The sequence below is a fragment of the Lycium barbarum genome, chromosome 11 (assembly GCF_019175385.1).
Source record: "Lycium barbarum isolate Lr01 chromosome 11, ASM1917538v2, whole genome shotgun sequence".
In the NCBI taxonomy this organism is placed as follows: domain Eukaryota; kingdom Viridiplantae; phylum Streptophyta; class Magnoliopsida; order Solanales; family Solanaceae; genus Lycium; species Lycium barbarum.
In genome coordinates, this window is record NC_083347.1 from 40,158,667 (window position 1) to 40,230,503 (window position 71,837).

Consider the following 71,837-nt stretch of genomic DNA (forward strand, 5'->3'; position numbering starts at 1 on the left):
ATTCTTTCCGATTCGTTTGACACATAACCTTCATACTCTTTTCCAAACATGTTTAAAAACTTATGTAACTATAAGATGCACCCATAGGCCTCATACACAACTTCCAAAATGACTCCTAAAACAAGCTTACGAAAAATGACTTAAGACGGAATTTTAACATATGTGAAAAACGAGGTGCAACGTAGTGGATGGAAAAGGTTGCTCCCCCAACAAGGCATGAGACAGTTTATGGGATGGCTAATCGAGTCTTTCATCAATACCCGTCGACCCTTGAAGGCATAAGTGCTACTGATGATGGGGCAGTGGATCCTAAGGAGTATGAAGCAGCAAGCTGCTTAGCTAACAAGCACACTTAATGCCTCGGAGGCCAGGATGTTAGGTATGCAGGCCCAAATAGACAGCTTACTCAATTCGCGGGCGTTTTCGATTCTCCCGTGTCTCGGGGATGCTAGTAGCTCACAGCCCCCCAACCCCCCCCCCCCCCCCTTCCCCCGACCTTCCCAAGGTAGACGACGTAGGTATCGAGCTAATATAAATCATGCTCTTGTCGATAAGTCTAGTGGGGAGGATACAGATCATGTCTCTAACACCCAACGTTGACCTTTTGATTCGTGTAATTTTGGATTCTAATTCTGATATGTATATTGATGTTTAAGGGTTTGAATGTAGTTTTAATTCGAATTAGAAGTACTTTGAAGGTGAATTTGGTTGTAGAATGTAATTAATGGTTTTATAATTTGAAGTACTTTGAGGTTGAATTTGATTGTTTATAAGTGTTAGAATGTAGAATGTTTAAGTGTTTGAACGCAGTTTATGGTTGTTATGTTGCATTGTTGATGAATTGGATGGTTGTATATTAATGTTGATTTGGTTGTTTGCAAATTGGCAGGTGGGCTGCTAAAAGCCAAATGCTGGAAAAAAATAATCCAGATTTTTTACCACATGAGGTCGAAAATGAGCCCAGATATTGCTAATTTTCGACCACATGAGGTTGAAATTGTACCAAGAAAATACAAATATGGTCAAAATTTAGCAATAATCTTACCAGATTTCAGCGGAAATTCTGGGCAGAATTTCCAATTTCGACCACATATGGTCGAAATATGGCGACAATATTGCTAAATTGCAATCACATGTGGTCGAAATTGTGTAAATAAATTTCCTTTTATATTTAAATGGTTCCATATTTTGACCACCCGGGGTCGAAATATTTAATTAATATTTAAAGATAAATATTGTTTTCGACCAACTGTGGTCAAAAACATTAAATATCATTTAAACAAAAAATAAAGTTTTTGACCACATATAGTCGAGAAGTTTAATTAATTAATTTAGGTAAAAATTTGTTTTCAAACACATGAGGTCGAAAACGAATTTCGACCTATGTATTAGCGACTTGCACGTGTTGTCTAAAATTTGGTCGAAACATTGGCTTTTTCAATCACATTTGATTGAAATTTTTGGTCGAAAATCCCTATTTCTTTTTTAGCAGTTTCTCTCCACTTCTGGATGACCTCAAAGAGTTATGTAGCCCCTTTATTTATAGTTGAAGAGGATAGCTAGGCAATCCAAATGTAGATGAATTATCTTGTCTGATTTTGATTGACTCGTGTAAGTTATCAAAAATATCACAAACTTTACGTAACAAGGTTGCATTTAATCGGCGACAACATGTTATTTGGGATACTGACGACTTTTAATTAGTGTTTAATTTGACTAGGAGTTCTACAACGTTTGAATATGTAACATCATCTTGTTGAGGCCACAAATTTGACTGAGATATAATATCGTTGAATATGTGGTATCAGCTTGGCCTTCAAGATGACATGACTATTGGACTTGAAGAAGATAAAAGACTTATTTAATTGGGAATATTCCCTAAACTCACTAAAATTAGGACTCTAATTACCATAACTAATAATATCATCTCATTTTGAAACATAACAATAATTTTGTGACAAAATATAGACAAACTTCAATAAATCTCAAAAAATAAATATCGTTTTTTAAAGAGTCACTCAATTTTGCTTAAGTGTAATGGAAAGTCACTACAAGAGGAAAAAATGAGATATTTCCTATGATTTTTCGGTTATGTTGGAGTAACCTTTTTTGCTACAAAAAATAGATATTTCCTATGTTATTTGGGACACTAACGACTTTTAATTAGTGAACTTCAAAACATGTTATTTGAAGTTGAGACTGTGTGCTTGAATTATTGTATAGATTAAACGCTCGAAATTGAGAGGTTTGCATGTGTTTGGACTTGAAAAACTCGTTTCTAAGTTGAATTCAATTTAAGAAACAAATTTAAAAAGAAAATGTGACCTCTATTGAATGTCCTAAAGCTCGAAAATAAAAACTCAAATCTGAAATCTATTGCACTTAATCGTTTTGGTATACTGAAAAATGTAGAAACTACGTGAAAGAAAGAAAGAGAGAATTTACGAGGGATTAATTTTACTAAATTTGGAGCTAAAAATGAAGGGATATATATTCCTTCAAGTTGCTATGTTTTGAAAAGTCTTGTCATACTGGATAATTAGTTAAAAGTGTTTATAGAGAGGATAATTAGAGGTCTTATTTTGTTATATGGTGTAAAACTTTCAATTTATGTGAAGTCCAAATTATTCATTCAACCCAAATAAAATTAGATCCATACATGTTTTTAGTCTTGAAAGGTCCAATTAAATCTTATGTGCTTACACTAACTTAAAAACTTAATCACATAATATCTCTTTTTTACATTTGGATTGTTTAATAGGACATGACACAAATTTGAATAAAGAGAATGAAAATGAAATTGGACAGCATTTGTTTCGTATATGATGCAAGACGACGGGATTGCCACCCACATTTTACTGGCAGTCCACTATACGTGCCAGAAAGTCACCATAATAACCACAGAGCTCTGCTTTCACCAAACAAGTGCCAGTTGTTGACACCTTTTCTGTGTATGTTGTATTGTTGCGTTTCACATTAAATTTAAGAAAGAAAGATTGGCTACTCTAAAATGAATTAATATTTATGTAATTACTCTTTCCGTCTCAAATTATTTATCTGGTTTTTTTGTTTTACACGCCCCTTTAGAAATGATAATTAAGAGGGATATTTGACTAGCTTTAACCTTATTTATGTCTAAGTTATAATCTCTCTCCAATAAATATTTACTCCATTTATGTGTCATCTTCCTTGTAATGACAAAATTCTACTAAGAGTAAAATGGAAAAAAATAACTTATTGTGCTTTAACTTCTGAAATGACAAATAATTTGAGACTACTATTTAGAGTAACCACGGTAGATAATTCGAGACAGACAGAGTATATATTATCTCATTAAGAATAAATAAAATTATATTTCTACATAATAAAGTACAACTAGTTTTTGAGATTGAGTAAAAAGTACTCCTTCCGTCTATTTTTACTTTTCCTCTATGACTCGGCAATATCACCTCTAACTATTAATAAGTCATCTAATAATTGAAATCAATCTAAATACTTTTAAAATGCAACCACTAACAATATTTTGAAGTTTTCAACCCAATAATTAATACTCCTTCCGGATAAAAAAGAGTATCCACTTAGCCATTTGCACACCCCTTTAGAAAACATTAACTCCTAGACAAAAATAGGTAATTTGACCTAACTAACCCTAATTAAATAGGTATTGAGATTTGATCACTAAACACTTAAGAATGGCAATTTTGGAAGAATAAGATTAATTGTTTCTTGATTTGATAAGTGGACACTCTTTTTTATCCGGAGGGAGTAATAAGGGTAAAATATGTATGAAATGATAATCTCTTGGTTTTTCAAACTGAACAAGTAAAAGTGAACATCTATTTTTAGTATACAGCACAAGTAAAATTGGACGGAGGGAGTAACAACTTGTTTGGATGGTTGTTACCTGTTGTATTGTATTGTGTTGTTAGTTTAAATATAATGTTTGTTTTGATTGTTACTTAAATTTTAATGTATCGTATCATTAATCTATCGTTACGTGACGACGAAAAGTCTCATTTTATGTAACGACCGATTTGGTGTTATTGCATCGTTAGTCGTTACCTTATATTTTCTTCTCATTTTTATTATCTAATCATTCTATTTTATCATTTACCCTACCTTAAAAGGATACTTATATCCCGTACCCTACTTTTCTTGTAGGATTATCCTTCAAATCGTTGAGGAGTGAGATTATGTAACGATGAAAAACGATACAATCTATTCAAACGTTGTGTTAATCAAAACAATACAATATGATACGATACCACACAATATGTAACAACCATCCAAACAAAGTGTAAAATATAACAAGAAAAAAAAAATAGGGAGGGCGGAATACAACTTTTTTGGCCTAGGTCGAGGGGTGAAATGGTGTGGTAGGACCGTAGGAGGGATAGGCATTTAATGAATTTTAAAATCTACAATAACTAATAAAATGACCAGCTCAATTGCTGTCTTATTCACCATTTGTCATGTTTCATAAATAAACGTCTCTTTTTATACAAATACAACTGAAAGTGGGAACATGTTTAATGACCCTTTATCTCTTCTGCCTACCAATGAATAAATTCCCCAATTTCTCCCTCCCTATATGTATGTCCATAAAGAATTTCAACTTCCTACCTACAGCTCATTTATATATATAATATCTACCCTGCTCCCCCTCCAGTTACAACCATCCCCAACAACAAAAAACAATAGAACTTAATCGGGATCTTTTTTTCACTTCCAATATACACAAATTAAATTGAACCGAATCCAACATTATCGTTGTGCACCGGGGACCTTGGATTCAATCCGAGTCTTGATAGGTTTCAGTTTTAGCCCCATGCTCTCCGGAGATAGAAGCTCGGGTGCGATACAAGATGGACTAAGTGGACTCCTTGGGCTGCCATTGAACTGATTAGGTCTGTATAGTCCATATCCCATGAGGAAATACTCCATTGGTATCAACATTGCATGTGGCTGTTCTTCTGTCACCATTGATCCACATTCCTGTACCTGCAAATTGTAATCACAACCCCATAACTTTTAGTGAACAACACCATTCCCTATATTAATTCAGCAGTTACTTCAAAGTACGATAATACATAGGATCTGCAACTCAACACAAGATCCAATGCCTATGCCAACTAATACATCACCATTTAAAAATAGTAAAAATTAAATAGGATACATTACTTCAATCGGGGCACTTCTGCACCTTTTTATGAACGTGCACATCATTTTATTCAGGTTTACACTACAAACAGATTCTTGCCTAACCGGCCAAACATCACAAAAATGCAAATTAGCTAGCCCTACATAACTTTTAGCCAGAAAAGGACTAACATTTATACGGAAATAGCGTGTTACTCCCTATTTATTAAGTTGCAAGACAAGGTTTAGTTTTACTAAGTTGCCCCTATTTATTAGATTCTTTTTGAGAATTGTGCAGTATTAAAAAAACCTACTTCTTTAATGTCAAGTGTATGGTTGGAAATAATGGCCAACTTTAGTCTTGGATTCCTAAAGTGACAATTATTTTGAGTTAAAGCGACAGTTAAAATGGGACGGAGGGCATATTAAAGATTAAAGTGAAAGAAAGCATACCTCCACTAAGTGAAAGTGAAAGAAAGCATACCTCCACTAAGGCACTGAATCTTCTGTCCAATTTAGCAGTCATGTGGAGAGCCTCGGAATGGAAAGGAGAACTATCCCCGACAAATATGAGGGTTCGACATTGTAGTTTCTTCAATCCTTGTGTGATATCCGGTCTCCTGCTCATTTGCAAAACCAAGCTTAGAGAGGTCTATCTAATTTTGTGACTATTCGGAAACAACACATTGCTATCTATTTAATTTAAGCAGTGAGATCAAGTTTCTTACCCGTCAATAGCTTGCAGAAACCGTAAAATGTTTATGCTCTGTCTCTCATCTAGCAACTGAAAAGAGAAGAAAAACACCAAATAAAATAATTAAAAGAAAATCAAGATCTGCAAAGCAATAATCTAAGGAAAAGGTAGAAGAATAATCAAATTGACTAACTACTGAAGAATCAAAAGAGGCACTTACTCTTCTGCATGCTTGAGCTATATCTGATTCTGGAACATCTGCAGTGCCACGAACCTCCTGATACAATTAAAGCAACCTCCTTATTATTCAATCTGGTAGATAGAAAAGGCAACAGACATGAAGGGTGAAAAAAACAAATAATAGAACACAACAGGTACCTTGCTGAAGTAACGGTATAGTAAAAAGTCTTTCAGCAGACCACACATTCCATAAAAGTAGAGTAAATTTGACATGACCTGCAGAATGAACAATTATCTCAACTTCTATAGAGTGTATCGTCTTCTCATTTTGAGAAACGGTAAAAGGAAGTTATGAAATGGTACCTTATTATAAAACCATTCACTCCAAGAAGGTGCTTTGCATAGAGGGGAAACAAGAATCAAACCAAGAACACGCTCCCTATGTTTTATCTGCAATATAAGTTATATGTTAGTGAAATAGATAATCGACCACTAAGAGGAGTATCACATGGTCAGTTTGAAAAACAAACTTACCGCGAATAAGGTGAGTATATAAGCACCAGCCGTTACTCCCATACACATAACTGACCGCAGCCTGAAAACAGCAAGACATGTTGCTTAGAAAAATTTCCTCACTTTTTTTCCCCTGGAGGAGTCATTGCTTAAAAAAGGGTTATCAAGAAAGGGCTCACAAAAAGCAGAAAAGAGATCTCAAACAAGTTATAAGAAGAGAAACAGCATTTGCAATCTTTATAATTAAATATATAGAGTAAATGAAGCTCGAGAAATTACCCAAAATAGTTAAGAACCTCAACTATCTGATCTGCCAAATCATCGACTGAAGGTACAGGATCATCCGGACAAATTGCTGCAGCTCCCAACTGCAAGAACTCTTGTGGATATGAGAGAGCACTATGTGAGTAATGGAGATAAGTTGAATCGATTTTAATAGAACAGAGAGCCAAAACCCCAATAAGATTACATGAAAGGAAACAAGGTGGCCAATTCACGGACCTCATGCCCCGGAGGACTTATGTGGTAAATGCAAAAGTTATGAAGCAGCAATGAAGCTGCTTCTGGACAGAAGAACAATCCTTGGAAACATGACATATCTGCACATAACGATCAACAACAAACAAGCAACAATATTAAGCACATGAATAGAATCCTGAAAATGGAATATATGGAACATAAAAGTAAAAACTCTCACTTACGATTTAGAGCTAAATCTGGATAAGTTATCAGTGGCGGCTTCTCTTGGTCTCCATAAACTATAACAGACACAGAGCCACAGCCAGTCCGTACGACGTGCTCCTGAATAGAGTTTCTTCATATAAGTTTAATAAATCAGGAAAAACATACATCCATTATCTACAGAACACTAATTCCTCCAAACTTAAAGTTAACAGGAAAAACTCTATTAATCACTATGATTTAGTAAACCAGAAATAATTTGGCTTAGTGCAATTTAAATCACTTCTCTATACAATATCACTCACACCTCGAGTAGAAGACATTGTTATCCTCCTCCCCTCATATCCCCCAAACTTCTTATTATTTTTTAAAAAAGAATTTCCCCCTCAACTGTATGCAATGAGCACAACTATGTGATCAGCTCACTACACATTAAAATATAACATCAAACAAGAAAAGAAGAAATTTGGATTATTACCAATTCCTGAAAAGAGATAAGACGAAAAGGACGGAAAGACAACAACAAAGAAGAGATAAATGGACCCATATGCTAAGAAGTAAAAGGCAAGCTGTGTTTGAAAGTGACTGGAATAGCAAATGTCACAAGAAGATGATGGGTAAGTCTCAACCAATGGTAGGAGTAAACAAACACAGAGGATTGAAAAGATATGAACCCATAACTTTAGAAATATAATGGTTTAGTGCTAAAAATCTAAGATGTTAAACCCCCAGAATTTAAATTCTAGATCCGCCTCTGTTCAGGAGTGCTCCATTCAATCTCCGACAGACGAATGAATTTACAAGCAATCAATATGTCTAAACAATCAGATTAAAAAGCTATTTGGCAAATGTAAAATGAGTCTGCAACAATTAAAACAAAAAAAGAAGATGAAAATACCATTCAAAAATCCAATTGTTTTGCGCTCATCTGTAACCAAAGAGAAGTGCATATGATAATGACTCTAAAAAGGGCAGCCCGGTGCATTAAGCTGCCGCTATGCGCGGGGTCTGGGGAAGGGCCGGACCACAAGGGTCTATTGTACCCAGCCTTACCCTACATTTTCTGCCAGAGGTTGTTTCCACGGCTTGAACATGTGATCTCCCGATCACATGACAAACTTTACCAGTTACGCCAGGGCTCCCTTCATATGATAATGACTCTAAAAGGTTTGTTTGAGGAATCCAATTGGGAAAAGAAAAAACAAAAACAAACAAGAATTGCTCTGCCTAAACAAGAAATTTGACCACAGAGAAGAGAACATCTCCAACTATGACGGATACTTCAAGCATTAATCTTCTTGTACCCAAAACACAAAGCACATCTACACTAAACAACTTCAAAAAGTTGTATTTGCACAAAAAATGGACAATTAATTACCCACAAATGCATTATCAATACCTAGAAATGACTTGAAGACAAAACAAAGCACATTGCCCCTTCACTTAGAAACTTAAATTAACCAATTAATCACGTATTAAGGCAAACCCATTTCCTTAATTTACCATAAGAGTCAAAAAATCTGACCTTTCCACCAAGATAAATGGTCTCAACATCAATGGAAACAGAATCATTACTTGAATTGGAATCTGCCATGGAAGTCACCTTATCTTTCAAGAATTTGAGATTTTCAAGAATGGGTATTCCAAGAATTCAAGAAAGAAAGAAAATGTGCAAGAATCCTTACTTTCCTTCAACTATTTCTCTCTTTCAATGCATACATGTGAAATGCTTTTATTATGGCTTATATACCAAGCGATTCTCTCTCTTTTTCTTCTTTGTTCTTCTCTTTTCTCTCTCTTTCTCTTTCTCTTTCTCTCTCTACTTTCCTTATTTTGGTTTCTCTATATTTATTCAACGGTTCTTTTTTATTTCTCAAGAATTTCAATCAGTGGTTTAACTTAACCTCCACCGACGCCTTTTAGGCCTTAACTATTGACTGTGGTCAAATTTTGACTGCAGTTTACGACCGACAGCTTGGCATTACCTAAATATTTTTTTCTCTATATATGCGGATATGCCACCTTATTGCGAGCTGCTTCAGACTACGTCGTTCTGTTCTGCCTTTTTTTTTTTTTTTTCCATCCGGTGTCTGGTATTCACAATAGAGCTCGACTAATCTGGACTGATGCCGGGCAACGCCCCATTTGATTTGTTTTCCATTCAGTGTCTAGTATCCACATTAGAGTCCGACTAATCTGGATTCACGCCGAGTAGGACCCCATTTGGGAGTAACGCACCCTACCCAGGATTTTTCCATAACCATAGCTCCAACCCGAGACCTCTGGTTAATGAAGAAAAATTATTCCCATAATTTTAAGACATCTCAGGTTCAAAGTCAACTTAAACCTAACCCTCGCATCAAAAGTCCAAAATCTAAAATTGAACATGCACTCATTACCCATGAGCTAAGAAATTCAATACAATAATTAAAAATAACGACAACAAGATAGCAAGATACACAAAGAAATCAAAATAACATTGTCACACCCTCATCTTGATAGGGCATGATGGGCACCCGACTCTCATCAGAGTCGAGCGAACCCTTAAACGTTCGCTTTACGAAAACCAGTCATTTCAAAAACTTTTAAAAACATGGGACTTTTCCAAACAGAGATCATTGTCTTTATACAGATTATGAAAACTTTCAATCAATTACGTACTTCTTACCAACTCATATCATCTGAAAATACATACTCTTTTAACGTCTACAAATGATTCGCACTTCTCGACGCCCTATCCACAGGACACTGTCTGCAAAGTCTCTAACATATACAAAATGTCATAACACAAGTACTTGACTCGGCAATACTCCGAACTGAGCTGGAGCTCGCCAATCCCACTGGAACACCTTCTAGCAAAGTCTTCTACTCATCTGGGTGTACCTGCGTGGCATGAAACGCAGCCCCCGAAGAAAAGGGGTCAATACGGAATATGTACTGAATATGTAAAGCATTACTCAATCATAGCTCAAAGAAGGTGCAGCAGTAAACAAGTTTAGAAATCAAACTGTAAGTAACCTGAAACAGCATTCTGAACCAAGTCCTGTGGCCTTTACCCAAATTCCAGCACGCACAATATAAATACAGCATCCGCAAATTCTAGAATACACAATTTAAATTTAGTATCACAATAGTCCCTTCGGACGGCCGCTTCCGGCTTAATAATAATGATGATGGCCCCTTCGGGCATGCTGCTTCCGGCATAGTAATACTAGTCCTGGCCCCTTCGGGCATGCCGCTTCCAGCATAATAATAATGATGGCCCCTTCGGGCGTGCCGCTTGCGACATTAATAATACTAGTCCTGGCCCCTTCGGGCATGCCGCTTGCGACGTTAACAATAATGATGGCCCCTTCGGGCATGCCGGTTCCGACATAATACTACCCTGGCCCCTTCGGGCATGCCGGTCCCGACATAATAACAATGATGGCCCCTTCAGGCATGCCGGTGCCGACATAATACTACCCTGGCCCCTTCGGGCATGCCGGTCCCGACATAATAACAATGATGGCCCCTTCGGGCATGCCGGTGCCGACATAATACTACCCTGGCCCCTTCGGGCATGCCGGTCCCGACATAATAACAATGATGGCCCCTTCGGGCATGCCGGTTCCGACATAATACTACTCTGGCCCCTTCGGGCATGCCGGTCCCGACATAATAATAATGATGTCAACACAACTTAATCCACGAATATCAATACAAAGAAGTAATGCTATGGAGTGTAAACACAAATCGTAATCGAAACGAAATAGTAAAATCTCACACCCCCTTCGGAGTGGTTTTGGAAAGTCTAAATAATAAAATCTCGCACCCCCTTCGGAGTGGTTTTGAAAATTCTAAATAATAAAATCTCGCACCCCCTTCGGAGTGGTTTTGAAAATCAACCTTATGTTCCCTTTAATACAAAACAAATTTTCTTGAAATCATTAGTAAAACACAAACGCGTTTCAAGTTAATCCGAGTTAGCATAAGAAAATTAACAACCATATGCACGAGCAGAGTAATGGGAAACTAAATGCGCATGAATCAACTTTTAAGACTCGATGTATAAGTATATTTACCGACGCCTGCAGACTCAGAAACAAGTTTCGGGTCAATCCTACTTAGTATAAGAAAGTTATGAGCGTTTGAAGTACAGAACCTTCTACGAACGTTTCAGAAGCTATTTTTGGAAAATTAAAGTAACAATCATATCAAGTACCTTTCAAATATCGTTATGGACATCATTCATTATAGAACCCCCCATGAACGTTTCTAAAACAATCCGAGTTCGCTTATGAAATTTATGAACGTTATTCATTACAGAGACCTCTACGAGTATTTCCAAAGGAATCGGAGTTAGCATATGAAAGTTAGGGACATCATTACTTACAGAACTCTTTAGACTTTTCTTGTTATTCAATCATACAATAAGCTCGGCTATACTAAGTATACTCACATCAAGAGTGAATAATAATCACTAACAAGCTCGGAATCAAGAATAGAGTTACCCCAAGATAAGTATCATAGCTTACTTAGCTCTAGGACATGCCAAAAGAAAGAAAAGGTAAACTTTACATACCTGCTCCACGTCCTATTAGCTACGCTTAGTTGCCCAAGCTTGTTATCGCTAGTCTACATTCAAGAAGATTCACACAATCATTAGACTCATCATTAGACGCTTGTCTTAATCCTTCAAATAAATTCATTTATAATCTGCCGAAATTTCAGCAGCATTTCCCCTGTTTATATGCCTAGCCCAGAATTACAATTCAGCAACCAATCAACAACAACAATAATACCAACGTCAACAACACCATTATTCATACCAATATTTTCCATAAACATCCCACACGATGTTTTTGAACATACAACAACAAAATACACTTTTTTCCATCCCAATCAAGGAGTATAATCTCATCAACACACCAACAATGTTAGATACCATTTTTATACGCATAAATCAGTTCATCCACACGGCCACAACATGTCCAAGACATCCCATAAACACAACAACTACAACGCGACACTTTATGACCCTCTCTCCATAACTATTTTCATTTTTAAAGCTTGCTAGACCTTCAAATAAATTCAACATAAGAGATGGGACGAATAACATACCTCATATTTGAAGAAACTCAGCCACCCCAACTTTTTCCAACACCAAGCTTAAGTAGAAACAAGAACAATCACTTTTCACGGACTAGTTTGGCGTAATCTTGTCAATTTCTTGGTTTATTGGACTATAATATTTGGGAGGTGTTTTGAGAGAATTCTAGGAACTTTGGAAGGTTAATTTGCTGAAAAAATGGGGTTGAGGGGGTATTTATAGCCCCCTTAGGTCGGTTTCACCGACCTTATCATGTGGGGCCCGCGGAACCTTTTGGACAGTTTGAGGTCTTGCTCTTAAAATGGCCATAACTTTTGATTCCGACATCGTATGAGGGCCCACGACTTATGGTTGAAAAACTCTTTCAATTATCTACAACTTTTATTCTTGGTGTTTTTTCAAATTCCAAACTTATAATGCCTTTTTTACCCCCTCCAAGTCAGGTCATCCGAAAACGTTTTCTTAAATCGTCCTTTTGGAGGGCTTACACTCATTTTTGGCTTATGGGTCCTTCTTAGGACTTGCTCAACTCCATATGTACTACCCATATATCTCTTCATATGTCTTTTATAAAGTCCCGACGTGTGGGCCCCACCTTAACTTACTGTAACGAGGGTTTTTCGTTAAATAACTTATGAACCAATTCACACCATATTGTCTCCAAATGTCATATGTGTATATATTCTTAGACTTAGATCACCCAATCTTCATCCTTAATCCTTGTTTGACTTTACTCCTTTTCGAGCTCGTACCACGCCGTCTACGATTTTGTAGCGCGAAATTTTCCGGGGTGTAACAAACATGTAGTAGTAAAAATGAAGAATAAGATACTTTGATACTACTAGGTAAGACTACTAAATAAGGGAAAGATGAGAAGAGGAGACTAGCTTCCTGCTTCTCCCTCGTAAAAGTACTACAACACATGCACGACTACTTACTATCTTTCTGCCCTAATCCTCAACCTCCAAATCTTCATATCTGAAGTCATGTCCTCAGTAAACTGAAGATGTGTCATGTCCTGTCTGATCACCTCCCCTAAGTTTTTCTTTAACTTACTACCTCTCCTAGAACTTGTTATAGTCAAACACCCACACCTCCTTACTGGTGCCTCGGTGCACCTCCTCTTCACGTACCCGAATCATCTCATTATTGCTTCTCTCACCTTGTCCGCCACGGAAGCCACTCCCGCTTTGTCATGTATAAATTCGTTCCTAATCTTGTAAGTTTGAAATTAGGAATCCATCCTAGAATATTAGGCCGAAATTTCACAGTTTCCTTACTCAAATCTGAGAGCTAAATCTTCCAAAAATCTCGAAAGCTACGTTAACCCATTTTAAAATTTGAACTCAGCTATTTATAGAGTATAATGTGATTGCAGGACCCATCATCACGTTCGTCGAGCACCACCCGGCACTCCTTTGTATCGCGGTCAGACCATCTCACGAATGCGGAGAAGTGTTAACCAGGTCTGACCACACTAACCCTTCGCGATCGCTTTTGACCCACCTGCACATCGCGATCACAATCGGTGTCCTCGCATCGTGAAGAAGGCACCATATTTCAGCTGCTGTCAAGTTGATTCCAATGGCGTCGAAACACTCCCGAGCTCCTGGGTCCAAATTTGAGCATGTCAACAAGGCCAAAACATATTATAGACCTATGTGAAGCCTCATATCACACCACAGCACTAATCCTCAAAAAAGAGGGGTCAAACTCTTTATTTTACTCCCTCTGTTTCAATTTGTTTGAACTTATTTCCTTTTTAGTTCGTGCCAAAATGAATAATCTCTTTCCTAATTTAGAAACAAATTCACTTTATGAATGATTTACAGCCACACAAATTTTCAAGGTTTATTTTGAATCACAAGTTTCAAAAGTCTTGCCTCTTTCTTAAATGTCGTGTCCAATCAAATGGGTTCATATAAATTGAAACGAAGGGAGTAGCTTTTAAACCTTGTAAAACAATAGCGCGTTCAAAAATCTTTCGGAACCCTTGGGGTCTCAATTGGAACCACCGCTAAATCCAAAAAAAAACAACCATAAAATAAAACACATTAACTCAAAACGGGAGTTTGAAATGTTACGGTTATCCTCTCAATAATTGAAGTCTCATTTGACCTTCACCAGTTTGGTAAGATTTTGAGTGGTTGCGATCTATAATTATCAATGTAAACTCATTGACTTGTAGAGCAACAGCATTTTAAAGGGAATGGGAACAACATATTGTGATAATCAGAGTAAATAAATCACTTCATTTCACCGTGATTGATGTAAAATAAAATATAGGATTTTCACTTCGATTTCACCGTGATTGATGTAAAATAAAATAGAGGATTTTCAGAAATCATCATGAGATTCTCATGCCATTTCTTAATGCGTTAATATTGTATCTTTTCCAGCTATTACATCGTTATCAAACCTTTTTTTCATTAAAAAAAAAAAATATATATATATATATATATATATACATTGGACCATTTTTTAAAATTTTATTTGTTTACTTATTTATTTTTCTATTTGAACTGCTTAAACTAATCAAAAGTATTAAAATATTGCGCCCTACAGTCCGAATATTAGTTGTTTCAATAAAATTAATTATTTTAAAGCATTTGATATTTTAGGAAAATAAAGAGCATTTATTACTTTCTATTTATGATTAGGGAACCGCAGCGGCTATCCTTCGGGTGCAAAGAGGATAAACTCCGTTTCGGTACAGTAGCCTGCAAACTATACAGAAGAGATAATCTGCACTAGGCAGGTTTGGTAGCTAGTTTGGGGGTGCGTTATTGAGGTATTAAATCTTGCATAAGTAATATCACATTTGGTAGCTGGTTAGGAGATAAGTTATTCATGTATAAAATTAATACGGTGTTTGATTTACAATTTAAAAACCTGCATAATTAATATGAGGGAGTCTATATATTATTTTATGCAAGATAGAAGGTGAAATAACTAATGCATGAATAACTAAACCGTACATAACTATTCCATGCATTAAATAATACATCAATTCTTTCATAACTAATTCTTATATTACTAATACCTGCATAACTCCAACTAGATACCAAACGACTCCTAGGCCCTAGGTGATACATTTAAGGGGGAGAGATAAAGGGTTTTTAGACGATTACTCTTATAACTAAAGTTTATTTAACTTCTTTCTTAGGGGGATTGTATAAATATTTTAAAAGATGATAACATGGACCGTAAAAGTAACTTATATTTTTTCGTAAAATAAAAAGTTAAATTTTGACTTATATGAGAATTATTCAATTTTTTGCGGAATTCGTTTTTTCACTTTACTTAAAAATTAACGTTTGATCATAAAAATTCTAAACACAACTTGAAATTATATTTGGAATTTGAAAAACGCCTAAATTCCTGTTTTCGCTTTTTGTTTACTTCAATACATTCAAACAAGCAAATCTTTTTTTGCCACAACTATAACCAAACACAACTCTATTTTTAACTACAACCACAATAATTCCAAATAAAATGAAAAATATTTGATTTCTATGGCCAAACACCTACTTGCACCTACTCAAATAGGTGTTTGGCCGTGAAAACTAAATATTTTTCATTTTATTTGAAATTTTGAAGTTGGAAGTTGAAGATAATGTTGTGTTCGGTTATAGTTTTGCAAAGAATATCTAGTTGTTTGAATGTATCAAAAGTAAAAATAGAGTTTTAGGTGTTTTTTAAATTTCAAATAAAACTTTAAATTAGATTTGGACTTTTCATTGCTAAACACTGCTTTTTAAATAAAGTTAGAAAAAAAAATCGGGAAAAGTGAAAAATCCTCACGGCTAAATGCCTACTTTGTTGTTTGAAGTAAATACAGGTAAGCAAAGAATACAGGGCCCACGTGTGGTTTTGACTGACGATGATGATGTTGGAATTCCAATAACTAGATGCTTATATTATACCAGGAGCAGGTCCCACCAGTAGATGATTTCTTTTTTGTTTTTGTTTTAGCTTTTATGAAATTTGCCTTTCGGAATATTTATACTGGATGTGTAGTAACATGGCCTTAGAAGCTAAAAAACAGTAGTTATGGCTTGACATCTTCTTTACTCAATTATCAATCATTTGTTCACCGAAAAAGGATTGACTAATCATTTCTTCATTCTTCACTGGATAATTTTATTACTCGCTTTTAGCTGTCTCTTGTTTTTTTTTTCCTTAGTTGAATTTGATATTCACAATAAACACATTTTAATTTATCTTCTCCCTTTATTTACAATAAATTTTGCTACTTTAAGAATATACAATATTATATTTGCCTGATTGTTTTTCGAGTATCGGGATGGAGGGTTAGTAAGCTGTGCACGGAATTATTTTTTTCAGTAGTGGAAGTAATAGTATCTTTGTTACATCTGCTTTTTATTAGATCCCTAGTACTACCTCATTGTTTCTTTCACTCTATTATCTTCTTATTTTGGGCTATTATTGCTTGTTATTACTGTTTATTATTATTGATGCTTCTTCACTTCTCCTTTCATTTCTTCTTGAGTAGGGTGTGGACAATGAAATTTTATTAAATTTAAATTTACAAAGAAATTTGGATTATATTAAATTCAAGATATGTTCGTCCAAACAAATATATGGGCTAGTATAATTAAATTGGTTATCTTAGTCCAAAATTCAATTTCTTTGGGCTAGTCCGATTAATTGGGCTATAAATAATGAGCCCACTTTGTCAAGCCCAAAATATCATCTTACCTAAGAGGCCCAAATTGGTGCCACATGTCAAATGACGTGGCACGCCAAGTCAAACGAAGGAGCCAATAAGATCACGTCACGTGTCAAAATGATGCAGCATGCCTAGTCAAATCAAAGGCCAATGAAGATGCGACACGTGTACAAGTGACATGTTCCGGCCAATCAAATATCGACAGGTCAACTTAAATCTGATTGGTCGAAAGAAGTCTGTCCTTATCACAACTCCTCCATCCTACAACTATAAATAGGGGTTTCATAATTCATAAAAAGGACAGAAATCCTAACAAGAAGCAAGAGAGAGCTCGTGGATCAAACGCTGCGGATTTCTCTACAAGCTAAAAGCATTCAAGCATTCAAGTATTTCACTAGAAGTTCTAGAGATCCAGACGAAGATTCAAGATCAAGCTTCAAGCCCTTGAATCCAAGTACAAGTTCAAGATCAAGACCACCAGATTCAAGATCAAGCTCAAAAGCCCTTGAATTCAAGTACAAGTCAAGATCAAATCCATCAAGTTCAAGAATAAGCTCAAAAGCCCTTGAAATTATTGTTGAAAAAACGAATCAGAGGAATCATAGAGATTGTAACACTCATATTCTGAAATCAAATACAAAGATTGTTGCGATATTTTCCTGTCTCGATTATTATTTTCTCGACGCGAATTTTATTGTCTACATAGGGGTCTATCTGTCACGACCCAGCTAGGGGCAGCGACGGGTACCCGGAGCAAATTACCGAGCACCGCTCACTCTACTACTTGTCTTGCTCATTTAATACTCTTTTATCAATTTTACATACCAATTGTAGGAAAATCATATTTAATCAAAACATAAATACTTTATATACATTTGCCTCTCGGCCATCAAAATAATATACATACATATGAAAACATCTTGTGAGACCATCTAACCCACACTGCGTATCTACGAGCCTCTACTAACATAACGAATACACAGAAGGAACAAGACTCCGTCATGCCCAAAATATGCATCTATGAATGTACATCAAAAGAATAGCCATAAGCACCTCCGAACAATGGAGTGCTATCTATCAGCTGACACCTACTGAGGACCTGGGCCAAGCTCTCCTCTCTGTCTACCTGTGGGCATGAACACAGCGTCCGAAGAAAGGACGTCAGTACGAATATTGTACCGAGTATGAGAGGCATACATAATGAAAGGAGACATCAATAATATGGGGATAACATCAACATGAGACATCTGACTGATAATCATAAATGAAGTAATGCATGCTATCTTACTCATACTCATCATCATGACATGTATGCATCATATGCAAGCTGCCCGTCCATGCCGGAACAGTGTGATAATCAATAATATTAGCCCGCGTCCAGGCCTCCCGCGTCCGGGGTACCATCTCATGCCGCCCACTAGTGGTGTCTGCCCACGCCCGTAGGTCGTGGTGTATCCGTATCGCCGCCCGCCGAAGTGGTGTCTGCCCGGCCAACTAGGCACGGTGTGAAATGCTCATGACATGCTTAATGCAAATACTCATAGTAATATGCTTATCATAAAATACTTATCTTATCATAATGCGTATATAAGGCTCATGATCACTTTACTCTATCGGGGTGACGTAAGGTCGTGATCCCCTGATTACATTATGGAACCATTATGGACATTTTGCCTCACCTTGAAAGGACTAGTACGTAAGGTGAGTGTAGGCAAGGAATAACATCATCATCAATCTAGTGCCATCATATCGTATAACTTATCTCATATAGACATTCATGGGTATAGGCTTTTAACTTCTTAGAATGTAAGAACTCATGGAAGGAATGGGGATTCAAGCTAAAAGATTCATGCCATTAGAAAGAAGGACTAGCCTCACATACCTTGGTCGTTTAGTTAAGATATCGCTCATTTGTTCTCCGTCGATATCACGTCGTTACCTTCATAAAAGAATTCGTATCAACATTAGTAAACTAACTATAAGAACGCGTCGCTAATTCTAGGAGAAGTCGGACAACACTTCCTTCGCTCATACTACTTTTCTCATGTTTTATATCAACTCCCAATATTCATAATATTACTTACAATACCACAATCGACAATCGTCGTTTACGCACATTTGGCAAAATCCACCATTTTCCTCCAATTTTCCTTTATTTCTACTTCTAGCTCATCCTTGCGTTTTCATGCATTTAAATGCTTGTTTCATGGCATAAACATCATTTATAACGTATTTGTACTCACAACACTTCAATATTCCTAGTTCAATTCCACTATCATTCATTTATGTCACTATTCACTCAATAATGACTCATTTCTATGTTCTTCTACATTTCAAGTGTCTAAGCTTTCCAATACTTCAAACAACATGGAATAATCATGAAACTTACCTTGAATGATGGTTGAACAATCCTTAAGTTGAAATACTTCAATTAGCCAAAACCCTAGTTCCACCTTCTTGGGAATTTCTTGACTTAGAAGATCCTTTGATGTGTTCTTACACTTATTTTTATGAATTTGGTGTTGATAATCTTGATACCCCTTTGATTCTCTTGAATTCTTGTGGAGGAAATATTTGGAGAGTTCTAGAAGTCTCTTGAGTTGTCTTGATGAAAAATGAAATGAAATGAGCTTAAGTCCCCTTTAAAAATCACAAAATTTGATCTTTAATGAATTCTCGTCGGGATGAACAGTGGTCGTAAACCACCATATACGGACCGTATTTTGATTAACGGTCCGTCCTCCATGTCCGTATTTAATCATTTCAAAGACAGAAAGTTTTGGCTGAGGAACATGGCAGTTTACGACCTAGTTTACGGACCGTAAACCAGTTTACGGGCCGTAAACTGGGTCGTATTTAACCATATCATCACTGGGCAGAACTTGAGATTTTTGGCAAGCTGAAGGACGATTGCACTATACAGTCCCGTAAATCACTTTACGGGCCGTATAGTGCCATATACGACCACTGGACTGAAAATTTTTCCGCGACTTTCTTATTTCCAAAAATTCTTAATTAGCCATTCCCGACTTAACAAAACATCATACACTCAAACTCTTCATCATTCCACTCATCATATAAGTACGGAAAATTTCCGAGGTGTAACACTATCGGAAATAACCTTTCTACCTGTCACAAGGTAAAGGTAAGGTCTGCGTACACTCTATCATCCCCAGACCCCATCTAATAGGGATTTTACTGGGTATGTTGTTGTATATTTGCCTGGTTGTCATCCAAGATAAGAAATAAATAAATAAATAACAACGCATTACTCGACTATTGATGATAATGAATGTACATAATTCATGAGAATTTTATCAAATAATGTATTTGTTCTTAGTGACCTCCATAATACAAGAATAATAAAAACTGATTTGACAAAACTTTGAACAAATTTATTTGTGCTTGGAATAATAGCATTAGTTTCTTGCAGGATAAAATAACTATGTTTGGTGGAATAATCATGATTCTATACTTTTCTATACAATTAGAATAGAGTATGAACCGCCGTCCTCCGTAATTTCGCAATTTGGATGGATGTAACTGCCACTATGGATACTTGATCTCATTTATTTATTCATTTGATTTTAATGTATGATCTTTTGTTGGCTTTCACATATATGTGATATGTGTTATTGGTTGTCCTAGTACCACTTTACCAGCCGAATAAGGGGTGAGCATGTGACTCATTATCTGTAATTTTTATTTGTCAGGGGTGTAAGAATATGCTATTGATTAGCTTCAGTATTATTTATTTATTTATAATTATTATCATTATTTAAAGGTGCCTCCATACCATGAAAGTACCATAGAGAATCCAGAAATATCCTTTCCAAAAATAAGAGTCTAAAATAATCAGTGGACCATAAGAGGCAATAATGGGATTGCTTAGCTTTGTTTTTCTACTAGTTTCATGTCTTTGTTTCTTTGCTACTTGTTTGAAGTGCTTTTAACACCGAGCAACAGTATTTTGTCTGCTAGGTGCAATTCATCAAGATGTAGTTAATGAATACTCTTCTCATGACAATAGACTAATTAATTAATCCATTTAATCAATCAATCATATATGCCTCTATTCTAAAGTATAGTTGTTAGGTTTGGTTATATGCATTTTCTCTATGTAATTCCTCTATTTGGGGCTCATTTTATGTCAAAGGCTAGTTAAATAATTTCATTCTAAGGCAAATTAGGGATTCTCAACGACATGTTCACAAAATCTCACAATTAGTCTGATTCTAAAGAATTTGTCGCGCTTCACGCGATTACGGAAGACCTCATTATAAATATTTTTTTCTAATATTCAAATATTAAAAATTAGGTTATATATACCTTCTTCTTTTTTACGTTCTTTAATACCACAACGGGTTTCACAAAGGGAAGGGAAAAGTATTGGGTGTGTGTGAATAAAGTTCTATATGAAAAGTAAAAAAGAAAAAGAAGTTATTTAATAAAGTGTTGGACGCTTGGTGCGATGCCTTTGGTAAACATCGTGCATCTGGCCAAAGACAGACAATATAACACCATGTTAAGAATTGCTTTAGAATATTTTAGCCCAATAACTGCATCAGAGCCAATGGTTTGGCAAAATGAGTATAAAGATGATGCCTTTGCTCGTCTACCAACTGTTTTGCTACATATAGCTGTAGTTTTGAAGACGCATACACAAAAAAAAGATAGTGAGCTTGGTGGTCGTAAATACTCGGTTGATGTGGATGGCATATAGTTAATCTCTAAATTAGCACCTTGAACAACCCGTCCATTCGTTTAGAGTATTAGAATATTTTTTTTTCCTAATTGGGACTTCTCGTAGGTACATTTAGTGCTTTATGACTTGCGGATATGGGTGACAGGGGTACCTAAGACTTGGGTTCGTTCCGGAGAAGAATAAGCAAAACTAGAGTTGGAAAATTCAAGAGACCAAAATTAGTATTTCATGTTAACGGGTTCAAAATCGCATTTTGAAAGTTCATATAGGTCTGTATGATGATTTATAACTAGTTTGGATAGTTTGGTTGAGTCCTAGGTGCTCAGGAGTGATTTGAGACGCTTAAGCTAAAACTAGTAATCAAAGAATAAGAGTTGACCAAAGTTAAATATGTGATTAGACGGCCTCGGATTGCTGATTCTTTCGGTGCAAGCATGTCTTCCATATCTTCAGCTAGTCCATGTGATTGATTTTGAAGACTATGGCTATGAGGATAATGAGGGTCACTATGGAGAAGATTATGGAGCAAATGAAGATTATGGATACTATGGTGAAGAATGTGAGCATGGAGATTCATATACTTCCAACAATGACTTTGAAGATGGCGATGCTATAAGATATGACTCTTCTACATACTCTGATGAATGTAACAGCAAAAAAAGTAATTATGAGCGTGATGATAATAATGGGGAAACTCCTAGAGAATATTTTTGTTCATCTTCGTACTATGGTTCTAATTCTAAACATGAAAATGGTAATAGTTCTTATGTTTGTTTTGTTGGAGGAGGTGGTGGTAGATCTTTAACAAGAAATTTAAGACAAAATGTAAATAGATATGCCACTTATGGTATAAATTTTATACATCGGCCTAATGATGACTTGAGTGCTTTGATAAAACGAGATCATTTTGTTGAACAACATGAGCGTGATGAAGCATGCATTGACCAATTTGTGAAAGAAAGAAAGAACTCCGTTTATGTTTATTGAAAAATCGAAAGACTTAAGAGCCCATTTGGCCATAAAAATTATTCACTTTATTCCGGAAATTTTTTTCACTTTTTTCCAGAATCAAAGTTTGGCCATGAAAATTTCAAATACAACTTCAGAATTCCAAAAACAAGAAAAACTTATTTTTCAAAAAAAAATCACTTTTTCACAGCCAAAACAACTACATTTCAACAAAAAATACAATTTCAAAAACTATGGCCAAACACAAATCCAACTCCAACTCCAAAATTCCAAAAAAAAAATGATTTTTTTTTTTTTTTGGTTTCTATGGCCAAACGCCTACTTAATGGTGCCATGATTGTGCACAGCAAGAGTTACATGAATATTGCAAGTTCAAGTATGATTGAGCCCTTAAGTTGAAGACTAAGAAACATCCTTGACCGTATAGGTTGCTTCGGAGAAATAGAAGAGGAACTTTAGAGATAACAAAATAAGTTTTGTAAAATTTCAAATTGGCAAATTTCAAGATGAAGCATTATCTGATATTATCACAATGAAAGCTTGTCATCCATTACTTGGGAGGTCTTGGATAATTGTAAGAGAAGCAACATTTGACAAAAACACTAACAAGTGTTGTGTCAACCCAAAAAGTTAGAGTACTTCATGTCATCTACACTTTTGAAGGTTAAAAAAAAAAGGTACTTGGAGATGCTAGAATTGACAAAAAGAAAGACACAGTTTAAGAAAAAAAGAAGTCATTATTAAAAAGAGTAACATGAAGAGGAAAGTTGATGATTCTCAAAGTGTAAAGTTCAAAGTTGAAGTGAAGAGCCACCCTACTCCTTCAAAGGGGATTCTTGGAGCTTGTCCAAATCTAAAAGAACGTGAGAGAGAAGATAATTACAGAAGTAAGGGAGTCGCAACTCGAGTGAAAAAAAAAATGAGAGCTTGAATTGAGGATAGTGAGTGATCTGCATTAAGAATAGAAAGAAGCAGTGAAATGAGAAAAATAAAAAGAAAGATGAAAAGAAAATTGAGAGAAATGAAGAAAAAGAGAGTTTGAGAGGAGCTAGTGATAATCCTTGTTCCTCTCCTAGTTTTAACGTCTGTGTTGTAGGTACGTTTGGAAACAAAGGCACGAAGGAAAGATAGTCATAAATAAATTAATTAAAAGTTTTAATATCAATAAGGGCAAATGAATCAAATTACTAACTTTCAACATTAATGATAAACAGGTAAAACGATTTGTCACATTGAAAATCAAAATAAGAAAGGCAAGCATAATCTTGCAAACTACGAGAAAGGCTAGTCTTACAAGACCAAACAGTCGGGTCTCTGAAATTATCGCTAATATAAAACCATATAGGTTGTTCCTTCATGCATATGTTGATTCTCTTCGGGTAAACTTCGATGCATAATTGGGAACTTTTGGTGTTATGATGTTACATAACCTGTTCAACATACAAGGATGCATTTCAGAGTGTGTGTTCTTGAAACCTGAGTGAGAGCCTTCTCTATCACCTTGTTCATCATTCCTCATCTGTAGATGGGTTCTCCGCCTCACTCTCGCTACTTGAATCATCACTATCTGCAACTGAGGACTGACCTTGTTTCGAACCAGAATTTTCATGAATGCTATACTTGAGGAACTTCACCCTGTTTTTGTGTTCTGAATCTTTTCCTTTGCGCTTTCTTTTTTCAGGTTCTACTGACTGCATTGTGTGGGCAGCAGCGACAAAGGCAGCACTCGCAGATTCATTCATCTTTTCATCACCTTCTTCCTCATCTTCTTCTCCCTTATTATCTATGTAGAAGATAAGATCAGTGTCTGATTTTTTCTTGCCGTCTTTCAAAGCTGGTTGTTCAAGGCCCTCCGTCATACTATCTAGCAGCAATTTAGCTCGGGTTTTTGACATGTTATTGTCAAAGATTCTTATCCCACCATTTTCTATCTTAAGAATCCACCCTGTAATATTCAAGCCAATAACATAAAAGGCCTATCCTAACTTGGTAGTTAGTACTGCATTGTGTGATAAAAGATATTCGAATTACTTACCCAATAATGCAGCAGGGGATGAACTACTTGGTTCACTAGCTTTGTCTTCTGTACCAATCTCACTTCTGATCCACTTGATTATCAAAGAAGGTAAACTAGAACCAGAAAAGGCATTTGTGTAAGAGATTGCTTTCATCTGGTCCTTCTGTTTTCTGCAGACAAAGAAACATTCAATCAAATTTCAGCGTCTCAAAAAAAGAACTTAGAGGATGATGCCCGAGCTTTCCCACCTATTTAACTCTATAGCTTCACCAGTAACTAACAGTCTTGCCATGATAATACTTTTCACGTGCTTGGCAGAGAGCTGACCCATTCGCTCAGGCTTTAAGAAAGAATATTCCACCAGTACCACAGCATCATAGAGTATCTTTCTTAAACGCCTCTCATCGTCCGAATTCTGCAGCGGAATAGGAGGTGAAAATATGAGAAAAGTCCACTCGATCCTCAAAACATAACAATAGCATAATTGGGGAAACTTATAATTGAAGCCTAAGACACACTAGAGTTGTCGATTACGCAATTTAAAAGCTTATAGTAAATTCAGAACATTATTATACAAAGTAGTTTCTGCCAAAAGGAATTAAAAATAATCCAGAGAATTCTTCCCCAAAAAGCTAGGATATTGAAGCTGAAAAAAACACTTACTACGAGAGGGTTCAAAAGACTCAAAGACAGAGGGGCCCCAGCGTCCAGGTGAGTTAAAAGGGAAATTTAGTTTGTAGTCCATTAAATGTTACTTTTAGTTATGACCTTTTCTACGGGAAATCAGTAAAAATAACACAAGAAAAATGCAAAAATAACACGAGATCTTTGAATGGTCATTTCCTTTTGGTCAAACTCTACGTGGGTATAGCCGTATAGGAGATCATTTCCTCGAGTTAAAACTGGGGACAAGATTATTTATTCAAACCTCTCGAGATGCTTTGCACATATTTTAGCTCTTACTAGTTGAGTAAAAGCTAAAGAACAGTGGCAAAGTGAGCTCAAACTGTGACCAAGGCCACATGTTCGAGCCTCTCAAAAAGCTGCTTTGCACAGGTTTTAACTCTTACTATTTTGTCGGGAAAAAAACGAAAGAGAAAAAGATCAAAGACAGTGGGGCCAAGATATCTAACCAGTAGGGAGGCTGTTGGTAAAGATGGCCCCAGCAGCATCGTTAAAAGGGTCTCTGAATTCAATGACAGGAAAAATTAGTATAGTTTGAAAATCACAAAATTTTAGAGGAAACTGCAATACAGATACGTCAAATAGGCAACCAAACAGAATTCATGGAATATGGAAGAGCAAAGCCAACATATGGAATAAATTCACAGACAAATGGAACAACAAATTCACCAAACAACGTCAATGGATCAAGAACAACTCTATATTTATTCCCCCTCCATCTTATACAGTGTAAAATTCGTAAGGGATCAATAGAATATGGTAAAGTCATTATTCCTCTTTGTTATGGAAGCATTCAGTAGGCTAGTAGCAGGAAGATCCATTGGGGGTTTGAAGTAGCGGATGAAGAGAGAGGTACAGCAGTCATTCTCACCTGATGATACTTTAATAATTTGGTGGAAATATGATTTGATCAGTTGAGGTTGTGTCAAAACTATGTATCAACGTATGAAAGTACGAGTTGGTACTAGTAAATCAAGTGCTGAAGATTTATAATTCTTCATGGATTTATGGATTACAGCGGCAACAATTATCCATAACATTCTTGGGGCTGCCACTTGGGGAAATCTTAAAGTTGAATGATTTGTGGCAGCCAGAAGTTGACAAAGTTGAAAGAAGGTTGAGTGGATAAGAATACAATCTCCCTTCGAATTCAATTTGTTTCTCTTACTTTCCTTTTTAGTCCATTTAAAAAGAATGCCTCTTTCCTTTTAGGCAACTCTTTAATTTCAACTTTCCACATGGCATGTTTAAAACCACAAGATTAAAGGGCATTTTGGTATATTCTACATATTTTTAGTTAACAACGACAAGATTTAAAAATCTTCTTTACTTTCTTAAACTCCGTGCCAAGTCAAAACCAGACAAACTAATTGAAACAGAGGGAGTATTAATCTAAGGTACAACAATACCTTATTAAAAAAGTCTTCGAAGGAAAATAACATTGCTCAAATCTACATTATTGAATACACCCATGTACTCCCTCCGCTCCAATTTAGGTGACATAGTTTGACTTGGTACGGTACGGAGTTTAACAAAGAAAGGAAGAATTTCAAAACTTGTCTTAAACATGCCATAACATTTGTGTGGTTATAAGACTTCTAAAACTTGTGGTCCAAACGTGTTATAACAGGTGTGTGTCATGAACGTTTCTCGTTAAGGATAAAATGAGAATTAAAGTTAAATTGTTTTCAAATATAGAAGAGTGTCATTCTTTTATTATAACAGTGGTGTCCACGACAACTTGCACACACCTCGACGTTTTCCAAGCGCTACCTGCTACCTCCCACTAGTACAAGTACCAAGTAACTATGTTCAACAAGGCTTGGACGAATGGGAAAAATCACCTAGTGTTTTTGCCTCAATCGGGAAAATACGTCTTTCTTTTGGAATTGACTAATAAGGAACAATGTCCTTGCCATAAAAAAAAATCCCCTCCTTAATTGACGTCTTCCTTCATTTGTTTTTATAAGGTAAGGTTTTATTGAGAAAAGTACCAAGACGGTACAGAAAAGTACAAAACAAAGAGAATCTAGGATAGCTGTTACAATCAACTCAGCATATCCAAGATCTCATGACATCTTCCTTCATTGACACATTTCTATGCTAAAACCAACTTTTTAATTATGTTGTGACCTAAAGACCCAATAAACCTAGGTGCTTGTTTACGCTTCCACTCCAACAACAATAGGATGGTATGAAGTCAACAAGGCAAAAGTCATTTACTGTGAGTTTGTGCCATACGAATGAGAGAAGTAGGAGATTTCCACAATGATGAAACAGATATTAGATACTCACTCTGTAACTATTTTTGACAACATTTTGGTTTAGCATAATAAAATGATCTTGCTTATAAAAAAGATATGATCTTGACTATTAAAAAAGATGATAAAGTTATGTCTCCATTACGCTTGGGAGTGAAGTCAACTAGAGACCCCTGAAAAGGAATCAGTTCTACTGCCCTACTTTTGCAGACATGCAACAAAGTGAACCAAATATCACAAAAAAGAAGTTAGCTTATACTGACCTATTTTAGCAGTGATGCAACAAAGCATCGGCGTGAAAGAGAGGATCCACAAGGCATAGAATTTGCGAAAGAGAATGTAATGACTTATTCTTTGAGCAAATGTAGCTGGAAACTGTGCTTACAAATGACATAAGATGAAATGGACAAAGGGTTTCACAAAGAACAACGATAATCCAACAGCACTCACCAAGAAGTTCAGCAACTTAGCCACCAAAGGATACAAGAGTCAGAAACTCAGAATAATTAGTGTTGTTTTCATGTCATTCACACAAATGCCCCTATTCGGGGTGCTCTTCAATTTTTGCCCCTCAAATTTGTGGTCTTTAAGTTTTGCCCTTCAGAACTTTTCACGCGGCATAAGTTTATATTTCGTTCCAACAAATTATGCTAAACATGGCAAACCTTCAAAACTCAACATAAAAATGGCCAAAACCACATCAAAATCCAGAAAAACAAGCACGAAAAAGGATAAAGAGCATATGCCCCAAAAGGCATAACTCCAGTTTATGAACACTACAAATTCTGAAAATACTAGAACTTATGCCGCATAACTTAATTAAAACAAAAGAAGAAAATGTTTCTGGGTGATTGTTCATAGCTTTCCAAGAAAGAGCAGCCAAGGGCAGCATAAGCAAAAAGTTCATATTGGACATAATGCATGATCAAGCTATCTAATATAATATCCAGTTTCAAAAAAAAAAAAAAAAAATCCTCCAGTTTCAAAAATATAATATCCTTACAAGCTTGATCAAAAAAAATATATTCATAATATCCTTACAAGAAAACGTACTTTATGTGTTTGTTCCAGTATATAGGTACGGATAGTATAAACATCCAAAATGAATACAATTTTTTTTCCCCAAAAGAGAACTACATTCATCTATATGATCATCAATACGCACCATCAGAAACATAACTCCAAAACAATTCTAAGGAAATGAACTCAAGGATCCAAGGATGACAGCATTTAATCATAACAGAAACAAATAAAAAAGAGTGTTCATAAGAAGGAGTAGCTGCCTTAATAGAAATTATACAAAGCGTTCCTCATTCCCAGAGGTTAGGCACAAAGTGACTTCACATAGATTTGGTGCTTTGAATTGTGCAAAGAGGTAAATTTGCCTGTTATTTAAATCACTAGCATCACGATTGTTGGCTTTTGAGAAGATTGGGTATAATTAGGGCTGGCAAAATGGTTAAAGATACAAGTAACTATCCAATCCGACCCATTAGACATTGGTTGGATATCTGACTTTTTAAAAATGGATCAAATATGGCTAGTATCCAAATATCCACTAAAAATGGATAATATGGATATCCATATTTCAATACCCAATGCAGGTTATTTTTCATGAGTTCTTGTTTTCTCAGAGTCTAAGCTTATTTTGGTTTTTAGCTTGTGCTCTCACCTGACTATTCCTAAAACCATGGATATAATGGATATCCATATTATTGCCGGTAAATCAATTTTCAATCCATGTTAAATATGGGCGGGTCGGATATTTTATCCGTTTTTGTTTAATCCATTTTCGACCGGCCTGTTTGCCACTCCAAGGTATAATTTGTCACTTTGACAGGCAGTCCCTAACTCCCTGGGGCACTTGACCCAAAATTTCGATGTTTGAACAACACTGATAAGAATAACAAGTTATATAGAGTGTAATACTGTGATTCGGAAGGTGTACTGCTCGTACAGCCTCAATATGACATTGAAAAGTCAAACACTTCAATAGGAAAGCAATTTCAATCATAGACACTAACCGAAGAAGTATGCATTCCGAATCCCAGTGATGGAAGCAACAATCCACGCCCTCAGCTCGTCATGCAATTCTTTTCTGGAACCAACCTCCATAAACCTCAGGCATAACTTCAACAAAAACGCCTCCGCAATCACACAACCAGCCAACGCACCCATCTCACACCCTTCACCATTAACTCTTTCAACAGTCTCATCACTCAAAAGTGGAAAAAAAGCTCTCATTTCATCTTCAACCCTATTATCCCACATCCAAACATTCACTAACTCCCTCATTGGCCTAACAAATCCCTCCGAAACATCGCAATTATTCTCCTCTACACTCTCACAACATACATTAACATACCCAAGAATTGAATCAACCAAACCATTTACCTCTCTCACAAATTTCTTCTCTTTTTTACCATTCTGCTCAAAACCTTTCAAACCCTTTACTAACTTAAACACATTATACATAACAGGTGCAATTAACGCAACGCTTTTAAACGAATAACACGAAGCAGAACAAGAAACTATAAATTGAAACAAATCTTTTATAGCTGCAACCCTTTTTAAAGGGTCATTTTCAAAGCTGAAGCTTCGATAAATTAGAGATGAGTACACCCATACAGCTTCAAAAGGCGGGTCAACCCTACATTGTATTAATTCATTGAAATTTGAACTCAAAGATGACAACTTTTCAGAGTTTAGTTCGTGGAGCGAGTCTAATACGGCTTGAATTTGATTATTTAGTGCAGTTTCATAGTTTTGGCCAAGGAGATTATTGGAAAATTGAGGTTTTAGGGACTCCATAGGAATTGAAACCATAACTCTGGCGAAAAATTCAAAAAAAAAAAAAAAATGACAGGTTTTGGAAGGAAAAGCTAAAACCCTAATTAGTCAGTGGTTCCCAAGAACAGGGAGTATAGGGTTTTAGGAAGTTTTTTAGTCAAAATTGTCGAGTAGGTCTATTTGGTCCATTAAATATAGCGCTGAATATTTTTAGTCCTTTAATTTGCTAAAGTGGAGCAGATTTGGTCCAATTAATGTAGTGGACTTAAACCAACGGTGACTATCAAAAGACATTACTGAAAATACGGCAAAATTGGGAAAATAAAAAACCTCGGTTCTTAGGTCAGTTTAATTAAAAAGTTTGATCAGAGTTTTGAACAATAAATTGAAATATATTTTTCAGATAAGGGTCAAATATACCCATGTACTATCTAAAAAGGGTCAAATATACCCTTCGTTATACTTTTGGTACAAATATACCCCTCCACGGTTAAAGTTAACCCCAATTCTACGTGGCTTTAATATTTTAATAAAATAAAATTATGTGTCATGCTACCGCACTTACAAATCCAATTTTATCTCTCCCCTCTCTATCTTCTTCCACCACACCTCCCCTCTATTACTACCACCCTTATGCCCACAAGTCCACCACCATTAATTGGGTTTTTTTTTAATAATTTTTAAAACTTGTGGAACATGTTCTTTTTAAAAAGCATGAAATATATTTTTAAAAACTATGATACAAAATCAGTTTTTTCAAAATTTATATGGGAATCTATAGATCAAACGTTGGCATAATGTCAGCGGCTAAGCATTCTATATGCACAAAGCAGAAAAAATTTTACAACAAAAACCAAAGAGCAAAATATTTGCTCCAGTTTCAATCTATGAAAAGATACACAGTAAAAGCCAAATATTTTCTAGATAAAAAATCAAAGAACTTCTTCACATACGTCATAGAATGATAGAAGTAACCTCGTCTTTTGTGGGCGTCTTTTTAGGCGTTATAACATCATTATTATCACAGCAAATTAAATTAAGTCAGTCACCATGTAGAATGGTAGTCGGTAATATTAGAGGGGAGGTGTGGTGGAAGAAGATAGAGGAGAGAAGTAAAATTGGATTTGTAAGTGAGGTGGCATGCCACATAACATTTATTTTATTAAAATATTAATGTCATGTAGGATTGGGGTCAACTTTAACTGTGGAGGGGTATATTTGTACCTGAAGTATAATGATAGGGGTATATTTGAACCCAAAGTATAATGACAGGAGTATATTTGAACCCAAAGTATAACGAAGGGTATATTTGACCCTTTTTCGATAGTTCAGGGGTATATTTGGCCCTTTTCCGTATATTTTTTAAAGGTCAAAGTCATAGATAGACCCTCAAACTTGTCCATATTTTCCACTTGGACCCCTCAACGGAGCCGCGTACCATATGAACCCTTCAAGACAGCCTTTATTGTGCCACTTTGACCCGTCGGTCCAGCTTGGCACAACGCGTGCAATGGACGAATTTTTCACGCGTGAGGCATCTTAAACACGCCGAGCTGGACAAAAATAACGGCCAAATGGACCAGCACCGGATATATTTGCCCCACCCACTTTTAAATATATCATCTTCTTCCCCAATTCATAATATTAAACCCTAAATACTCTAAAACTATTGCTGCTCCAATTTTTTTTAATTTCCAGTCAAAGTAATTGTTGTGTCATTAATTTTTTTCTAATCTATCTCTCTTGTTTGCTTTTAATCTTGCTTCAACAATGAGTAACACTTCAAGAATCGAGTTTTGCCGATGTGGGCGTATTTGCGAATTGAAAATTTCATGGATTCCAAATAATCCCGGAAGGAGATTTTTTTCGTGCCCAATTGATGAGGTAAGCGTATACTTGTTATGGGTTATTTCATTACTTAATTCTTCCTCGTAATTGATTCATAAAGCTTTTTCTTTTTATTCTTTGAAGGCTAGAGGTGGATGTAATTACTTTAATTGGTACGAACCAAGGCATCCCGAACAAGCAAATAAAGTCATTTATGGGTTGTTGAAGAGGGTTAAAGCTTTTGAGGAAGAAAAGGCTCGTGCAAGATGAACTAAGAAGAAGTTGGTGTTTGGTGTAGTGTTGTTGTTTGCAATTTGGTTCCAATTTTGGAATTGTAGTCGATGATGTTTAGTTTTAGTAATTATAGTAGGTTAAATTGCAGTGCATTTTGATGTTTTAGGGATCGTTTTATGGACAGTTTAAGGGACTGTTTTAGGGACTCACAAAGTTGGCCAAATTTTGTGATTTTGTGTAATTGTATATGGCCACACTTTTATGAATCGAATGAATATATAGTTGAATACTAACATAAATCAAAATCATACGTCATTAAGTAAACGAAAACAAAACGAAAACAAAACAAAACAAAACAAAACAAAACAAATCAAACCAAACCAAACCAAACTTCATTTTTCATAAATAGAAAGAAACGACCTAATCAATATCTATGATCTCCGGCTCCTCCACTTTAGTAACAATGAAGTAGAGGCGATCCTCTAGATAACAAACTTGAAAACACAAATCATCCCCTCCCCTTAGGCCTTTTGCATCAACAAACTCTTTCCATCCATTGTTGAGGCGCGCCTTTCGACCGATCTTGTATTTCATTTTGAAAGCGGTTGTGTCGTATAAAACAACGACTTCTTTGTCAACTTGTGGAAGAACATCCATAGTTGGAAGAATCTACACAAACAAGTAGTATTAAAAGCAATAACAAAACAATGGTAAACAAAAACTAAAAAATGGGACTTACGAAATCATCGTTTTGTATATAGGATTTGGTCAATGTTTTCTCAAACCAACCAATAGTGTAATGCTGGATATGTGGCATTTTGTTTGAGAGACTATGAGTGAATTCATTTGTGAGCTTGTTGGATAGTAAAATGGAAGACTATAGAGGTAATTTATATAGGGATAATACAGCATTCAATTACTCCAACTAATTCAACCATTCAACCATTCCATTACTCCAACTAACTCATTCAACCATTCAATTACTCCAACATTCATTGAACCATTCAACCATTCAATTACTCCAATTAATTCATTCAACCATTCGATTAATTCATTCAACCCCCATCCAACTACCATTTAACTAATCAAAAAAATAGTTACATTTAATAGAAGTACTCGGCTAGCCATCAAAATAACAGTTACATGAAAAATAACAGTTTCATGCAAAGGACATAAAACACATAAAAATACTTGGCTAAAACTGCCAAATTGTTTCACAATACATTCAGAACTAAATTGTTTGAACAGACATTCAGGATTTCCAAATTGGCTTCTTCTTTGTTTCTGGTTGGGTAGAAGGCTTGTTGGTGGTTATATTTCTCCTGTTTCTAGACTGCTGCTGTAGCTGTGTGGTTGTGACAACACTTTTACCTTTGAACTTCAGACCAGGAGGTTTAAATCCAAGATCAATGTTGACTGCACTGGAGTCCCTCATAGTCCCGTGCCTCACAACTCTCTCACTTGAACTACCAGGCTGCAATTGACACAAAAGTAAATTAGATTAACTTAACAAAGTGGTAAATGCTAGATTCTAAACATTGAATCCTTACATTAATGACAGTTCTTCCAGTTGTTGGGTTTATGCAGCATCCAAGGCCTGCATTTTTAGGCCTTTTTTGTGCAGAACTTGATTGACCACTTCCTCTACCCCTTTTTAACCCAACTGATTCACCACTTCCTGTAGGCCTTTTCTGTGCAGAGCTTGATTCACCACTTCCTATAGGCCTTTTCTGTGCAGAGCTTGATTGACCACTTCCTCTACCACTTCCACCCTAGAAGTAAAATCAAATGTTAGGAGCAGTTCTTAATAATAAGGTGTTAAAACTAAAATAAATCAACAAACAAACGCATACCTTTGTTACTGGACAAGACTTTTTGTTATGGCCTAGTTGGTGACATGTTGAACATGTCATCTGCACACCTTTCTTGGACAGCTTGCCATACTTCTTTGTTGATTCATCTTTATCCTTTCTTTTTTTTTTCTTTGGTCTGCCAGGCATTACTTTTGGTGCTGGAGGTTCAATCTTCATGTTATTAGTCTTAGGCCACATCTTCATGTTGGGCAGTGGGTCAAGAAAGTATGAATATGCCTTCATAAATGTCTCCTTTCTATACCAATGTTCCACATGATTATATGGTTCATCCCCTAGATGGTAGAATACACATATTGCATGTTGGCAGGGGATTCCTCTTAACTGCCACAACCTACAAGTGCATGTTTTGTTCCACAAGTGTACAATGAACCTATATTCATATTCCTTGATCTCAAACCCTTGTAGCCCATTCCAGAACACTTCACATTTGTTAGACAACTTCTTGTTTTCTTCCAACATCAACCTTTCCATAGGTGAAATATTAGTAATCCATGTCTCAGCAAATCTTCTCATTTCAACATGCCTAGTCATTACTTTATGCCTAATATCTTCTAGCATGGTAATTATAGACTTATGTCTAGCTGCTAATATTCAGGAATTAAAGGTCTCACACATATTGTTTTCAACTACATCACACTTAGAGTGTTCCCTAAAATAGGCTCTACACCAGTGCTCTTTGTTAAATTGTAATAAATCTTCACATATGTCTTTTCCAAGTTTATCTAATTTTGTAAGTTCTTCTCTCAACTTTACCTCAAATGATGCTTTAGAGACCCTCCAGAATTATTTTCTTCTTTCTTCACCTTTCCAATCTTTCTGCCAATTAGCCCATATGTGTCTAGCACATTTTCTATGCTCAGCATTTGGTAAAAGATTTAGAAGTGTGCTCAACAATCCCTACAATACAACACAACAAGTATATATGCCAAAAAAACAAGGTTAACAATGCAAAAAAAGTTAGTAAAATTATCTTTTGCATGTCTGACATTACTGTAATTCCATCTCCAATTCCTAGCCCCAAATCATTGATTGAGTTCTGAATGAACCATGCCCATGACTTTTTTGACTCATTGTCAATGACAGCCCAAGCAATGGGAAACATCTGTTGATTCCCATTTTTTCCAACAGCCACCAGAAGTTCACCCTTACATGCACCTTTTAGGAAGCAACCATCAAACCCAATAATTTTCCTGCATCCCTCCAACCAGCTCATTTTCATTGCATCAAAACAAACATAAAAATACTTAAACAAATTCACTCTAGGCTGACTTTCTCTGTCTGTTTTCACTATGCAAGTGTTACCAGGATTACTCAAAATGATTTGTTCTGCATAATCACAAAGTCTTGCAAACTCCTCCCTCCAATCCCCCATAAACTTATTAAGCACTATTTGTTTTGCCCTATGACATATAGTTCTACCAACATACAACCCTAACTGGTCTCTAACCAAGTCCTGAATTTCCCAAATTCTAATATTAGGTTGAGAAGTGACCCTATCCCTAAATCTGTTGGATATGAACTTAGCATTGCACATCTTATTCTTGTTAAGTGGAGTGCACTTGTGAATTGGATGGTAAGTTTTCACCATAAAATCCCCTGATTTTTTATCAACACTAGCATACAACCTCCAATTACAAATCTTGGACTTACACCTACACCTCACTTTCTTCTGCTCATTTGGTTTAAGTTTCAATTGAACATGGTATTCAACAGCATAATTAGCTACTGCCTTTCTAAATATTTCAGCATTCTCAAATACCATTCCTAGCTCAAAAATACTAACCACACAATCCGGATCATACCTTAATTTGTTGCTCTTCCTTCTACTTGGCAAGTCAACACCAGGTTCAACATCCACATCCAGCTCATCATCTGAATTTTCACTATACTCTTCAGCAGAACTACCAATATACTGCTCATCCCCTGCTAAGCATCCATTGTATTTAGAGGCCTTGTTCTTTCCAATATCTTCAAAACCTCTATCTATTTTTCCCTCACCTAGGGAAATCTCAGCAGTGACAGCAGGTTCCTTTCTCCTTGGTATTTGCTTCTTCAGTTTACTTCTCCTTTCATTCCTCAAACAAATTAGCTCTTCATCAGCTTCACCATCATCTTCATCTGGTATTTTATCCAGATCTGACTCAGTACTAGCCAAAAATGAGTCTCCATCATCAGTTTGTTCATCATTCACTTCCTCTTCAACTTCAACAGTTGACCCTCTCTCTTCAACATTAGGAACATTTACAGACCCTCTCTCTTCAACCTCTTCAACACTAGGAGCATTCAGCAGTTTTTTTTTTTTAAGGTTTTCTATGTTTTCTCCAGCCCCAGTATTTATATCATTATCAAAATCCACATTTGTTGCCCTAGATGCATCATTTACCTCTAACCCACAAATAAGTCCAGTAGGGCCCACATCTTCCACCACCTCAGGGTTTTCACACACATGTGAAATATAAAAATGTAACACATCACCAACTTTCAAACCACTCACAATATTTAACAATTCTATATCAGTCATCACTTGGACGAAAGTTTTACTTATTAAGTCAAAGTAAAGGAAACCACCCACTAAATTATATCCAATTTTTTATATATAAAACAGTAGCTCGAATAAAGAGAAATGGTCTTTATCAATATCAGCAATTACAACATCCTTCTCATCAACATATATGGGGTTAGGGCCCATTGTAAAGTTACCACCATGGTGAAAATGGACCTCGATAATATCTGACATATCTACTATTTAATAATGTCAATCGTTTTAAAAAACTCTAATTTTGCACGGACTAACAACAATACCATCCACTAAATATTTTGACAATAATAAAAGGCTAAAACAAAAGTTACCTTCTTAAAGAAATGGAATGAACAAAGTGCATAGAAAACCTTCAAAACCCACAGAAAAACTATGACTCCAACACACAAAATCAACCAGCTGAAAACGATGAACTTAGGGTTTATTTTGGGGGTAATGAACAACGTATGCGTTAGAATTGGGGGTAACGAACAACACTGTGTCGAATTCTACAGTCAAAATAGATGAATTTAGGGTTTGAATTAGGATGAATTTAGGAGGTGAAAATATTTGGAAGAGAAATGGACTTTGACGAAGGGAAAATGATCAGGTACTGATATGTTTGGGTATAAAAATTTAACGGGTTAAATTTTTTTTAACCGGGTTGGCCCGTGCGTATGTGGCGTTCTAATTGACATGGCAACATTTAATTGGGAGGCTTATACACGTAGGCGGCACGTGCCAACACGCATAATTCTTTAAATGACAAGCTGGACCGATGGGTCATAGTGGCACAATAAAGGCTGTCTTGAAGGTTTCATATGGTACGTGGCTCGGTTGAGGGGTCCAAGTGGAAAATATGGACAAGTTTGAGGTCTATCTATGACTTTGGCCTTTTTTAAATAAATCCACCAAGCCCAGTTGTTTATACTAAAATATTTTTGCGGAATATGTAGAGGATCGAGCTCGGTCCATTTTTATTTTCTTTTTTTTTTGTTTAAAAAGGACCGATGGAGCTCGGTCGATTTTATTAAAAAAAAAATTAACTTTTTTTGGATCAAACCGACTGAATAGGTCAGTTTTGGGGAGTCTCCAATAGTGGATCGATTTTTCCTTGCTTTTTTTAGTTACCGTTAGTTAATAAGTACTCAGTTAATAAGACAGGACAAGGCGCAGTTTTAGCTTACCGAGGACATGACCTTAGATAGGAGATTGTGCAGGACTCAGATTAGGATAGAAGGTTAGGAGGTAGTCTCGCTTACTTCTTTCGTCCTAGTAGTTGTAGTTTGCTCATTCGTTTATTGCCATCTAATTTCTGCTTATATTGTTGGGTCTTGTACTTTGAGTATCTTATTTATTTATGGTAGCTACTGTTTATCATGATTCTCTCGCTTTTGTTGTTTCTCGTTTTCATATTGTTTTGTTATGCTTGTCCTTATCTGACCTTTTGTTTTGTTCTCTCTTGAGCCGAGGGTCTTTTGGAAACAGCCTCGGGTAAGGTCTGCGTACACTGTACCCTCCCCAGACCCATATTGTGGGAATTTACTGGATATGTTGTTGTTGTTAGTTAGTTAGTTAGTTAATAAGTACATTATGTTAGTTGGACCAAAAATTCTCCACTTTAGCAAAATTAAGAGAGTAAAGATACTCAGGATTATATTTAATGGACAAAAATAGACCTAGTCCCGTGGATAAATAAGGGACTATTTTGGCTAAAAACTCGCGTTTAGGAGAGTGGCTATTTTTCCTATGCATCGGCAGTGTAATTCCTTATTGTGTGCCAGCATAAGAAGCACATGACACGTGTATGTTTCAGTCCAAATGGCTGAAATAGTGGGGGCCCTTGACACGTAGGAAAGCAACAGCCAATAGGAAACAACTAGACACGTAAGAAGACCAACGACATCGTACGAGGTCTCCTCCTTAAATCTTAACAGAACTGTTCAGTGAAAGTATTCGAATTTCGAAATCTTTGTTGACTGAACCAATGGCGAAATTTGATAAGGTTGCATTGTTATTGCTGTTATCATTAACGGTGTTAACAATATGGTTTCCGATTGTTGAATGCACAAAGAAAGCAGTAGGGGTAGCTAGAAAAGAAGACATTCCCTATATAAAATGTCAGGTGTGTGAGAAACTGGCATATCAGCTGTACAATCAAGTTCAGAACAAACAAATTGAGATCTCACCAAAGAAGGTAACTTTCTCATCTGGGGTTCCCTTTTCTTGAGCTCAATTTATGTATAATCTATAGTTCGGGAGTTGATTTCCTCATATGGTCACTAGACTAATAGTTATTATCTCAGAAAGTCGCTTTTTTTGTTTGAAGGAAATTAGAATTAAGAAGAGGGGTGAGAAATACTTTCTGAGATAATAACTATTAGTTGAGCGACCATTTGAGAAATCAACCCTATAGTTTGGTGTTCTTAAAAGTTCAATTTATGTATAATTTGATAGTTGATTTCTCATACGATCACTCAACTACTCCCTCCGTACCAATTTATCTGACACCATTTGACTAGGCACGGGATTTAAGAAAGAAAGAAAAACTTTTAAGATTTGTGATCCAAAACAAGCTTCTGTAAATCATATCATATCGTAAAGTTAAATTGTTTCTAAATATAGAAATGTGAAATTTTTTTGGGGACAAACTGAAAAGGAAAGTGTGATACATAAATTGGACGTAGGGAGTAATAGTTATTATCTTAGAAAGTCGCTTTCTTTGTTGAAGGAAATTGGAATCAAGAAGAAAGGTGATTTTTTGAGATAGTAATTATTAATTGAGTGACCATGTGAGAAATCAACCCTATAGTTTGGTGTTCTTGAAGGTTGGATTGATTAGAATTCAGAATACTGATTGGACATGTAAGTTTCTTGATGGTTATTGGATGATATGTTGATATTTGCTTTTAAGGAGTATTGTTTTGTTGGAGTTTGTTTTTATTTTGTTTAATTCTTCTGTTTGTCTGATGCAATGGATATGGTTTGATGATGTCAGATCTCGGAGTATCAGATAATAGAGATTTCAGAGAATGTATGTAATTTAAAGAAGCAGGAAGCTGATTGGATCCTTAAAATTGATATAGTTGAACAAGGAGATAGGTTGGAGGTAAGAATTCTGCAAGCCTGTCTTTTTTTACTTATATAATGGCTTTGTCGATCTTCTTTACGATATAACTTCTTTTTGGTGAATTGGGCTTAACTGTGTTAAATCTCAAAGAGCTACTTTGAGATTGGGTGCTCAGCCAATATTTTGTAAGTTATTAGTAGTATCTGATGTGAAAATATAGTGTTTTGGTGAAAAACAATGGGTGCTTGTGCCCCTAGTAGCTACAATATAGGTCCACCATTGTTGGTATACAATCAGGGGTCATGATTCCTGCATAAAATAATACATAAATTGACTCATAACTTGTACATGTTTTAGTTATGCAAGATTGTAGATAGCAACTAAAATGCTACTGTTTGAAGTCCTCCATTGGTAGTGGGATGGGTAATTGGTCTCCTTATTTGTACTTGGACAATCCTCCCCTCATGAGCTAGCTTTTGGGGTTGACTTAGGCCCAAAATCCATTTCTTTACAGCTACCAAACATGGTAAGTACTAGTTATGCTGGTTTTAGTACATAAATAATTCACTTCCTAGCCAGCAACCAAACCATCCTTCAGTGTAGCTTTTCTAATTAGGCTGCTGGAAAGTTAAACACATCTATGTTTCATTCATTGTCAGCAATTGACAACTCTGTCGCCAAACACTGTATTTCCTATGCTATTACTTGCACAGTGTAGCTTTTAATTTGAAAGAATTATTGAAGTTTTGGCGGTGGGCATCAGGTTCATCATTTTATATATTTCTGAGAGGATTCTTATTTGACATTACCAATGTTCAGCTGCTTGAACAAGACTCTGAAGGACAATGTAATTCGGAATGCAAAACATTAGAGCGTGCTTGTCAAGATGTAAGTTATCCTACTTATGTTGTGCATTTGGTATTAGCAGTGATGCAAACAAACACTTGTTTCATGAATGCTTAAAGGGATCGTATGTTCATAATGACATGATGCACGTGCACACTTACATTTGACTCTGCAGCTACAGAAGTGTTTTTAAACTTTTTTCCAAATAAAAAGCTCATCTCCTTCCCAATTTCCTCTCCTAGTGCAATTATGATTTGATCACGTTTATAACGATATCCATACTCATTGGCTTCCTAAGCTAAAAAATTGACAGCATTGTGCATGTCGCTCTTGAAAATGTTTCTTTTTGCTTCAGTGAGAGTGGTGGTGCTTATTTAACTGCTGGAAGTGCTTTGATTCAAACCTTAGAGCTTCCTTTCTATCCTTTCGCCTCTGCTAGTAGTGTTAGGTTTGTGAAGTTGATTCATGTGCCAACATTGTGCAAAGTATAACTTGTCTTGTAAATAGGTTCTATATGTTGCTGTCTTGTGTAAGAGTTAAGACAAGCAAACTATTTTCTTGCAGCAATTATCTTTCTTCATATTTTGCAGGTCATGGACTATTCTGATACGGATGTGGCAGAATATTTATACAACAACAAACCAGATCTTGATTCTTTGAAAAGTTTTCTTTGCAAGGATTTGACCAAAGCTTGTAGTAAGGCACCACCTCCAGTTCCTAAGGTAATGTCAAGCTTTATGACACTGAGGTTTAAATGTACCTTCATTCAATATCTGAAATTCTGTGCGTTTCTTCTCCTTCCTCGTGCCTTCTGGCCCCACTGGTTATCTGGTTTTGTGAAAAATATAGCACATAGTCCTTGTTCTATAGACATGAAAGATAGACCACATCCAAAATGCTTTCATTTTTTGTTGTAATCTTTGACTGCTAAGCTGCATCTTCTATCAGACATATAGTTGGTTTATGCCAGTAACTCAACTGTAGCAAGAGTGAGCTGTGCTTGAGCACATGCTGTTTTAAAATATTTGGTTATTGGATACACAGAAATATGTGCGAGTGATGTGATGAAAAACTATATACATGTAATAGTTTCCTTCCTTTTTGGGAAAAAAAATGAAATTGGTTGCTAGCAATACTAAGAGACTACATCTACAGAGTAAACTGATTGAAAATTAAGTAGCTAAATCATAGAAAATAAGCATGGTCATAGTGAGGACGATATGAAAAGGTGCTAATTTATGGACGAAAACCTTTTGGAAGTGCTGGGCTAGAGGGATACATCATTATGCAAAGTTATGTTAATATAGTAATATAGGTCCTTTCACTTGGAAAACCTTTAATGACGGATTTTCCCCATCAAGAATACGTCTGAGCATTTCATAATTATTTGGCTGGAGGCTATTTATTTTAAGCATTGTATAGCAATTACTGTGATAAATTCTTGACTATCTAGGTGCTACATGTTGATTTAGCAGTTAAATAAGCAATAAGATTAGGTTTCACATTCACAGTTTGGTGATTCTTTCTTCCTATCAAGAATACATCTGAGCATTTCATAATTATTTGGCTGGAGGCTATTTATTTTAAGCATTATATAGCATGTTCTGTGATAAATTCTTGACTATCTAGATGCTACATGTTGATTTAAACAGTTAAATAAGCAATAAGATTAGCTTTCACACAGTTGGTGATTCTCTCTTCTTTTGCTTCAGAATAGAGTCCCAGGAGAACCTTTTGTTGCCAAGTCCTCAAAAGAGGCTGAAATGGAAAAGCTAATGCGATCCATGCAGGTAATTTTCTTTACATAGGTGTCAACTGCATGATTTCCTTCCATAATATGCCTGTCATAGAAAATCTGAAATTGACTACATTTTGCTTCAGGGTATGCCTGGAGCCCCCGGTATGCAAATGTATTCCAGGGAAGATTTGATGAACCAAAAGTTCGGTGATGAAGATGTTGATGATGATGATGAAGGGGACTTCCCCTCAAAGCTGGTACAAACGAGTAGTCTCTTTTGCTAGACTGATTTTAAATCAGTCAAAAGTGCTCAATTAATATGGCATTTTTGTGCAGGGAAAGGTTATGAAAGAAAAAGAAAGTAAGAAGAATGATTGGAAGCAACGGATCACAAAAGGAATTCAGGATACAAGTGAGACTCTGAAGAAACACGCTAACAGAGTATCCTACAGGATGAGAAAGTGGTGGGGAGCGAAGAAAGCACAATGGAAGAAGAGTTCTAAAACCGGTAAAGGAGAGCTATAATGAGGAGCAATTCTTTGTTTCCTCCTCTTTCTTTTCACCCCTTAAAATATAGTCTGATGTTGAATCGTAAGAGTAACACAAAGCTATGCCACTAAAGAGAGACTGGATATCTGTAATTCTCATCTTATGGCCTTGCCCACGAGATTTTTGTTTCTCTGCCAACATCTTCAGAGATTAGATGATGTCACGTACTTCTACTTTAGGTCTAATATTTTGTAAGTCTTTTAATCTTGTTATACATTTATATGTCAAAAAAAATTATAGATAACTTAATACTATTTTTAATTTTTATTATTAATGTTACATTATAATATTGGACAAACATGCGTTTAAATGGAGCAACATGGATTGGACAAACATGCGTTTAAATGGAGCAACATGGACATATAGATTTATATAACGGACCTCAACTTACTTGAAATTGTGGTGCAATTGTTGTTGCCAACACTTTCAATTAGATTCAATTTCGTAGACTTGCTGCCAATCGGATATCATTGTTAGGCATTCTAGCCGTAGGAGACAAATCTTACAGAGGGAGCTAAGGTTGTCCACAATAGAGGAAGAGGGAGGGGGGCATTCATTCTAGTTGTCTAACTGTGTTGTTTGTTTTGGAGCCAAAGGTCGTGTTGTGTATGATATTCTTCCATGTCAAGTACACTTGAACCAAGTTTTTTCCTTTTACTTAAAACTTTTAGCATATCAAGAGAACTAGTTATTTGTTTTCCAATTTTTACAAGTAACCATTTTCCAACTAATTGGAACTCTGTAGTCAACTTTAGATTCGAAGAATCATGAATAAGGATAATTAGTAAAATAAACACTTAATTAATGCTTTTTAAGGGGGAGTGCAAAATGGACTCCTAAAAAGGAAGGGGGGAGTGCCAATGATCCTTTATCAAGGAAAAGCCGCACTTGCAAGGTAGCTGTCCGTCCTACACTGCTGACTGAAACCTTGGACCAAGTTACAGTACTTAGTAGTACAACCAATAAGAATATCATCGTTTCATAAGCACCCTTTAAATAAATTGTCCTTTTAGGACTCAGATACAAATGCAGCCAAAAAAACTAAGTTGTGTAGCAAACCACAAATAGAAAGGACAATAACCCACAGCTGGGTAGGAGAAAGAATCAGCAGAAACGATAGGCAGAAACTCGTATTTGCCTTTGGGAAAAATGAACCGGGTTGAAAATGATCAGTGCTGCATATAGATATCCGGTGCAACAACCGTTCTGCTTTAGGACAAAGAGGGACAAGCAGAAAACGTATGCTCTCCAACAGAGCATCATCGCATCCGATAAGACTGAGTTCTTGAAACAGAACAACGCCGGCCATTTACTGAGTACTTGAGCACTATATCAAGATCTCGAGGATTCTTCTTGTTAGACGCCACAGTCATGCTCCCAACTACAGCTTCCCCCTGGCATAAAGTAAGCACCTCTTCCAGGTAGAGAACCGTTTGCTTCCAGTGTGTGCCACGAGACCTTGGTCCTGCATATACTCTCATGGTCAGAATTAGCTATACTATATTTCCCCTTTCCCCTCTCCTTTTTATTTTATTTGGACAGTGGAAAGTTGAATGGACTCTAAGTGAGATAATAAGTTTCCAATCCCCCATCTCATGAGACATACATGTCCATAATGTTCATACAAAATTAGATAAATGTATCTGCGGATGAAATAATTAGAACGTACTACGTAAAGCCAAAACGCCTATCACCAAAAAAATATACAGCAGCAAGTCAAGGAGCTGCACAGGTGATCCATTGTTGTCACCTCTATCCTATTCCCCTCTCCTCCTGCCCTCCCAGCAAATCTCCCTCCTCCCCACCCAACACAAACAAATAAAAAAATTGCACAAAAGTTAAACTACAAGACACAAGAAAGCACAAAAAATTATGAACCTGTGGAGAAGCCCGTCAATTTGTGACACTTCGTGAAAGAGACATCAAAGTAAGCTACAAGGGCATGGATGTAATCGTCACGTTCTGCGACTAGCTTAAACGGAACTGTGAAGGAAGCATCACCAGTAGCCATCTTAGAGATGTCCATTGTCTATAAAATAAGGACCCTGTTGTAAGTACAGTAAGAAAGACAAAACATCACAGCACATTTTCGGGCTATTCAATATAGCAATTTTGGAGACAAGTATATTTGATCTAGTTACCTTGAGTAATTGGCAATTTGTAACAATCTGCTTCTGATCTACATTATCAACAAGTGGTTCCATTATAGCTTGCTTCCGAATGCAGCTCATATCAAAACCATACACACTATTCCAGACTGCAATAGCATGTAAAAGAGATTGGAATCAGGGCGACAATTTAGCCCATTAATGAAGAGGACGGGTGTAAACTAAAAAAACCCCATGGAAAGTGCGCACTAAAATACAAAATTCAATATCCATCAAGTAGAAGATGTGAAAGCGATCAATCTCACATTCGATTTTCTCATCCTTGTAGTCAGCATCTTCAATTGCTGTTAAATGCAAAGAAGCTTTATCTGGCAGCACAAGACCATCTTTTACCTGTACAGGCGGAAGAAAGGATATATAATTAAAAAGAGGCCTTTTTTTAGTAGAACTCGCCAACAAAAAGGTCAAAACCCCAAGAAAACTGAAGCAAATAGGAAAATGCCAGAAAAGTGGTTTGCAAGTTAAATCAGCTAACCTGGGGAACTCTACTTAAAGCAATAATGAGAAACAGTTCATTAAAAGAGGATAAAGCACATTATCCAGTCACTAATTTTCAGTGACCCCAGGTCTTTAACATAATACAACCCAGCCATAATTCTCATAGTTGTAAGCAAAACCAAATTTTCCAATTTTGAATTACAGGTACCAAGTTTCATAATCTTAAGAAGACAAATTCCCAGTTTTTCACTCATTACGTGGGTAAAACAAATAGTCCACTTACACTTCGTCTTTCTTTCCAATTCTCAACCCTCAATGAAGGAAATGAATTACCATACAAAAAACTCTAATAATCTTTTCTGCATGCAAACACCTTGAACTCAGCACAACCAAGAAGACAGACATTTTTTCTTGAATAGAGTGTGTGCCTTAAAAAAAATCCATTTTTGGTGGCTGTGGGGGTTCAACTTGGTGTTGGGTGGAAGGGAGAAGGATCAGCGTGAAGATTTGATCAATGCAGGAAGAGTGATGATAGCTGAAATATGTTTGACTGGTGGGGATGCCATGTTGGGCAAAGTCTAGATTAGCATTCAATAGTAGAATGCAACCCACGCCTTTTTCTTTGAACCCATCGCCAAGCTCAATCAATAAGCTTGGTCTAATTAATATAGAAGAGGTTGCACATGTCACAGTGTCATGGCTTGGAAAAGGACAAGGGCCCTCTTCGTTTATTCCCCACTTATATTTCATTGCTACCAACACTTCTTCCTGCTCATACCTTTTACTTTTCCATCATTTCCATTCTCCCTTAAAAAGGCAATCCCGGACTGCATCTGTCCAGGTTCCCCACACAGTATGTCAAAAGCTTTATATTTTCTTATTGCATAAACAAGAAAAAACAACACAAAGTATCCACCATGCAAATCTGTGATTCGAGATTTATCTTTGAATTAAATATTCTATTGAAAAGAAATAATTTCTTTTAGTATTTTACATGGACATAATATCTCAAGAAAGAGCTACTTATGCAAGTGATGCCAACCAAAAGCCAAGGGGATGATTTGAAGATAGGCATCCTGTTAATACCTCTAATAGTAATTAGCTAGTGGCATTTACTGTTATAAGCAGAGAAAGGATGATTAGTTACAAACTCCATGGGGAAATTCTATTATGGTTCAAATTATAAATATGTGTATGCTCAAAATATTTATATATAATACCAGTTACCAGTTTCAAAAAAAAAAATATTTATATATAATAGTAATAAGATCATATCAGAAGAAAACCTAAATTTCAAGAACTGAATGTTGCATTAAGCAAAGGCAACAGGACTAAACCAATCACAAGTAAAAGCAACTTTTTGAACGTCACAACTAAAAGCAGCTTACCAGCCATTTGTCACGAGCATACAAGACAGTATTTAACATGTTCTCATAAAGTAGAAAGTATCCCATCCACTCAGAAATAATTATATCCACGTTTGGAACCGGAAGGTCAATCTCTTCGACCTTTCCCTTGATAACAGTTATAACTGAGAAAGCAAACAAACTCAGTAGCTAGATAATACGAAAGCACACCAGAAAATGGGTCACAAGGTTCATGACTTAGTGATAAAATCAGCTCACCGTCTGAGAACCCATTGCTTTTTACAATTTCTTGGGCCATATCAGCCATGCTGGAGCACTCAATCTGAAAATTTCAAAATGACAAAGATGAGTCCTATTGCATTAGATAGCTTGGCATTAGCTTCTTCAAGCTTAAAACTTTATTCAACATCAACATATGAAGTAATGCTGCACGTCTCAATAATGAAGAGCATAGTAGATAGCATTTGATATGTAGTGTGTGGTGACCAAGACAGCCACCATGTTACTATCAAGAAAAAACAAGAGTATACATAATATACAAGTGATACTATGGCCCAAGAACAAGAGATGGACGCCATACCGCGTAAACATGTTTGGCGCCAACTTTTGCACAAAAGAGTGACAGGATTCCCGTCCCGGCACCCACATCAAGGACCACTTTATCCTTGATTAAGAAGGAGTTTTTGTAAATAACATCTTGGTAAGTCTTAGTTCTCACCACATCCTTTAACATCTCCTGTTATAGAGTAAGATTTACTTTTAGAACCATGAATGGAGATTATTTAAGCAAAACCTGAAGCAGCGTCAACAGCAGACCACCACACTTTATGATGAAATATGAGTACTTACTTCATGAATACCTGCAAAAGCATCAATATAAGGAAGGGAGGAAGTTAGCTTACCAACTAAAAGACATCGACGGTTAAAAAATTCAAAGGTCAATAAGTTGCTACAAGTATGATTATGGCTAAGCTCAACATGTAAAAGGATATCTAATAAGAACAACATTTGGGGAAGCAACCAATTATAAGAAAATACAGCTTATCTAGAACCAACTAGAGTCTTCCCATAAGCTTCTTCTATTATTTTACTTTTCATCCAAAATAAAGTTCTACATTGAAATTCACAAGACAATAGAAAATAGAACCAAGCGACAAATACGAAAAGAAACACAAAATGTCCATTGTTGCATCATTGTCATTTCTTCAAGAGAGGTGGCATAATTGAAGCTTTCATTGAATGAGGACAGTACACCTTGATAATCCTGTTTATCAAAAGGCATCAGGTTTGATATTTCAAAATCGACTGGCTTGAATCACGGCATGGTTAGCCTCATAGATTGACCGGCTAAGGGAAGGCAGCCTAGATATATGCATCATGTATTCTTCAATGCTGGTGGAAACCATTACATAATACCAAATATGGTCAGTATTCTCAAGTGACGTGTTGATGCGGACACCAATCAGTCCATCATGGACCTGTATACACAATTTTTTCATCTCATTGGGCTTGGGATGTCCGAGCCAGCTTGTGCACACCTCTATTGTTCCACTATATCTGCTAGCCTCCCACCAGCTTCTTCTATTATTTTACTTTTCATCCAAAATAAAGTTCTACATTGAAATTCACAAGACAATAGAAAATAGAACCAAGCAACAAATACGAAAAGAAACACAAAATGTCCATTGTTGCATCATTGTCATTTCTTCAAGAGAGGTGGCATAATTGAAGCTTTCATTGAATGAGGACAGTACACCTTGATAATCCTGTTTATCAAAAGGCATCAGGTTTGATATTTCAAAATCGACTGGCTTGAATCACGGCATGGTTAGCCTCATAGATTGACCGGCTAAGGGAAGGCAGCCTAGATATATGCATCATGTATTCTTCAATGCTGGTGGAAACCATTACATAATACCAAATATGGTCAGTATTCTCAAGTGACGTGTTGATGCGGACACCAATCAGTCCATCATGGACCTGTATACACAATTTTTTCATCTCATTGGGCTTGGGATGTCCGAGCCAGCTTGTGCACACCTCTATTGTTCCACTATATCTGCTAGCCTCCCACCAGCATAGGTACAAGGAACTCTACCCACCAAGGTCTAGGCAGATGGAAAGAAAACACCTAATTTTTTTGCCTTTGTTGGGATTAGAACTTTAGACATCATGGTTCTCCTCTCATTTTACTGGGCACGCCCTTGGGTGCGACTAATCAACACAGTTGATACTTGGACAGAGGTACATGTGACACTGCCAGCTACGGAGCAGTTTGGAGATCAGCCAGCCAAAGAGCACGAGTCCTTCCAAAAATCAGTACTTTGCTATCATAGCAACAAGAGGACCTACCGAGCAAGGCATTGAACCTAGGTTCAGAGGTCCAGTTGTTAGTGGTACCCTCATCAAGATTGGAAGGGAGGCCAAGGAATTCAATATGCGCCGCTGCTTCTAACCAGTTATTACTACTTCTAAAAGTTCTATTACTAGTATATATTTCTGTGCTCTTCAAGGAGACAGAGGGAGGATTTTGCTTGTCTAAGCACAGCTCTATACTTTTACTGCACAATAGAGAAAGGTCAGGTGCTCAGGAGGTTTATACAGTCTCCAAGTTAAGTACTAAATTGACTCTTCCAAAGAGAAATTACCCAATCAAGCTACATCCTGGCACATTCCACAAGAATGATAAAAATAAAAAAAATAAAAAATAAAGGAATGCCATAATGTGTACACAGATACGTTAAGTACTACTCCCTCCGTGTCAATTTGTTTGTCTTACTTCCATTTTCAGTCTGATTCAGAAAGAATGCTTCTTTCCTTCTTTAAATACAACTTTCCACACGGCATGTTTAAGAACACGAGATTAAAGAGCATTTTGGTACATTATTCATATCTTTAGTTTAAGACAATAAAATTCAAAAAAAATCTTATTTATTTTCTTTAACTCCGTGTCAAGTCAAAATCAGATAAACAAATTGAAACAAAGGGAGCACTACTTTTTACTAAGGCCACATTAGCAACCCGAATAACTCAGCAAACGCACAGAGACAGAGAATATTTCCCCTGACATTAAAATAAAGCAATGGCAAGACATCACAGAAGAGAAAAGTGCCATTAGAAATAAATTACCAAAGTGAGAATATGAGTCGAAGTAATAATCAGCACTAGTCTTGTCGCTGTCCACCATAGAGTCACACATGGCAGTGTCTTCTTCCACCTCAACGTTGGAGCTTTCATCTTCCTCGTACTCAAATTTCATCTTTGATGATTTGCTTGCCATTTTCTCTTCAAAGTTTAGGGTTTTAGAAGCAAGGGGTGGCTTCTGTTTAGGGTTTAAGCAAGGTGTGCTCAGCTGTGTGGGCTTTAGTTGAGGTTTTATAGTAAAACACTTTACAACAAGGCAGCAACTTGGCCTACTGCCTCGGCTGTTCACACATCATAATCAGAGAGTGGCTAACTGGCTATACGGCACCGCATTGTCTTAAATCGTACTCCCTCTGTTTCGATTTATGTAGATCTATTTGACTGGACAAGAATTTAAAAAATAAGAGAAACTTTTAAATTTGTGGTGTTAAATGAATTATATATATTTTGTGGAGCTATAAATCACTGCATAAAGGTAAATTATTTTTAAATATAGAAAGGATCATTCTTTTTGCCACGAACTAATAAAAAAATAGGCTCACATAAATTGAAACCGAGGAAGAATTTGAAAGCCAGTCCTTTTTTTTTTGGATTTTGATATTAAGTCCCTACTTTTTCTTTTCATCAACTCTTCCGTCCTGTCAAAGTTTTTTGTACCGCTACTGCTCCATTCGTCCCAATTTTTATAAGGGTGTTTGATTTGTCACGGAGTTTAAGAAATAAAGGAAGACTTTTGAAATTTGTGGCTAAAATGAGTCATGGATATTTGTGTGGCGATAAATCATTTTATTAAGGTAAAATAGGTATTTTAAAGTTAAATTATTACCAAATATAGAAGGTGTCATTCTTTTTGGCACTGACAAAAAGGAAAGAGTATCATATAGGTTGGGACAGAGGGAGTAGGGCTGCTTATTGGGCTGATGATTACACTTAACTGTTCGCCTTATCCGTTTCTTAGGCCCGATCCTCTTGGGTTCGGTAATTTAAAAGTTAAGTTTATCTTAAAATAAAATATTCTCATAAATCGTTGATCATAAATTGTTTCAAACCTTTGTTTATAAAAGATGTAAATTTGAAAATTGTTTAAGTTGATTGTCATGACATGTGCATTTGAATGAGGACTCTTCCGCCTTTTACTGCGTCTGACGGTTGAAGCCTCAGCTCCCTTGTGTGGAATTTTTGAGACCCTCTCAAAAATTCTAGCCCAGCTTAAATCTTGCTTCGGCGAACTCTCGTGTTTGAATCTTGATGTAAGAAATTTTGAGACCCTCTGAAAATTTCTGTCCCAGTTTAGGGTTTTGAGTCGGTTAGCTCTTAGGCTAAACTGTTGAGGGAAGAAATTTTGAGATCTTCTCAAATTTCTGCCCCAGTTTGAGGCTTTGGACCGGCTAACTCTTGGGCCGGATTTATTGAAGGAATTTTTGAGATCCTCTCAAAAATTCTGCCCCAGTTAGGTATGTAAGCTCTTGTGCCATTTCTAAGCTCTTCTCGAAATCTAATCTCTGTGGCTTCCTAAGGGTTTCTTGGGTTTTTTGTTTGGTACGACCGAGCTCAAAAAGCGCCTAGGTATCCCATCGCAGCAGGACTCAGGTCGAACGTAGTTCGGAATAAAAGTAGTTGATTTTTGGTTTTTTACAATAATGCGATCGGGTCCCAAATGGACTGCCTACGTATCCCACCATTGGGAGATCAGGTCATTGCGTAGTTCATATTATAAGGATATCATTTGGTTTTTTCTATCTATTTCAAAACGATTACAAGCAAATGAATAACTATTACAAACTTGAAAAAACGTGTCTTCACGCGTAGTACCTATTGATTGTGTATGAGTTGATTGCTTTGGCCACTCTTGGCCGTCCATTTCTGCTAGTATCACCGCTCCTCCGGAGAGTACCTTGTGGACCACTTGTAATTGTCAGTCAATTTCCTTAATATCCTCTTGATATTCTTATTGGCCGCCTCCACAGCTCTATTCACTTGTGGCCGATAGGCGGTTGAATTCTAATAGGTTATTCAGAATTGTTCACAGATGTCCTTCATCAGGTGATTATTCAGATTTGCTCTATTGTCCGTTATGATGGGCTCTGGTATGTCGAAACGGCATATGATGTTGTTTCGCACAAAATCGGCTACCACTTTCTTTGTCACTGATTTGTGTGATGTAGCTTCCACTCATTTGGTAAAGTAATCGATGGCAACCAAGATGAATCGGTATCCATTTGAGGCGGCAGGCTCGATGGGTCCAATAATGTCCATTCCCTAAGTGACGAACGACCAAGGTGAGATTATAACGTTGAGTTCGCTCAGTGGGACATTGATTAGATCTCCATTGATTTGGCATTGATGGCATCTTTGCACAAATTTGCAGCAATCGCTTTCTATTGTCATCTAGTAGTAACCTGATCGGAGGATTTTTATAGCTAAAATGAACATGTTCATTTGAAGTCCACAGGTTCCAGCGTGTACTTCTTCCAATAACTTTGTGGCTTCGGCGACATCCACGCATCTGAGTAATCCTAGATCTGGCGTACTTTTGTAAAGGATTTTCTTGTTCAGGAAGAATCATTAGCCATTCTCCGAATGGTTTTCTTTTGGTTGCTTGAGGTGTTGTCAGGATACTCTCCCTATTTCAGATATACCTTTATGTCAATATACCATGCCTTGCCATCGGCCTTTGCTTCCATATGGGGACAATAAGCATGTTCTTCTTTTAGACTTATTTCCAACGGGTCAATATGACTGCTTTCAGGATGTTGTATCATGGATGCTATGGTGGCCAGAGCATCAGCGAACTCATTTGAGCCCTTGGTGTATGTTTGAATTCAATCTTTCTGAATTTCTTGCACAACTTTTGTACAAGGTTCACATATGGCAAGATCTTGGCGTTCTTTGTGGCCCACTCACCTTGTACTTAGTGGATTAGCAGATCTGAATCACCCATGACCAATAGCTCATGGATGTCCATATCCAAAGCTCATATTCTGCCATGTTGTTGGTGCATCGTAACTTGAGTTTTGCGGCCATCGGGTAATGTTGCCCGGTTTCTGATACCAAGACTACTCCGATTCCATAACACTTGTAATTAGCTGTACCGTCGAAGAATAATATCCATCCTCAATAGGGCTCGACTATGTCTTTTTCTATCGTCAATACTCCTTCGTCTGGGAAGTGGGTTCGAAGTGGTTTGAAATCTCCATCTACTGGGCTTTCAGCCAGTAAGTCGGCCGATCCTTGTCCTTTGACGGCCTTTTGTGCTATGTATACAATGTCAAATTCGCTCAATAACATTTTCCATTTAGCCAACTTCTCGATAGGCATGGCTTGGCGAAATATGTATTTCAGTGGATCCATCTTGGATATGAGGTGAGTAGTGTACAAATAATGCCTCAGCTTTTGGGCTATGCACATCAAGGCACAACATGTCTTTTCGACCAGCGTGTATCTTGCCTCGTAGACGGTGAACTTCTTGCTCAAATAGTAAATCGCGCCCTCCTTCTTACCGATTTCATCATGTTGTCCTAACACGCATCCAAAAGCATTATCCGATACCGGCAAGTATAGCAACAACGGGCTCCCAAGCCTAGGAGGTACCAAGACCAGTGGATTGGACAAGTAATTCTTGATGGTGCCGAATGCTTTCTGACACTCTTCAGTCTATTTTGCTAGTGCATCCTTCTTTAGCAGCTTGAGTATTGGTTCCACAATTATGGTAGATTGGGCTATGAACCGTCCAATGTAATTTAGCCTTTCTAGGAAGCTCATGACCTCTTTTCTCGTGACCTTTTTTTTAGGCTTCGGAGGGGGTGGCTCTTGGATAGCTTTGATCTTCCATTGGACTAGCTTTATGCCCCTCGGCCTGACTATGAAACCCAATAGTTTTCCAGTAGGTACTCCAAACGCACACTTGGCCAGATTTAACTTTAAATTGAACTTCCGGAGTCTGTCGAAGAACTTCCGCAAAAGCGCAATATGCTCTGAGCTTTCTCTCGACTTGATGATGACGTCATCCATATACACTTTGACTTCCTTGGGGATCATGTCATGAAAAATAGTGGTCATAGCCCTCATGTAAGTGGCACCGGCGTTCTTGAGACCAAACGACATTACTCTACAGTGATACACTACCCATGGAGTGATGAAGGCTGTCTTTTCCGCGTCCTCTTCGCTCATCAAGATTTGATGATGTCCTGTGAAGCAATCCACGAATGATTGTAACTCGTGCTTTGCGTAGTTATCAATGAGTATGTAGATGTTTTGGAGTGGGAAGTTGTCCTTGGGACTAGCCCGATTGGGATCCCAGTAGTCGGCGCATATTCGAATTTTTCCGTCTTTTTTACATACTGGCACTATGTTGGGTACGAAGTTACTTCCACTACTCCGAACTTAATCTGTTTTTCCACTTCATCCTTGATGCGGATACTAAGACCTAGCTTGAACTTCCTAGTTTTCTGTTTGATCGGAGCAAAACTCGCATTGATGGGTAGTCTGTGGGCCACTATGCTGGTACTTAACCCCGACATGTCAGCATATGACCATGCGAAAATGTCCACATCTTCTCTTAGCAGGTTTATTAGCTCTTCCTTTTGAGGCGCTTCCAAATGCGCACTTATCCCGCTTTTTTGATTATTTCCTTATCTCCTAGATTGATTGCTTATGTTTCATATAGGTTCGATTTTTGCTCATTTTCAAACTGCTCTACTTTCTCTACGAGACCCTTAGGTAACATTGTTTCCTCGTCGTACTCTTCGTATTCCTCTTCCCCTACGTCACTTTACTCATTGGTTTTGCGACATGCATGACATTTAAGGTTTTTTGGTTATTTTTATTAGTGAAAAATCCAAAGCAAGGTTAGTACAAAACAATGCGTAAGTAAATAAAAGAAAAGGTTATTTTCCATAACTTGAGACTTCATTTATTTCGACTGAAAAGAAGTACACACTGTGGTCCTGACTCGGATCAACATCGAGTCATTTCCATTTTTGAAAATATTACGAGGTAACAGAAAGTGCAAATGGTGAGTAATTGGGCCTCGACTGATTCTCGCCGCCAGATTACTCACCGATTTTAAAGCATAAATTCATCATTTCTCTACTGAAAAGCCAAGAGCGGGGTAAAGGTCCAGTTGGATAGTTGATCGCCCAGATAAGCATCGCGGATGGTGGGCGCTTAAGTGCATTCTTTTAATACCACTAGTCAATCCTCTTCTCGGAATAGCATCCCTAATCCTTCTTTTATGCTTCCATCATCCGGCTTGGGCATTCTCAATAGGAATGACTGGTAGAGATTTAGAATTGGCTTGCTCAGCTTCGCAGGGTCTTTCTTCTTTCTATTGGCTTCAGAGATCTTGTCATCATTTGGAACATACCCTAAACCAAAATGGAAATTGTATTGAGGAATGGGGACTGGCTCTATGATGCTGTGTAGGTTTCTTTCTTAGCCTTTCCCGGGTTCAAACTCGTTCTGGAGGATAGTTGAGGCAATCATATTGTAGACTGCAGGCATGGTACTTTTGTAGAATCTTCTTTATGAGCAACCCCCACTAGTTCCACCACGTGGAAATCTGTTCCTTTGGGAGTTTCTTCGATGACTGGCACCGAGTTGTTTCGGCATTTATGGATACTACCCTCTCCGTGAATTATGACCTTATGGCCCTCCCATACGAACTTTAGAGTCTGATTAAGTGAGGACGTTACGGCTCCTGCCATGTGAATCCACGGTCTTCCTAACAACAAGTTATAGTTAGCAGTTATCTCTATGACTTGGAACTCGGTGATGAACTCAGCGGGCCCCATTTGGATATAAAGGTCGACTTCCCCAATGGGATCACATTGAGCTCCATCAAACGCTCTTACATTCGTACGGCTTTGGCAAATCTTCCCAAGGTCATAACCAAATTAGCTGAGAGTGGATTCAGGGCAAATGTTGAGACCAGCCCCATTGTCGATTATAACTCGGTTACCACTTTGTTTCGGCACATGACTGTGATATATAGTGCTTTGTGCCTTCTCTGGGCAGCTCTTCACTAGTGAAATATATTTGATGTTCTCCCATGACATGTGCGACCATCTTGGCCAGATTTTCACTACTTGTTCCTGCGGAGACATGGGCTTCGTCTAGCACTTTTATTAAAGCCAGATGGTGTTGAGGTGAGCTCAGCAATAATGCTAGTACAGATATTTGAGCTGGTGTCTTCTTGAGATGTTCCACAATAGAGTAATCTTTCGGCCGCATCCTGCGCCAGAAGTTTTCGGCCTCGCCTTCAATAATGGGCTTTCTTTGGTTCTACTATTTTCTTGGCACTCCTTGGGCCAATTCTTCGGGTTATAACACCTCCCAGACAGGGTTATTCCATGGGCAGCTACCATTTGTTCAATGAATTCTTTTCGTGGTGCGACTATCACTTCTTGAGATACCGACGCTACGATTGGTGTAGGGATTAGCACTTTGAACTGTGGATGCTCTTGTATTGTGAGCGATGCCACTGCTTGTTCAAGTGCTTGTTTTGGATCTCGAATTACGGGCTTGTATACAGGCCAATCTTCTTCTCTTGTTTTGGTGTAGCAGTCTGAAGAATAATCTCCTTTTTGTCAATCAAATCAGAATGATCTCTTTTTTGTCAATCAAATCTTGTATCTTATGTTTCAGATTGATGCAGTCTTCATTACTGTGGTCGTTTCCCTTAGAATGGTAGACAAATGTTTGATCCATTTGGAAAAATCTATTTGCGGGATTGACGACCTTTGATAGGACCGCTTGGATCATTCCTGCAGCAATTAATCTCTCGAACAGTTTAGTTCATGTTTCTAGCAGTGGGGTAAACACACGACCAGGGTTCTTTTCAAAGTTAGGACGTGGAAAATTGTAGGCATTTGGCGGTCGTTGGTTTTGATAATTTGTTGGTGGGTTGTTTTCTGGGGCTCTGTAGGTAGGTGTGGGAACTTGGTAATTTGAATATAGAGCTTGGTAGTTTGGTGGTGGTGGTGGTGGTATTTGGAAAGTCGTTTGTTGAGCTTGGTAGTTTAGTGGTGGTGTTTGGAAATTGGGCTGTGTGTAATAAATGGGCACAGGGTTGTTTGGGGTCGATAAGTAGGCACTTGGTGTAGTGATTGATAGACCTCAACGGGAGATCGTAACTCTTCTTTCTTTTTGGGTTTTGGGCTAGGTGTATGGGAAACATTTGCACGTCCTCTTTTTTCTTCCTTGTGAGCCCCACAGTGTTTTGTCCGGTAGCTTTGCCGGCTATGCTTATAATTCTTCCTGATTTGAGACCATCTTCTATGGCTTCTCCCATCTTCACCAATTCGGAGAATGTTCTTCCGGCCATTGACATCATCCGATCATAGAAGTCTGCTTCTTGCGAACGGATGTAAACAGAGACTAGCTCTTCTTCGCTCATCTGCGGTTGTACTCGAGAGGCTTCGGCCCTCCATCTACTTGCATACTCGAGGTTGTTCTCCGTGGATTTTTGTTTCACCTTTTCTAGGTAGTACCAGTCGGTATTGTTTCGACGTTAAATCGGAACCATTCCATAAAAGATCCCGCTATGTCTTCCCATGTGGCCCACCGACGTATGTCTTGCGTAGTGAACCATTCCGAGGCCTCTCCCATTAGGTTTCGGCTAAATAGCCTCATGATGAGTGTTGGATTGTTTTTTATACCGACCAGTTGGTAGCAATGGGCTCCTACATGGGCCTTGGGTTTGCCTGTTCCATTGAACATTTCAAACTTTGGCACTTTGAATCCCTCGGGTAAATCCAAGCCTGGATGCATACACAAATCGTCATAGCTCAAGCTCGTTGCCTTGCGGCTAGCTCTTGTGGATTGTTCCAGTAATTCAGCCATCTTGCGCTCTATTTCTTTGTCGCACTTGTCTTGGTCGGCTCTCCAAGGCTTTTGTATCTCCTAATGATGGTAAAGCTCTTGGAGATTTGGGGAAAAGGTACTTGGTGTGATGGGGGGTATGGAAAGAAACAGTTAGGTGTGCGGGGTGGCTTTTGGATGTGTGGGTAGTTTTTGCGGTTGGTAAAGAAATAGTGCTTGGGCGTATAGTGGAGTTAAGGTGAGTGGGTTGTGGCTCCTGGTATGACGGCACGTAATGGATAGTTTAGGGGACTTGGACGGTGTTGAGAGGTTGTGGGGTGTGGTATAACTTACCAATATGGGTTGGTTCAGTAGCTAGTGGGTTTTGGGTGGATGACATTATCCAATAGGGTAGGCAGGAAAATGGTCGGGCAGTGGTGAACTTAGAGATGGAAAAGGTGGAGAAGGTCTTCTTGCCTTAATAGGTTTTTCTTTGGCAGCACTTGCCATTTCAGCTCTCGTGATCTTCTCTTGAAAATCAGCAACCTTCTTAAGTAGCATGTTTATCACGTCCTCAGAGTGAGAAGGTTTTTTTAGGTTCAGTGGGGGCAAGTCCCTGATGACGAGTTCGTTCTGATTGTGCTTGTGTAGCAGTCATTTTTGCCTTGCCTTTGTCTTATTTGGAAAGGGATGCTATTGCATCTTTTGATCTAGTGAAGTATGCTAGTGTGGAACAACACGGATCAACCTTTTCTATCAGAGAAAAACAATTCAAAAGCAAATGATGTCTGTACATTAGACAATAACAGGAAAGCAAATTATCGCATGTAGTTAGCATGTAAGCACATAGAGCACACAAAATTCATGTATTTGATTTAAACGTTTGATTGATCCTCTATTCCACGGTTTTGGGTATTTTGGTTCTCTTGAGTCATTTGGGCTTTGGTTTGGAAGTCTATGGTTAATTTGCTTTAAACGATCTTCTCGACGCTTACTTATGCTAAATAATTGTGGGAAAATATGTATTTTATATAATATAGGGATCGAGTCTTACGTGGACTGCCTACGTATCCCTCCGCGGAAAATCAGGTCCTTCCGTAGTTTGGTTTACATAGGAAATATTTTTCCTAAACCTATTCTACCCGAAAGTTTCCCAGACCAGGCCCGATAAGGGCTTCCTACGTATCCCTCCTCGGGACATCAGGTCGGACGTAGCTTTTTTTACATATAAATAGGGGGAGACAAATCTTTTAAAAACACAAAAAGGGATCCCCTAAATCTACCCAAAAGATGACTTCTCTTTGAGATCGGAACGGGTTGTTGTCCTTACAACCGTATGTTTGCCCGAAGGCCCTACTTCCTAGTAACAGGGCGGGAGCACTACCCAAATCTCCCCAGTGTAGACCAGATGCTCTAATTCTAACTTGAAATCTTCACATTCTTCGATATCATGCCCAGGCGCTCCTGAATGGAACAAGCAAATCCTTCTTTGACTTAGTTCGCCCGGTGAGGGTTTCCAAGCAGCCTTGACTTGACGTACCTTCTCGGTACTTGCTAACTTCTAAAAAATACTGGCATACGAGTCCTTAAAGATTGTAAAGTCGTAACGCCAAGTGTGGGTGTCCAAAGTGATTCCTTCATTTGGAGTGACCTTGTGATGGACCAACAAGGATTGGGGTCCCCATTGCTTATGGATCGTCTTGTCATCAATCATTATCACGATCCTTCTTCTCAGAGCCAAGCACTCGTCCACAGTGTGACCGGGTTGATTCTTCTACAAAGGGCATCTCTTGTGCGCATAGATCGGTGCGCAAGGTGGTAACTTCTCATAGCTAGCACATGTGGCACCTACACTCTTCATCTTTTCGAAGACCTCTTTGCATTGCACATGTTTCGGCGTGACACGGTAAGAACAAGCAATGGCTTTAAGGGCGATTTCCCACAAACTTGGTGATGGTGGGCGAACGGGTCCTTGGGCCACATCATAGTTATCATCTTGGGCCGCAGAGGCAGCAGTGGTGGCCTCTTTAGATGGCCAGGTTTGCTCTTGCGGCTCGAATTCCTCCTTGGGATCCTCATCTTTTTCCTCAAGAGTTTCGGATTTGACTATCAGAGACATGTAGCTTTGTGCCATTCCTTGGCCTTATTTGACAGGCTCTTTCGGAAACGCTCCAATTCTATATTCTCCTTTGGTGGATTCTTAACTAGGTCCAAAATTTGGTCGGCCACTTTGATCTTGGCTCGGACCAATTCAATTTTTTCTTCTAGCCAGCGAATCTTCCTACTAAATGATTTGTTGTCTTCGCTAGCAGCCTTTCCCCCCAAGGTAGTGTTGCTTTGACTTCTTCGTTCGTCCATTGATAGCAAATCAACCTTTTTAAGAGGTGCAAGGGTTAGTTTTCTATGTTCGTGGTTTTTTGGCTAATTAGCATTTCTTTGTGTCTTTCTTTGGGGTAGTGATCGGAACATAGGATCAACCAATCATTCAAATGAAATACGTGAAACACATAATCATTTAATCATATAATTAGGCTACTCGCGTTTCTAAAGCATAGTCACCCTAGTTGATTTGAAATGAATGTGCCATTTGCATTAAACCATTGCCCCATAAATCATAGTATCATTAATAATATTTTCCCTTAAGGGAATACAAAAGATCATAAAATATAAAGGAAAATCAGTAGAAATGCCCTCCAGTGGACGATAACGAAGATCTCTCGATCCTTTCCTTCTTGGCCCTTCGAAGGGCGGTCTGAATCGGGAGATGGGTCGATGATAACATGGCATCCATCAAGAATCCCTTTTCTGTGAAGGGTATTGGTGTGGTGTCCTCCATTGCCTTCTTCATCCGATCATCCAGCTCTAATAAGCAATCATGTGCGAAGTCCAACTCTTATGTCAAGCTAGCTATGATGGCTTGATCACTGTTATACCCCATTTAAACGGGTTAAATTAGGAGTACAACATATTGGTGATTCCTATTTGTTTTATTTTAAGGAGTCGCCACCTAATTAATTTAATGGTGAATTCGGACACCTAATTTATTAACTAAGGTAAAGCCTAAATAAACCTCTGTTAATGGTCTGCGTAATCAGCGTGATTCTAGGTAAGGGTTCCAGATTATCCTAAAGGGAAGGGGTTAGGCATCCTTTAGAATCCGTTAACTACGGTTATCCGGACAAACTTAGGTTAATTAATTAAGGTTAAAGATGCAAATGTAGCATTTAAATTTTTAGAAAAAATGGCCTGAAAATGTCGCTAATGTTTCAAAAGGAAAATGTAATAATACTATTTAAAATAATACTTATAAATATTGCTAAGGCTTTAAATGAAAAATGCTATTTAGAATAAGGCTTGTAGAATAATTTGCATAAAAAGGAGACTTCAAAAAAACTTATAAGTATTGCTAAGGCTTTAAATAACAAGGCTATTTAAAATAAGACTTAAGAATGTTGCTAAGACTTTAAATGAAAATATAATAATGCTATTTAAAAATAAACTTATAAATATTGCTAGGGCTTTAAATAAAAATGCTATTTAAAATAAGACTTGCAGAAACTATATACTAATTTGCATATAAGTAAAGAAAATGCAGGTTGGTGCAGCGTTTTTATAAATCCTTGAAGTAACTCAAATGACGAGATATTAATTGATTTTTACATTTTTAGGAGTATAAACAAAAATACAAAAAATAGCTAATGAGAGTTTTCCTTATCCTTTTATTATTTCTTATTAATTATGCTTAGCTAAAAATATACACGATTTGGATAAATCTTGAAAAATTGTTTACAAAAATATACTTTAGTTCATAATTGCGTGTTAGTGGCGTTTTAAAATTTCTAAGATAATAAGAATAAAATATGATTCCTTTAACTCAAAAATATGAATTTACGCTATTGAAAATCAATTATTCTAAAAGTAAATATTATAGATACTATAAATAACTTTAGTATAAAAGAAGAAAATGAAACTTATGGAATTAATCGCGGTTTTTTTAGATTAATTACCCATTACTAAAACTAACCCCCCTAATTTCGCTAAGGTTCATCTAAGTTAAGGAAATAAACAAAGTAAAGTATTAGTTGCACAAATACAAATCAAATGCATAAAATGAGATCAAGGAGCAAGTGATATTAAATGGGCTCAGCCCATTTTAGGACTGCTGATCTGCTGCTGTTGGGCTTTTAGCCCGGTAACTTCTTTATATAGACTGCTGCGGCTGTTGTTGTCTATTGGGCTTTGGCCCAGAATTTTTGTTTTCTATTTTCTTTGTTGCGGGCAGAATTGATGAGGCGCTGACTCGATAAGATTGCGTTGGCTTTTTAGCCCAACACTGAATGCGGAAGAAGAACGAGCTTCTCGGACTCGTATGCGATGATCATGCATAAAATGAAAAGGAAAAGAATTAGTATACAATCAAGGAATAAGGTCAAGCATATAAAATGTAAACTCAAAATAGATCAGTAGGTTGTGTATATACTATGTATATCTAAGTATACCTCATGTATACACATGCCAGACACATTGGATCAAAATAACAAAGAGAAAAAAAAGAAGACTTGAGAATAACAACCAACCATGAAGAAGTCTAACAGGGGACAGCAAGTTCAGGAATAACTATTTTGAAGGCTCAAATTAGTAATACTTTACTTTTAAAGCTTAAGGATATGAACCGATTATACCATTATAAACCAAGGTAAACTAGGCAAAATACAACGGAAAATCAATTCAGACAAAATTCTCTTTTCATAAAAAAGGCTCTGCCAACATTGCAGTTCGTATTTAGGACTGATCATTTGGAATGCAACTAATATATTTATCATCCAAGCACATCACATAATTGGTTAGTTTTAACAGAGTATGGATAAATTTCCAGATATTAGAAACTGGCTTTAAAATCCTTTAAAAACCTTCAAAACATATTCTAGAGGTTATAATACCGAATTAGCACAGCCAGGTGATACCAACCTTATATCAGAAAACAGGACACCACATATTAACAGCAAGACTCGTTTTCATATAAATAGAAAAGGACAAACTAGTTCCCTAATTCAAATCAGCTTTAGCTAATCTATACCAAGTAAAAAATACACAGAACTGAGAATAGGGTCATGTTTCACCTAATAAATCTAAATTAAGGCAAGGGGCAGAAATGAACCACACACTATCTTGCAAAATGAAATCTAATGAAAACAGAGAAGAAAAGCAGAATCTAAAGAGCATGAGGATTACCTAACCTAAATCTAACAGCCATGAAATTAGCAACTAAACCAACTACATTGAAACAATAGTGAGTAAAAAGAAGAAATATCATAACAGGCATGTAGTATCCGAAACTGCAAATGGCTTAGAAGTTCTTTACATATTTCAACCAACTTGTGATTTATCAATAGATCATGGACTAAATCACATTAGAGTTACCTCATAAGCTAACAACTTGGCTTGATTTGGATTACAACAATGGCAACAGGAGACAGGCTAATGGTTAACTTAAACTAACATACACTTAGTCAAATAGCAACTGCCTAATCCAAACTAAAACAATTGAACCCACAAGCAACCCGCAATGTCCAATCAGTCCCATACTTAAATCATTCATCCAGTTGTCCAAGCATGAAACCAAAACAAGTTCTAAAAAAAAAAGGATTAAGCATGAATAGACTTAAACTAAAACAGGCATGTTAGAAGTATAAGACAAATTAAACACTAATCAGAAGCATTCGACACGTCTTAAACTGAACTAAAACAGAACGAAGGTAAACTAACAACAAACAACCGGATGAAACAGCAAACTACATCATATAAGCATTTTAAGCATACCCTAACAACAATTAAACTAAACAGGAGACTAAGCACATAAACACATTACATGCAAGAACTGAAAAATAAATGAAAGGAATGAAGTTCACTGACCTTCTTCAGGTGCAGCGAAGTGGGTGCGGGGGGTTTCGATGTCCACTCGAACACTACGAACTCCGAGTTCGTATAGATTCGAACCAATACCCGGGGCAAAAGCAGACGTAAATGATTTAGTATATTTTTTTTATCGATAACCAGAAATATATAACTACTGCAAACTGATACATATATTTTAGGGGGTTTTTGCGGGCAACTAAAGCTTCTATTTTCAGGGGGTTTGAAACGGCTCCAAAAAAAACTCTAATTTCAGGGATTTTCCGGGCGGCTCCCAAAAGACCTTTTAATTTTTAGGGAATTTCAGGGCTAAAACCTCATATTTTTTAGGGGATTTCAGGGTTTCAAAATTGTTCCAGAACTTGGGGGGTTTTGAGGCGGCTGAAAAACTTGTTTGTTCACTTCCGAAAACGATTATTTATAGGGTTAAAATTAGGGTTTTGCTGGGAGTTCTAAACGAAAAATTGGGCGGGATATTTTCAAATCAAAACGTTCAGATTTGCAGGTATTTTGACCTACTCAAGATCAGAAAAAGGGGGACTAGACAAAAACCATAAAAAATTTGTACCCGAAAAATAAAAAAGGGACTAATAAGGAAAACGATGGATTCACGATCAAACAAAACTCATTAATGTTTTTCGGATGCAAACAGAAAAGGAAGAAGAAGAAAACAAACATTTAACCTCTCTCCTTGGTTGAATCCGGATGGGGGGGGGGGGGGGGGGTACAAACATTAATTTTCGTGTCCCGAATCGGCCATGCATGGCCTGTGACCGTGAAAGGGGACTGTGATCTTGCCATTTTCGTCGACGAAGAGAGATGGGGTGAGGAGAGAGAGGAGCGGGGTAGGGGATGCGGCATTGAAGAGAAAAAGGGGATATAACCCTAAATGTTCATTTGTTGAACAAGGCGGGTCGGGTTACCGCAAGAATGGGCCGGTCGGGTCGGTTTGTCTAGTGGGCTAAATTGACGAATTTAAAACGTGGGCTGGGTATTAAAATGTGGGCTGGTCAAAAATGATTATAAATTGATTGGGGCGGATTTGGATTGGTGAATTTAAAATATGGGCTGAATGAAAGAAATAAATTGGCTTCTAAATTCAAATAAATGACCTATTTTAATTAATTATATATTAACGTATGCCAAAATATTATTTAATATAAACATATGTATTTATTAGTGCTCGGATAAAATTATATGACGTCGTGATAGTCGTGCGATAATATCAATAAATAAATGCTATTATTTAACTGCGTAAAACAAATGCGATGCATGTGCATAAGGTGCTAAAATGCTGAAATGATCATAAAACAAATTATAACAATATTGGTAATGATAATAATAAAATAATAATAATAATAATAATAATAATAATAACAATAATAATGATAATAATAATAGTAATAATAATAATAATAATAATAATAATAATAATGATAAGCGTAAACAGATATTTCGGAGGAGAGGCGTGACAAAATTGGGTGTCAACAATCACACTCAATTTTTTCCAATATTTGGCATCCCTATCATCGGCTCACCTTTGGATCAAGCGAGCCCTAATTTCGGCCTTAGAATCCTTTTCATGGATACAGTGATAAAGGATAGGACCAGGGATAACGGTGCCTTGCAAGTGAGCCTTGTTATACCCCATTTTAACCGGGTTAAATTAGAGTACAACATTTTGGTGATTCCTATTTGTTTTATTTAAGGAGTCGCCACCTAATTAATTTAACGGTGAATTAGGACACCCAGATGTTAACTAAGGTAAAGTTAAAACTAAACATTTGTTAATAGTCTGCTTAACCAATGTGATTCTAGGTAAGGGCTCTATATTATCCTAAAGGGAAGGGGTTAGGCATCCTTTAGAATCCGCTAACTACGGTTGTCCGGCCAAACTTAGGTTAATTAATTTAGATTAAATATAATGCTTAACTCTTAAGAAAAATAGGTTATAAATATTATTGAGGTTTTAAAGGAAAAACATAATTATGCTATTTAAACTGACTTGAAGAAATGCATAGTAATCTACTTAAAAATAAAAATTTATAAATGTTGTTAATAATAATTTTTATTATAAAAGTGAGACTGGCAAAATATAATGATTTGTATATAAATAGAAGCTTTTAAGAAAAAACCTAGCCAATATGACATTATATCAGTATAATAGCGTAAGAAATCTAGACTTGTTTTAAAAAATAGAATGCAGAGATGATGAATTTCTCTCTTTTTTACTGATTTATTTAATTATACTTGGCTAAAAATAGACGTGGTTGATTCAAACTTGAAGAGTTATTTATAATATGTTTGAATTTATGTTTGCATATTAATGATGTTTTGAAATTAAGATAATAAAAATATAACTCCTTTAATTCAAAAAATATGAATTTTATACTATCAACTATTCTAGAAGTAAATATTATGGATACTATAAATGACTTTAATATAAAAAGAAGAAAATGGAATTTATGGAATTGATTGTTAATCTCTCTTAAACTAACTACCCATTACTAAAACTGAATCTACTAATTCATTAGGATTCATCTAAGTTAATAAAATAAGATAAGGTTAGTCGTACAAGGCAAATAAAAAATACACAACAATAAAGTAAGGAAGAGAGAGAAGGAAAAAGATGAAATGGATCTGGCCCATTTTAAGGCCCAACTGCTGGAACTGTGCACATGATTGGGCTTAGGCCCAGTTTGGACTGCTGCGATCCATAGCTGCTATTGGGCTTGGGCCAGAATTTTTTAGCTTCTTATTTTGACTGCGGACAGGGGCTGATTTGGAGATGACTCGAGAAGATTTCGTTGGGCTTTAGCCCAACAACGAATGCAGGAGAAGAACGAGTCTCTCGGACTCGTACGCGATGATCATGCATAAAATGAAAGGAAAAGGATTAGTATCTAATCGATGAATAAGTTAATCATGTAAAATATAGGTTTACAAGAATTAGGAGGTTAGGTATATACTATGTATATCTGAGAAAATGAAATAGAGATGGGAGAGTACAGGACTATGATTATGGCAAAGCACAAATATACCAACGTTTTTGTTTTCTCAAAAAAAAAAAAAAAAAAGGAACCTGTACAAACAAAATAGCTCAAGGCGAAGGGCTACACAAACCATAATAATGAAAACTAGGCTTAGGATAAATCTTAACCACAGCAAACAATTCCAACAGAAACATATAAATTAGAGGGGAAGGGCATATAGTGCCATTACTGATACTAGAGATGGAAAAGAAGTGACACAGGATGGCAACATATCTTAAATCCAACCATGGATATCACAAAGTGTCATCAGCAGGCCACACAGGTAAAGGAGGAATGAGTGAAGTATAAGAGACACACATAATCATTACATGATGCAAATAAACAGAGGCATATAGCACAGTAGGCGACTCATGATGCTGGAGGTTAAGCTCCAAAAAAAATACGAGCATCAGTATAACTATCAGAAGCAAACGAGCAGGGCCAAAGGATCAACAAGTGGCAACATAAGGCTCAAAGGTAAGTTTAGATGTATTGGTTTTAAGTGTAAATGCAGGACAAGTGAGAAATCTCTTCGATAGTAGGGATGCAGAATGATACAGTTTGGGCATGGCAAGAACAATTGAGGTCCATCATCTGCTTCAATGTTCAGTGAATGCAAGCAGCATGTCATATGTTTATCATAATTCCAGAAAGCAACAAAAAAGGGTAAAATCTAGATATCAAGCTCATGACTAAAGCAGAGGATATTACTGATCAAGATGAGGTGCCTTGGGGCCATATTGATTCACACAGGCAAGCACACAACATGTATACTACTGAGATAGAGACTGAGGGAAGGAAAGCATTTAAGAGGATCAATGTCAAGAGAGACAAAGAGGTTATGTGGTAGTTATGAGGTAACTTGACTCAGGAATGCATGGTTCCTCAACAAAGAGGTTCAACTATTGATCACAAGCTTCAACAGAATGCCAACACAGTTTTAAATAACCAAGGGTTGAATTTAAAGCTTATGACCCCCCCCCCCCCCCAAAAAAAAAAAAAAAATCTGAAGTTACAGATACTAAAACAGTCAACAAATTGATAACACAGGCTACATGGTTTAAACAGGTTCATTTGAGGGAGCATACAAAGGTTTCAGTTACTTTAATCACCCAAGTCACTTGATATTTCAACCTCAAAAGATGCAGTTTTCAGTTTAGCAGGCATAGAGTTACTGTCCTAGAGTCAACCACATACTTTGCGAGCAATAATAGGTTTAAACAACATATCTCAGAGATCCACAACACCAGTTTAACAACAAACTCGACTACATAGATTCTATAACATAGGCAGGGTCATTAAGGGGAGCATAAAAAGGGGTCTTGGTCATTTAATAAGCCAATTCATATGTCATTTAGCCTCAATGGGCATAGCCTTAGGTCTAGGCAGACTCAAACAAACTTACACATAATTTAACATCATGGTTCAATAGCATCATCATACAACAGTGTCCATATGCTTCAATCATATATGTAAGCTAACTAAACTAGCAATCAATCCAAGCATAGGCATTTTGAGGGCAGTCTTGACCGAATAACATGCTAAGATTGATGTTGGGTCTTCAAATCAACAGTTCATGTGTTTATACAAAGAATTTCACATTGACAGTACCACATAAAGAAGCAAGGAGAACATACTTTCATACATTCCTAAACTTGCAAACATAAATATCCAAACAGGGTCACACGTCTAACATTACATGCTGAATATAGCTACATCAATCAAACATATAGCTAACTTAGGAAATTTAAGTAGAATGGATCATAAATCCTATATATTTCTATGGACTGTACACTAATCATGCTCCAGTCATGCAACAGGAGTTTAAGGCTAATATATACTAATTATAACACATAATGCTAAGCTGATGTACAACCGAGTACATGTTTAAAGTAAAACTATACTAACAAATATGCCAATATAATTAACAGCAAACTAGGCATACAATCAGGCTTAGAACAGTATGTTATTCAATAAAATCATAGGCTAAATGTGACTTCATTGTGCATTCAACCTAAAGCCAACAATGTTAACATAATTACATATCACATGTCTAATTAAACCAAGATAATAAACACATTATCCACATAATCAGATCTTATCTAAGCACACAATTAGCATCTAACTACTACAGAGACTAAAAAAATTTAAAGGGGACAAGAAAATTACGGGCCTTCTTCGGGTGCAGCGAAATGAGGCCTCGAATCTCCAATCTACACTCGAAATAACACAAACTTCGAGCTCTCGGTACTCAGACTCGAACGAGCAAAAACAGAATGGATTTAGTATTTTTGAGGTAATATCAAGGAAACCGAAACTGATATTAAAAGGGAATTTGAACGATTAAAGACTTTGTATTTTCGGGTATTCAAAAGGGATTGAAATAACTCCTATTTTTCATAGATTCGAAGCGGCTATGAGTAATATTCCTTAGGGGGAATCTCGCACTTGTTCTTTTCAGGGAGATTTTCGATTCAAAAGCTTTAATCCTTAAGGGAATTTTCTGAATCACAAAGATCCTCCGTTTCTTGAGGGGGTTTTCCCCTTCCAAAAAATCCTCCCCGATTCTAGGGGGGTTTTCACCAATCCAAAAAACCTCCCTTTCAACGACTGGCAAACGATTATTTATAGGGGATTGTTAGGGTTTTCGTGTGAAGAAGAGAGAGAGGAGCGTGGGGACAGAGGAGTGGAGGTGACAGAGGAAACGTGGGGGGAACAGAAGCGTGGGGGGACAAGACGAAGTGGGGTGGCAGTGGCGTGGAGGGAACGATGAGGGAGTGGGGGTAACGTGGGGGAGCAGAGGGAAGAATGAGGGAGAAGGAGAGAGACAAGAGCGGCAGCTGAAGAAATGGAAGGAAACCCTAAGGGTTTCCTTTTTGTTTTGAACGAATTGGGCCGTCGGGTCGGGTTGGTGGTGTGGGCTGTACCGGGTTTAATGGGTAATGGGCTGGTCCGAAATGTTGGTTAATTATTTGGGCTGGGGTGAATTAAAATGATGCCAGGTGAATTAAAATGTGGACTGGTTTTGTGCATTAGTCCGAAAATAGTATGAGTTGATTGAGCTACTACATTTAAATAAAAGACCTATTTAAATAACTTGTGTTAAAATATTACTTAATATAAAATATGCAATTATTAGTGCTCAGATAAAAATGGCGTTGTAATAGCCATGCAATAGTATTTCGAAAATCCACAGTAAATAAACATTATTATCTAATTATGCAAAGATAAATGCGATGCGTGTGCGTAAGCTGGTAAAATACCGAAATGATAAAAATTGTGAATTATAGTAATAATAATAGTAATAATAATAATAATAATAATAATAATAATAATAATAATAATAATGGTAATAATAATAATAATAATAATAATAATAATAATAATAATAATAATAACAATAATGATAATAATGGCTAGTAACTGTAATAGAATAATGAAACGCCGGTATTGATAAGAGGCTAGTAATTATAGTAAAATATAATATATATATTTTTAATTTTCCAAAAATATTAGAAGCGTAAATAGGTATTTCGGAGAAGAGGCGGGACAAAATTGTGTGTCAACAAGCCCTCAACCAATCTCTATAGTCTTCATCACAGCCCGGGTTGAACCTATCTTAAGCTAAGGTATTCGGACCCTAAATGACGCGACCATTCTATTCTCGGACTATGTCTCCACCCTTTTGGATCTTGTCTTCGTCGCAGTCAATTATGAACACTCCCATGTTTCCTACTAGGGGTATGATTTGGGTCCTACCAAACTGTCCCAATAATCGAGCAGACACATAAGGGCGGATCCCTCGGATTTCCTTAAGTGGTATGAATGGACACTTTCACCCCTTGACGACAACGGAATTGAATATGAAATCAGTGAGCATCCATCACATGTTACCTTCTTTAAGCCTAAAGAATATGAATTCCAAACTTTTCTTAGTTTGTTGTCCTATGTTTGGGCAATGAGCATAAAGGTTATCTTTCCCCGTTTGCTTGCTCAAATATTGGGTACCCTCGACCTTTCTCAAATGCTTAACGATATACCATTGTAGGAGTAGGTTACACCCTTGGAAGTAATTGTAATGGTTTCGGCATATGCTTAGGGCTCAATACATATCGGCAAGCATGATGGGGATTAAGTCAAAGTACTTGGTTTCCTCGTTTGTGGTTATGCCATGAAAGATAGCATGGGCGACTGAGATAACTCGAGTATCTATGTTTTGTTGGCTATCTTTCGGGAATACCATGAATCCTAGCAAGCAAATAGCGAAGGCCAAAGGTCGGGTGGCTTCCCACTCAGCAAAGGATTTGAATTCTTTGGGACCGGTTGTACAAATCTCTAAAGGCCATTGTTGGATCGAATATCCAATTGACATGGGAAAAGGATAGAATATTTAGGATTTAGTTGGAGGTAGGATTATGCGGGATAAGGAAGTTTTGGTCGTGTTTCCTTCTACTTCTTAGGCTAGTTCCGACATTGTCTATCACATCCCGAAGTTTCTCTAAAGTTGGGGCCATCTCTATATCGTCCCCAAATCGGAACACCATTCTATCTCGGTCCCAATAACCAGTGATTATATCAATTAGCTTCCTATATCCAATCATGACTAACAAAGAGGGCAAGTTTCCTAAACACTTGGTCACTTTATGTTATTCCTCAGTATTCATCCAACCCCACCAAATTTTTAGCATATCAAGTGCCTCGAGAACCATGTCAAATTTCAGATTTATGTGCATCTACAAAACAAGACACGGTTAATTCCCCACCCCTATGGACAATGGTTTAGCACATAGGTACAAAAAATATTTCTATTTAGCACATAGTGAGATGCGGTGTCTTTCGGGTCATAACCATCTTGACACAGGGTGGTCTTCTTAATAGGTTTTAGATACGTCTCAAATATC

General features: G+C 36.9%; 5 protein-coding genes across 7 annotated transcripts; 1 reads left to right on the plus strand and 4 right to left on the minus strand.

The window, feature by feature from the left end:
• Positions 1 to 4,424: 4,424 nt before the first annotated feature.
• Positions 4,425 to 9,066, minus strand: LOC132617461 (protein NDL1-like). Its single transcript, XM_060332460.1, has 11 exons — positions 8,733 to 9,066; positions 7,228 to 7,327; positions 7,028 to 7,125; positions 6,806 to 6,894; positions 6,548 to 6,608; positions 6,377 to 6,463; positions 6,212 to 6,289; positions 6,054 to 6,110; positions 5,868 to 5,923; positions 5,624 to 5,759; positions 4,425 to 5,001 (listed from the first exon to the last, which is right to left on the minus strand). The coding sequence occupies exons 1-11, from the start codon at positions 8,799 to 8,801 to the stop codon at positions 4,765 to 4,767; spliced, it is 1,068 nt and encodes a 355-aa protein (XP_060188443.1). The 5' UTR covers positions 8,802 to 9,066; the 3' UTR covers positions 4,425 to 4,764.
• Positions 9,067 to 23,841: 14,775 nt separating this feature from the next.
• LOC132617091 (uncharacterized) lies at positions 23,842 to 30,549 on the minus strand. Of its 3 annotated transcripts, XM_060331987.1 has the most exons (6): positions 28,079 to 28,249; positions 27,892 to 28,003; positions 25,817 to 25,869; positions 24,932 to 25,098; positions 24,702 to 24,853; positions 23,842 to 24,611 (listed from the first exon to the last, which is right to left on the minus strand). In XM_060331987.1, exons 2-6 carry the CDS (start codon positions 27,917 to 27,919, stop codon positions 24,175 to 24,177), a joined length of 837 nt encoding a protein of 278 aa, XP_060187970.1. In that variant the 5' UTR covers positions 27,920 to 28,003; positions 28,079 to 28,249; the 3' UTR covers positions 23,842 to 24,174. The 3 variants fall into 3 exon arrangements, with proteins under 3 accessions (XP_060187970.1, XP_060187968.1, XP_060187969.1); XM_060331985.1 differs by lacking the exons at positions 27,892 to 28,003; positions 28,079 to 28,249 and adding an exon at positions 29,653 to 30,549; XM_060331986.1 differs by lacking the exon at positions 28,079 to 28,249 and having other exon boundaries at positions 27,892 to 28,051.
• A 2,192-nt stretch (positions 30,550 to 32,741) lies between these two features.
• On the minus strand, positions 32,742 to 33,324 carry LOC132620427 (uncharacterized). Its single transcript, XM_060335100.1, has 2 exons — positions 33,219 to 33,324; positions 32,742 to 33,148 (listed from the first exon to the last, which is right to left on the minus strand). Exons 1-2 carry the CDS (start codon positions 33,294 to 33,296, stop codon positions 32,900 to 32,902), a joined length of 327 nt encoding a protein of 108 aa, XP_060191083.1. The 5' UTR covers positions 33,297 to 33,324; the 3' UTR covers positions 32,742 to 32,899.
• A 5,491-nt stretch (positions 33,325 to 38,815) lies between these two features.
• Positions 38,816 to 43,348, plus strand: LOC132618243 (uncharacterized). Its single transcript, XM_060333301.1, has 7 exons — positions 38,816 to 39,068; positions 39,870 to 39,980; positions 40,761 to 40,829; positions 41,378 to 41,509; positions 42,500 to 42,577; positions 42,669 to 42,782; positions 42,862 to 43,348. Exons 1-7 carry the CDS (start codon positions 38,859 to 38,861, stop codon positions 43,048 to 43,050), a joined length of 903 nt encoding a protein of 300 aa, XP_060189284.1. The 5' UTR covers positions 38,816 to 38,858; the 3' UTR covers positions 43,051 to 43,348.
• A 680-nt stretch (positions 43,349 to 44,028) lies between these two features.
• On the minus strand, positions 44,029 to 50,463 carry LOC132617445 (probable protein arginine N-methyltransferase 1). The gene is made up of 9 exons (XM_060332449.1): positions 50,177 to 50,463; positions 47,897 to 47,907; positions 47,628 to 47,783; positions 47,306 to 47,369; positions 47,069 to 47,211; positions 45,488 to 45,575; positions 45,216 to 45,331; positions 44,953 to 45,103; positions 44,029 to 44,539 (listed from the first exon to the last, which is right to left on the minus strand). Exons 1-9 carry the CDS (start codon positions 50,325 to 50,327, stop codon positions 44,334 to 44,336), a joined length of 1,086 nt encoding a protein of 361 aa, XP_060188432.1. The 5' UTR covers positions 50,328 to 50,463; the 3' UTR covers positions 44,029 to 44,333.
• Positions 50,464 to 71,837: the final 21,374 nt, after the last annotated feature.

Excerpts from the sequence above, each read along its gene's own strand:
- LOC132617091 (XM_060331985.1), bottom strand. The coding sequence starts at position 30,454 with ATGGTTTCAATTCCTATGGAGTCCCTAAAACCTCAATTTTCCAATAAT. Across the intron at positions 25,099-25,816 it reads TACCAACAGCCTCCCTACTG|AATTCGGACGATGAGAGGCG; the intron begins GTTAGATATCTT and ends ATTCCGCTGCAG. Across the intron at positions 24,854-24,931 it reads GAAGCTATAGAGTTAAATAG|AAAACAGAAGGACCAGATGA; the intron begins GTGGGAAAGCTC and ends CTTTGTCTGCAG.
- LOC132620427 (XM_060335100.1), bottom strand. The coding sequence starts at position 33,296 with ATGCCACATATCCAGCATTACACTATTGGTTGGTTTGAGAAAACATTG. Across the intron at positions 33,149-33,218 it reads ATATACAAAACGATGATTTC|ATTCTTCCAACTATGGATGT; the intron begins GTAAGTCCCATT and ends TTGTTTGTGTAG.
- LOC132617445 (XM_060332449.1), bottom strand. The coding sequence starts at position 50,327 with ATGGCAAGCAAATCATCAAAGATGAAATTTGAGTACGAGGAAGATGAA. Across the intron at positions 47,370-47,627 it reads GCGCCAAACATGTTTACGCG|ATTGAGTGCTCCAGCATGGC; the intron begins GTATGGCGTCCA and ends TGAAATTTTCAG. Across the intron at positions 47,212-47,305 it reads AAGCAATGGGTTCTCAGACG|TTATAACTGTTATCAAGGGA; the intron begins GTGAGCTGATTT and ends TTGCTTTCTCAG.
- LOC132617461 (XM_060332460.1), bottom strand. The coding sequence starts at position 8,801 with ATGGCAGATTCCAATTCAAGTAATGATTCTGTTTCCATTGATGTTGAG. Across the intron at positions 6,111-6,211 it reads TATACCGTTACTTCAGCAAG|GAGGTTCGTGGCACTGCAGA; the intron begins GTACCTGTTGTG and ends TAATTGTATCAG. Across the intron at positions 5,924-6,053 it reads TAGCTCAAGCATGCAGAAGA|TTGCTAGATGAGAGACAGAG; the intron begins GTAAGTGCCTCT and ends TTCTCTTTTCAG.
- LOC132618243 (XM_060333301.1), top strand. The coding sequence starts at position 38,859 with ATGGCGAAATTTGATAAGGTTGCATTGTTATTGCTGTTATCATTAACG. Across the intron at positions 42,578-42,668 it reads AGCTAATGCGATCCATGCAG|GGTATGCCTGGAGCCCCCGG; the intron begins GTAATTTTCTTT and ends ATTTTGCTTCAG. Across the intron at positions 42,783-42,861 it reads GGGACTTCCCCTCAAAGCTG|GGAAAGGTTATGAAAGAAAA; the intron begins GTACAAACGAGT and ends ATTTTTGTGCAG.